This window comes from Sturnus vulgaris, chromosome 13 (genome assembly GCF_052056855.1).
Source record: "Sturnus vulgaris isolate bStuVul1 chromosome 13, bStuVul1.hap1, whole genome shotgun sequence".
Taxonomy (NCBI): Eukaryota; Metazoa; Chordata; class Aves; order Passeriformes; family Sturnidae; genus Sturnus; species Sturnus vulgaris.
In genome coordinates this window covers 19153570-19224803 of record NC_142255.1, presented here as the reverse complement: position 1 = coordinate 19224803, position 71234 = coordinate 19153570, and the positions used below count along the sequence as shown (strand labels likewise).

Below are 71234 nucleotides of genomic sequence, written 5' to 3'. Positions count from 1 at the left end.
ACAGCTCCATGGCACATTTCCTCCCCCCTTTATTTCTAGAGGTGCCTTGCGTGGTCAGAGCAAAGCCCATAAATCTGTCAGTGCAGGATGCTGGAGAGTTTCCTCAAGGAAACCCTCCTATATCATCCTCAATCACCCAGCAAAATTTGGCAGCTGCACTTCCCGAGGTTAAAGGCATCACTGAGGTTGAAATGAAGACATCCTTGGCTGGACTCTGCTCTGTTTTAATTGAAAGATTACAGCCCCCCATCCCCAGGGAGGGAGAAAAACCTTGGGTTTGGGAGAATGCAGAACGCAGCTGCCACCACCATGGTCAAGGTCTGAGTGAGCAAATGGGTGAAATAAAGCTGGAAATGGTCTTTGACTTCCTCTGCCAATTCCCTGCTGTGGAAGACTCTACTTCAGAGGTCCCAGAGCCTCAAAATCCACATTGAAAATAACAGCACAGGTTTTTATGCCTCCAAAGACTTCTGAGGTCTTTCTGACTGCTGGAAGACTTGGAACTGGCTGTTGCATATTTTGGATGACCTATTTATCCCAGAATTGGCAAAGCTGAGGAGCAGTTTTCCTCACCAGGCAGGTCTGGGTCACAGGGAGTTGGTGGGAAGGAAGGAAGGAGGCGGAAACTTTGAGTAAATAACAGCCCTGAACCCCTCCCAGCTCCCTGCTCGTGCCCATTCCTTGGCAGGGAGGAGATGGGACATGGGCCTTTGGTTTGAAAAAAAAGCTAAATTCCTTTCTCAACTGAATTACATAGCCAGGCCTTCAGATCTCTGGCCAGAGGCTTGTTCTCACTGTCAGGCAGGCTTTAAAAATAAATATAAAAAAAATAAATATACCTTCTGCCTGCCAGTAATGGGGCTTCTCTAATTAACCAAGTGTCCTGATGGCCCCTGCTGAGCAATTTGGGGTGCACTGTTTGCCTTTAGGGCTGCTCCCCATCACACAGGGCCTGGATGGACTCTCTGGGTCCCTCAGGAGCCCAGCTCCTGTCCAGAGCACACCATCCCCATTTCCAGGTAGGAAAGAGATGCCAGGAATGTGTTAATAGGGTGGGAATCCCCTTAAAGGACACTCCAACAGTCATGGGTCAGCACCACAAGGTCTAAGGCACGACATTCTAAGCCTACACAACATTTCAGGGTCATTTTTCTACATATGTACTGTGTTCTTCTCACTGATTAATTATTAAAATAATTTGGCTTCCAAGAACCCTCCCCAGCAGGAATTTCCTTGCCCATGGATGGTTTGTGCCAAGGAGCAGCAGTGCACTAAGGGCTGTGCCCACCCCTCCTCCAGGAGAATCCTGACAGGGACACAGGGAAAACTCCAGGAATCACCCCAAAAATATATTTTTCCCAGAATTTCCAGCAAACAGGTTACAGACCACACCACCCCAGTGCATTCCTGTCCCTGCCTTGCATCCCCCATTCCTTCTCCTGCCTTGGAACTGCAGCAGAAATCTTGCCCCACCACACCAGCTCCAGCATCCCTCTGCCTATCCCTTCAACTGCTTAAAACCAGCCCCAGACATGGCTCATGATTCTCTTTAAAGCTTATCCCATTTGTTTTTACCCCCAGCTCTGCCATTTTCCCCATTCTTTCCTCCCTCCAGACAAACCTGGGAGCAACAGCTCCAGAACAGCTGCTGGATTAGAGATCTTTTGATTCCCAAAACCAGTTTAAAGAGTTAAAGGAACTGGTGAAGGACAGACCCTGGCTGCTCTGTCCCCAGTCCTGGTCCAGCCTCACTCTTATTTTTATTTATTCTTATTTAACAGGTCGTCTTTTTCTCACTAGCTACATTCAAGACCTTCAAGTTTTGGAAAAAAACCATGATTTTCTAGGTGATGAGAAGTTCAGTGTCCTCAGCTGATGGGGGGGGATGGACACCACAGCACAGGAGAAGCCAGTGAGAACAAACACAACCAAGCTCCTGTTGCTCCAACACCCAGCATAGAGGGAAATTATAATCCCACAGATAATAAAGAGGCTTTATTCCAGCTGTCAGTCAATCTGCCTCCACTCCTCGCCTACCCTCCAGAGAATGCTTTTAAAGGCCACAGCCTTGTAGGTGATGATGTTTTATTACATCTCCAAAAGAAAGAGAGCAAGAGAGAAAAAAAAAAAAAAAAAAAGACCAACACACAGAGGAATGCAGTTTCATTTGCAGTTTCCTGAAACCTGAGCAGAAAGTTTATAAAAACTTTGGGTTGTGTTTGGAGTTAGGAAGCAGAATGAGAAATCACTCTCCTTTTCCTCTTTCTGTTTGCTGAGCAGCACCACCAATCCCACAACCTTCCCTCCACTTCTCCCTGTTTTTTTCCCCCAGCAGCATCAAAGTTTCAAGCCTGGCTCTGTTGGCTTGGATGTAAATCAGCAAGTGAGGGGCTGAACAAGATCCTTCTTGTAGTTCACACACCCTCGTTTAAAAAAAAACCCACAGGATTAAGAAAGAAATTTGATTCCCACTTCCTAAGTCTGAATTGTCTGAAAACTGCTGTTCCTTCAGGTAAAAAAAAAAAAAAAAAACCAAAACAGAAACCCCCTCCTCAACCTCTGAACATCAAAACAAACAAAAGATGTTTTCCCTAAAAAGTAGAAGCTGCTGGAGAGGGAGACAGGAGCCAGTCTGAGATGTTTTTCTCACTCATGACCCTCACAGGACCTGGACAAAAACAGAGCCAGGAAGGAGAATCAGTCCTGGAACCCCTTTGCACCAAGGCCTGGCTGTACAGGAGTGGAGGGAAAAGGGGCAGGGCTGATGGGATTTGGGCACCTGCACATCAAGAATGACCAGTCTTGGACACAGAGGGTCCTGGAGCAAAATTTGTGAGGCCTCCCAGGAGTGGGAATTAGCAAAGGAAGTCCAGGAGAAGAGGCCAGGCTGGAGCACCCAGTCCCTTCATGCTGGTGATTAAACTCAGGTTGGGCATCACCCAGCCCAACCCAACTCCATCTCACTCCCAAATAATCCTCCTCCCACGTGCTTTGAAGCCTCCAGTTGTCCCAGGACAGATGCACACCAGCCAGGAGCCACCATCTGCCCCCCCTGAGCCCTTCCCCCTCAGCACATCACCCTCCTTCCCATGGCTACACCAACAGGAGCAGCCCCCTCCCCAGCCCATGCTGCCAAAAAACAGCAGAAAAAGCAGCAAAAGGCCATATGGCCTCTTCCTTCCATCACTTCTTCCACTCATGACCAGCAGCAGCAGAGAGAAGAGAGCAGGCTGGGTTATTGCACAAGGGGGCTGAAAGAAGTTTACAAAAGCAGCTTTATTGTGCTATTTCCCAATTTTAAGACTTTAACTCTGCATCCTTCACATTCTTTTTGATAGAGCTTTTTTTAAAGTGTGGTTTTAAAGCAAATACATTGGAGGCAGCACTGGAGCCAGGCCAGAGAGGCTGTGCTGGGGTGAACACATGAAGGACCTGTGATATTTTGTTTTGGGGAGGAATGTCACACTTTTCTTTCAGGCCAGGAGCACTTAATTCTGGAGACTGATCAGGCCAAGGAGGCAGAGCTACTCAGGAAAATTAATTTATTATTTCTTATTGCTAAGCTTTAAAGGCCAGACCAGCAATAGCCACGAACCCAGAGCTGCAGCAGTGCCAGTTCTACCTGCTCCACACTGTCCAATCTTTTAGATAACAAATCAAAGATGTCAAAATACCAACTTTGGGAAACATTAGCTTGGAAATATTTGGTTTTCCACTCTAGAAAGTCACCAGCACTGGGACAAGTTGCTGTGTCCCTGGGCACATGAAGTTTGCTGACTCTCATGGGGAATTTTGGGCCTCAAGTCCCACAGCACCCCTGAAACCCCAGTTTCTGGTGCTGCATGACTTCAACCAGGGCCATGTGAAATCCCAGCCAACCTATTCCAGCAGGTGGATGGAGAGTCCAAGTGCCTTTGGATTTTGTCCCATTTTGCCACATATTCATGACCACTTTACATAAAGCTAACAGACTCTAATGACTCTGTGATCACTTGGTCCACCACCCAGCCTGGTGGTTGAAAAAAAATAAAAAAATCTGAAAATAATGAAAAAACTGTGCCACAACTGTCCAATCCAAGGAACCTAATGATCCCTGTAAGAAAAATGTATTTTCACTTCCTTTCCCTGCAGGAAGGTGCATCAGCCTGGCTCAGAACCTGCTCCTTGGCATGAGTCCTGCCAGCCTGGGCTCATCTTTGCTTTCCAGCTTCCTCAGGTTACACCCAATTTCCTCCCACTTTCCCACCCTGCCAGAGGAAAAGCTGGATCTGGTGCTCAGGTTTCTGAGGGACATCAGAGTTTTAACTCTCAGGAAACCAGGCCAAGCTCAGCTGGAGAGCTCCTGGAGAAGCAGAGGCAGAGCTAAGCCAAGCTGGGTAATTACAACATAACCTCCTTTAATCACCCCCCCAGCAGCCACACTGGAAAAGTCAGGATATACCAAAATGTCCATGTGCCCCAAACACCCACAGGAGACTCCAGCAACATCCATTTTTTCACACTGAGGGATCTGAACTCCATGAAAACAGCTTGGAGCTGCTCACAGACATCCCCTCTTCCACAGGGGTTGAAAAATTCCAGCTGGTTTCGAGTAGGACCAGCCAAAATCAGATATCCATGCAGAAAAAGCAGCATCCATTTCTCAAAGTCCATATTTTTTTTATTACCACCCCAAAAATCCAACCCACCAATGCAAGGAGCAAGAGGGAAATGAAACATTTCCATCTCCTCCCACCAAAGGTCACGTTACCCCTTGGCCCCTGTGTTGACTCCCAGGGATTTTCCAAGTGTTTTACCATGTAGGGTTGGAAAGGCACTCAACCAGTGCCTTGTGCCTCGGATTGCTGCTTTCAGATGGACCACAGCTGTCTCCAGGAAATGAAGCAAAACCCAGCGTGTCTTAAATGAAAAGTGTTTCTGACATGACAATATATTTTGCTTTTAATTCGTTTTTCGTCTCAGATTATGAGTTGCCAAAAGTTCTGCCGCCTGAACAGGTCCAACCAGCTTTCCCTGCATACCTCTCCTGAAACCAGCTCGGAATGGGAATGGTAATTATGTGTTGAGGGCAGAGAAGATCATTAAAATAAATGACTTGGATTCTGAAGCCTATAAACTGTCCTCCTCTGCAATTAAAGTAATTTCATATTTTAGTTCCCTTTGTCACCTTGTCTATCTTTCCCCAAGTTGTAAATTAAGCTCAGGAAGGTTCATTAAAAGCCTGTGAAGTTTTCTGTAATAAACGGGATTCAGCATTGGCAGGAGGAGCAGATACAATGCACGAGTCCCAGTCGCTCTGGGCAGCTGCCACAAAGGCCACCAAGCTGGTGGCCTTGGCCCTGGCACAGTGCAGGGCTCTGGCCTCACCTGAAGCTGCCTCACTTGCCCCAGGAACACCTTAGAGAATATTAATGATGTCTCTGCACCACTCAGATCCATCTCAGAGTGGGGATATCACCACAGGGTCATAGGAGCAGCTTGTACCATAAACAACATGGAAACTGCATGGACATCTCTCCCACCTCACCACTGGGAATGGAGGACCCAGGAATGCTGAAAGGCATTAGGATGCACAACAGCATTAATGATGGATGGCTGCACTGCTGAAGTGAAGCCTAAGAGAGGGTTTGAGCAGGATAATGGGATCCTCAAAGCACCAACTAAAACAACATCTGTCATTGGCCCTGTCCATAGCAAGGGGCTGGAGCTGGATCATCTTTAAGATCCTTCCCAAGCCAAACCATTCCAGGATCCTATTCCTCCTGGCTTGGTTGATTCGGCTGTTTGAGGCCACAAAGGTGGCACAGAAGGCCCAGGTTCTCCAAGCTCCATCCCAACGCTCCCACAGCGGCCCTCACGGCTTGGAGCAGGAGCAGAGGCCTCGGCCCTCATCTGAGTGCACCACGGAAGCCCAGAATAAACATTTGACATGCCCTGGCTCAGCTCATTCATGGCACCACAACACATCCCTTATTGTCTGCTGGACAAGCTGTGCTGTGTTGGGTTTGCCAGGCCTTTCCAGGAGCCCCCAGGCCGCATTCCGGCCATAGCGGCGCTTTGTGACCAGACCATGGGCGCCAGCCGGGCTGGGCCTGAGCAGGCAGTGCCCACAGATCAGCTGTGCCAGCAGACTGACCAGCCATGCCCAGAGACAGTGGGCAGTGCCCACAGATCAGCCGTGCCAGCAGACCAACCAGCCATGCCCAGAGACAGTGGGCAGTGCCCACAGATCAGCTGGGCCAGCAGACCAACCAGCCATGCCCAGAGACAGTGGGCAGTGCCCACAGATCAGCTGGGCCAGCAGACTGACCAGTAATGGCCACAGCCTAGCCATGCCCTCAGACTGGCCAGGCCTGAGCAGGCAGTGCCCACAGATCAGCCATGCCAGCAGACTGACCAGCCATGCCCACAGACAGTGTGCAGTGCCCACAGATTGGCCATGCCCTCAGACCGGCCGGGCCCAAGCAGGCTGCGCCAGCAAACCGGCTGTGCCTGCAGGAAATGCCCACAGCCTGGCCATGCCAGCAGACCGGCCATGCCCAAGCAGGCAGTGCCCACACACCAGCCATGCCAGCAGAGCAGCAGTGCCCACAGCCCGGCCATGCCTGAGGGAACCGTACCCCCAGGCCGGCCATGCCCCCAGACCGGTCGTTGCCGCCATGGGATGGCCCCGGCAGACCAGTGTGGGCAGCGCCAGGGAGGTGCCGAGACCCCAACAGCCCCAGGAAAGAAATGCCCACGGGTTTGAATGGAGTCAGCAAGCCCGGGCTGGCAGCGTGTCCGTGGTGTTTATTGTTCCAGCACAAGGGCTCTTTGGGGAGAAGAGTTCCTCTGTGAGATTAGATCGGTTCCCTGCTCTGCTCTAAAACTGCCCATGGCAGCTGAGGCAGCAGCTGGCGCCGCCTTTGTGTGCTCCGGCCCCCGCAGCAGCAAAAGCGACCCCACAGTTTGCAAAAAGGGACATTCTCCCCACGGGTGGCAGTCAAGAGTGGCACTGAGCAGTCATGGCTCAGCCAGAACAAGGGTGACAGCACCGGTGACATCTGACATTTTGGGAATCCCTCCCTGGCAGAAGGGATAGGAGCTCCAGGGAGAACACTGAGCCTGCTCTGAAGGCTCAAGGGGACATTGATTCACATGGGATTGCTCAGGATTTAGTTACTTTAGAGCAGTCACAGGGGTGATGGAGCTGGGTAGCTCTGACTCAGCACATCAAAACCTTTCCCTTGTCCTGGGTCACTAACAAGCCAGCGATAAACCTAAATCATTTCAGTAAATATAAAATGAGCACATCACTGACCTCCTCCATCACAAAACCCACTTGAGAGCAATTTCTTGGCTCTAGTCCCCAAACAATCCTGGATGGAATAAAGCACACATCATCTGGGACACACCAGTTCAACCCTAAACCTCTGCAGGGACCAGAGAGGCAGAAGGACACGAGATGAGACCAAGAACAGCAGGTGCAGAGAGCAGAGCCCTGCCAGGAGCCACCGTGCAGGATTCATTTCCTGCCACCCTTCCATGGATTTGCCATTGAAAGCACTGCTCACAGGGCACCCCACGAATGCATCAAAGCCAGGGCTTCACACAAACCCACTCCAGCTCAAAGCCACGACACTTCCCTCGTGTTCCTGGGTGAACCATGGGGAGCTTGGATGTCTGGGGAACAAAAACCCTGCACAAAGAATTCCTGCCTGACTTGAATGGCAGCCCCGGGTGCTGATACAGTCTCAAACGCAGTAATTATTGCTGGCTTTGAAGCCTAACGTGTGCAGAGTGCACTTTCCACACCTATTTCACCCAAACGACACCACTTACCTCATCCCCGGCGTACCTGCTCCTCCAGAGCCCTTTGTAGTCCTGCCAGGGCCGCTCATTACTGCTTTCAAATGCTGCTGCCTCTGGAACAGGACACAGTAACTTTATGCAGGGGAAAATTCGAAATGAAGAAAGGCTGCCCTGAATTACAGCTTGCATCTCCATGAGAAAGTCTTTATTATGTTATTTTGACCCGCTTGATGAGGGGAAATTAAAGGATTAAGTTTCCAAATGGGTATCTATTGTGCACAGCTCCCACATGTCCAGCCCTGGCTCATCCTTGACCTGCCACCCTGAAGGACCTTGCACTCCCAGCCCTTTTCCCATGTCCTCTCCAACCAAACCCTCTGTTTGCTTCATCAGTGCCACTCAGATAAATCCAACCCAATTCCTTGCGGAGATGAAAACTTCTTGCCATTTTGCTATGGCAATGGCAGATCCAGAGGAAAACTGTAAATCCAAGGTGGGCTTTCCCAACATCACAACAAGGAATCAGCCAGACATAGAAATCCCCCCTGCCAAATCCCTGAGGCAATAAGGAAGGTAAACTAACTTGGAGAAAACATCAGAAAGCCCAAATAGCTCTGAGCTGAAGCAAAGCCTGTTTGCCCAAGAAAACGCTCCAAGGATATCCTAAAGATTGCCTCGAGCACATGGAGCTGAGCCCCAGCATGGTGTCAGCAGTGAAAACAAGCTCTGCAGGGCAGCCACACAGCACCAGGGAGCCAGAGCAGGGCTCAGCAGCCTCTGCACAGCAGCACAGCCCCATTTCCCTTCCCAGAGTGTGATCCCACCACACTCTGCTCATCCCCACGTTCAGGCACACAGGGTGGCCTCAGCAGACAAGGTACAAGAGATAAAGTTCTTTCATCAGATAAAATAGGACAGATAAATTTGGCATATCTCGTTCTCCAGCAGCTGGAAGAGTATTTCACAAAAAACTTGGCATCCACATACAGCGAGTGCCACCAGAAAGGGCAGGAGGTGACACACAGACCCTAAGGGAAGGAGAATTTTGGTATTCTGGTTTTAAAAAGAGCATCAGCACTGCCCACAGCTGATGCTGGCAGAGGAGCCACAGCGCCTGCCTGGCACCAGGCTCAGTGCAATGAACAATGTTGTGTCTGTAAAGCTCTGATAACATGGGGGTGACAAAGGAATGACACAATCCCTGCAATTATTTCAGGCTTTTTCTGGCCCCACGGAGTCATGGTTAGAGAATAAATGCCTCAAGGGTTTTCCTTATCCAGGCTGATGTCTGGCAGAGCTAAGAAGTGCCCAAACTCTGCTTTTGGGCTGCACCAGCTACTCTGAGTATGGGCACAGAAAATATTCCAGGGCAGCTGTGCTTAGAGGGCTGAGCCCCAGGACCCTGCAGGGCTCAAGCAAGCACAGAGGGCACAACAGTTTCTAAAAACAAGAAAGGGAATTTGGGGGAAGAGCCCACGAATCCATATTTAAACGGAAAACACTCCATACAGTTTTTTTTTTCCCTATACTGGATTTTGTGAAGATGTTCAGAAGGGCAGAACCAATTGGGTTGGAAGGGACCTTAAAACTCTCCTCATTCCAAACCCTGCCATGGGCAGGACACCTTCCACGAGCCCAGGTTGCTCCAAGCCCCAACATCCCTCACCAGCTATAAAGAGAAAACCAAACAGATCCTCTTCAATATCATCATCTGTCCCCAGCATTAACAGCTGCTGGCACATTAATGAGCCTAATTAACAGAAATGCTCCCCATCCCCCACACTTGGCTCTACATTTTCAAGCCCTCACTGATGTTTGGATTTCAGAGCATATTTAAAACCCCCATACACCAAGCACAAAGTGTCTTATGCCAAGTAGAAAAATAGTTCTGAGGCACAGCTTGGTTTAACATTTTAGGGATGGCACCTTGAGCTCTCAGAAGTGATGTCTGCTCTCTAAGTCTCCCCAAACCAGCTCCCATCCCTGCAGCTCTAATCCACATCGACCAAAAAAAAAAAAAAATCCTTTTGGTGTCTATCAATACAGTTTCAGCCTTAATTACAGAGCACTATTAAGTAACACTATTGTTCCCTGACAAAGCCTGTCGAGTTATTTATAAAGATTTGGCAAATTGAGCCAAACTGCCAAAGCTTTGATAAACTGAAACATCCTTTTCCCTGTGATCTCAACAAAACAGATTTTCTTTCCTTGAATGCTTTGAAATCTGAAGTCTGAGCAGTTGTCACTAAGTGATGATGACAAAGGGCTGTTCTACTGCCACTCAGAAAAACTGAATTTTTGCTTGTCTTTACAGTGACAAACGACCAGGCCAAGGCCAAGTTGAGGACTTCTCTATTTCCCATCTGCACCGGGCAATACCCTGGGATGCCTTTCATCTGTGAGCAGGAGAAAGCACAAAACACTGTCACTGCCCAGGAGCTGGGAACTGCAGAAAGAAGAGCCAGAAACCGTTTTTTTTCCTGAGGTGGCCCCTTTCTCAATTATGGTTTATTCTGATTCATAAGAGCAGGGCTGCCCTTCATCAAACCCCACAGGGAGCTTTGCCTGCACCAGGGGTGTCCCAGGGATTCTCTGGCTCGTGTGGAGTCACACTGGGGCTGGCACCATGACCCCAAACCTGGAAAATCTCCTGTCAGGAACCAGCCCACAGGGAGGATTTCCAGTGATATCACCACACAAATTGCTCCTGCTCCCACCAGCAGCAGTGGCTGGAGACCAAACCTCATTTTGGGATTGCTGGAGAGATTCCCCAGCATTTATTCCACGGATGGGCAGCACTAAGTGACAATTCAGCCTCCAGATCACTCCATTCTTTAAACCTTTTTAGTTAGAAATTTATCCCACCCCCATCAGTGCAGAAATGCCTTTTCCCCTCGGCGAGTGCTGGGATGATTATGACATTCCTGAATGGAATCACTTGTAGCTGATCCAGTCAGCATCCCATGAGGAATCCTGCAGTAACTGTCAGTAAGACAAGTGGAAAAGGTTGGATTTCCCTTCCTGCACTGCCCTGGACAGGATGGACCCTGATGGGCAGCTCTGCTTCTACACAAGGAGCTGCTCTGCACTGCCAACAGCTAATTCCTAAGCAAATTCTTTTCAAATGTTAATTACAGTCGAGCATGCTTGAATTTTACTGACCCCATCAAATTTGACAGGCAACTTCTCATTTTACCCAGAGCCACTTAAAAGCAAAACCAAGCTGAATATATCTTCAGGCTAAAATATTTGTTAGTCTAAAACCCTGCAAGCTTCAACCATAACCTTGCAATTTCCCTTGCATGTATCTCTGTTGATAACAGGCTCAGGACAGCAATTACTGGGCTTGTAAATACAAGCAAATCTCAGATCCCATGGCCAAAGGCTGGAACCAGAGCGTGTCTGGTGTTCAGAACACTGGGAATTGATTGTGCTCAGTGACACACAGACAAAGGATTTCCCTCCTAGATCAAGGCAAAGTACAAGACAAGGAGTTGCTGGAAGATCAGGCAATAATATTTTTAAGAGGGTTCTCTTGGAGCCAAATCTTTGCTCTTTTAGGAGCCAAAACCCCACAGGGTCAGGCACCTTCCCTTGAGGGCATGGAAGGGGCAGACAGAGCATCCTTTTGGGGTTGTGTCATTTAAACAAAATTTGCCCTGCAGCCACCTGCCCATTTACCACCAGCGTCTCACTGGGCTGTGAAGATTCCAAATCCTGCAGGAAATACAGGGGGATAACCAGGACCTAACAGTTCTTCTGATATTAAAATCCATTAGACTGCCCCAGGGACACTCCAGTGCTGTATAAACAGGACAAGAAATCTCTCCCAGCCTGGCAGCAGCAGTGGCCCAGGTCCAAACTGGTCCCATTCCTCAGCAGTGGTCACACAAGCAGCTCTCCCACCACAACCCCAGCATCACCCTACAAACCCCAAAATGCCTCCAGGAGTTCACTCACCTGTCCATAATTTGACAATTCTCCCATCTGCCAGAATTTCCCTTCCTCCTTTCCCCCATCTTTGGGAGAAGCTGCTCTGTGCAACCACCCCAAAACCACCCCAGAGCTCCCCACACTCTCTGGGGTGCCTCCAAAACCCCTCCCATGCTCAGGATGCCTGATCAAACCCCAAAATCTCAACTGCAGACACGCCCTGTGCTTCACCCACATTTTTTACCCTTCCACAGGAGAAAAGTCTCTGCTGCTCCCCCCCCAAAATCCCCATGATTCTGACAGATGCAATAAAACCCTGCCCCAATAAATCTGCCCCAGAGCCACCCTGCAGCTGAAGTGACAATTCCTCATGGAAATTCTTGGCTGACAAAGGAATGGGAGCAAACAGGACATGATATCACTGGAAACAACTCCTCTGATTGTCAGCTCCAGGCTGCAGCCTGCAAATCCCTTCATTCCCAAATTCTCCATCCCTGGGGTTCCTGTGAGCTCAGCCAAGAGCTGCTGCCCCATCCCCAAGGCTGTCCCAACCCGAGGGCAGCACAGGGAAGCTTTTCCTGCTGCCATCCATCCCCACTTCTCTTCAATCCCATCTTTTGGGAGATAAGAACTGCAGGTAACAGCCATGACCTCCAACAGTCAGGTTTCTCCTGATCCCAGAGCCCGGGAATGCTCCTCTCCCAAAAGAAAAAGCATCAGCTTTTGTGAAATTGAGATTATTTTTCCCCCCACATCATTCCCAAAGGCTGGTGACCAACATCTGTCAGGGCCAGCTCCAGGCTCTGGGTTCCCCATCTCGCCCTCCCCATTTGATCAGGAAGAATTCAAACCATCTGCAACTTGCAGAACACGTTCCTGTTTTATCTCAAAGGCTTCTGGTGTCAATGTGAGGCGTTGAAACCATCACCAGAGCTTCCTGCACTGCCTGTCACAGCACAAAAAAGGTTTTTCCCACCAAAAAGAGCAGCCCAGTCCCTCCTCTGCAAATCCCCCAGCCAGGCTTTGCTCTTCTCCCTCCACAGGGAAGTCAAGCTGATGCTTGGAAGCATCAGGCAGTCACTGCTTTGCCTTCTGATCTCCCCAAAAAAATCTAATTTTGGGGCAGTCCCAGCCTAAAATCCAAGCTCCCTCCAGGCCCTAAAGAACAACTGATGACATCAGCCCAAACCGATTGAAATAAATTATTGCAACTTGCACACGGAGGCGTGGCCTGAAAATTGCATTTTTGGCTTTCTGACAGGAAAAGGGAAATGCAAACCATGAGATGCCTTTTTTTTGAAGCTTGATAGGAACAAATTTGGGAGTGGTTTATCAGACATATGCATGGCACGTGGCCTCTGGGTTTTCCCGTGGCTGAATCCTTTCTTGAGGTTTTTGGTTTGGGCTGAGCAGCCTTTGAAGCTGCCAGCTGAGGCTGCTGAGCAGGAGGAAACGTTCAGGACCCAGAACCTGGGGGAGCTGAACCCGTTTAGTCAGGGAAAGCCACATCAGACACATCCCAAATGACACTTCCATCATCCCAGGACGGCACAGGATGTCTCTGCCACCAGCACAGGGATCACTCCCCTTGTGCCAGAGGTGCTCTCTGTCCACTCAGGGTATTTACCCAAGCTTCCCCAAAGACAGGAGGATGTCCCTGAGTTCATTTCTAAAAGACTTTTCAATGCTGACCACAAGTGAAACAGGGCAAGAACTCCCCAGATTTATTCTGGCTGGTTTAAGTGTTCACTTAAGGCTCAAACTAAAAATGGGAAAACTCCCAGAAATCTGTAAGAAATAATTCCACTCTGGAGTTTTCCTCTCTAACCCCTGACTGGCCTTTCTAGATTGTTACCCAGATACCTTTTTTACCTCAAGCTGCATCTTGGTGGCTCACATTCAATATAAAAGTGTCAATATTCATCCCAGCATCTTGATTTTTCCATGAGGATCCCTACACCCACCCAAATGAGGGCTCAGGAGCAGAAGTCACTGCCTCCCTTCCATCCTTGCTGTCCCTGCTTTGCTTCTTGACATTGCAGCCTCTCAGTACAAATAAATCCTGGTTCCAACGCTGCTGAAATGTTTTGTAAACAGCTTCCAAGAGAAACAGAATGTTTTTGCTGCTGATTTCATCTGAGCTGTTTGTACACATGAGCGAGTTCCTGGGAACTGCTGCAGAGGTTTGCAGCCTTAAATAGCCCAGATTTTTCCTGTCAGGCCCACGAGCCTCAGTGAAGTCACTCCAGGGATGACTTTGGTCCAGGAACAAACATTTTAGACTGAATGTTTCAAAGCCAAGCCCAAAGCCCTTGGTCAGGCTTTGGCAACACCACCGAGATGAGGATTATCAAAGAATAAATCTGTATTACAAAAAGCCAGGTTCATTTCTCCATAATCATGGAGTCATTTAAGTTGGAAAAAGAGCTCCAAGATTATCAAACCCAACCATTCCTGAGCCTTGTGCTCTCCAGATGCTCTCAGATAACTCAGGGGCTCATTCATACTTTTATCTTGTTTGAGTTGACAAAAAAAACCACCCCAAAAATCATAGAAATTGTGTAAAACACATCAGTTGCCTCATTTATAATGTCAGGCTTTTAAAAAATCCCCATAGGGACAAATAAAGTTGTGAACAATCCCTGCTGGCATATTGGGATTTGACCCTGAGCCACAAAAGCCAAGACACCACAGTTTTAAGCTCATTCACATTTGCTCAGCACTCAATTTCTTCAACTCAGTTTGAGCCAGTTTGTGCTCATTTTGGAAGCAGCATTCTCTCTGAGGCTCCATTTTTATCCCCCAGATCCCAGCATGGATCCTGAGCTCCAGGAATCTCCCCTGGGACAGTGTCAGTGCTCCTCTGGCTCTGCCACAGCAAAGGCAAGTCCTGGAAATGGTGACAAACTCAGAAATGAAAAAAATATAATCCAATAAAACCACTCAGGTTCCTCCCATGGATTTGTTAATCATGCAGCATCCTCCAAGCCAGGAACTCTAAACCAAAGGTGACATCCTCTAAAATCCAGGCAGGGCAACATCCTCACCTCACACAGGACAGCAGCACCACCCCGATCAGGGCAGGAGAAACTTTTTGGGGATCCTTTCCCAAAATACTGAGGGAAAATATTTTAAACCTGCTGGATCCATCACAGCCTCACAACAATTCTTTTCTCATTCTCTCAGTTCTCCCTCTCAAAGGTGAGTTCTGCCCCATCCCCTGACTTTCCAGCTAATTTGGCAGAATCTGCATTAGAAATTAGGATTATTTCTCTTAATAAACAAGATTTTTGCAGCTTTGTGTCAGCTGTTGAGAGGAAGCTGCAATAAGGGAGCACAGAAGGTCAAACCCCAGCTAAGCACTGGCCAGAGCTGCCACCTCTGCAGCACAGCTTTGGAAATCCACGAGAAACAAGAAAGTTTCCAGATTCCTACAGCTGCCTCTGCCCACCTACTGAGCTAAACAGGTTCGTAAAGGAAAAAAAAAAAAAAAATTTCAAACCAGGATTTCAAGCTCAGCACTGCCACAGCTCAAGAGGTGCGATCTCACTTCTCCCCACACCCTGAGAGCAGAGCTGATGGGCAATAACCACGGTGCTTTTCACCAACCCTGCACTAAACCACATCAATCTCCTGTCCCATTGTCCCCACATCTCTGCCCCATTTATTTCGTACCCAGTCTGCAATCAAACACCTTCAGGCACTTGGTGCCACTCAAGGGTTAAAATATTTGCTGCTCACACACCCGATGAGGTTAAGACAGAGGCTTTGGTGTTGATTAATCATTAGCAGTTTCCTCAGCATTATTAAAAAAAAAAAAATTCACATCGAAGTAGCTGCTGTAGGAGTTTTTGTGGTGCTTTAAGTAGTGAAACATCACAAATGCAAAAGCAGCTTTTTTGGGATGATTTAAACTGGATTAAACTCCCTGCAGGGCCACTTCAAATGCAGCAAAGTTTGACTGAGGTAATGCACCTTGCAGCAAGTGGCTGTTTCCTCCACAAGGGATTTTGCACGTGGATTCTCATAGTGATTTCTACATAAAAATGCTGGGAAATGTCTTTTTTTGGTTGTATTGATATTGTTACCAAGGACATACAAGTACAAACCTTGGCTCCAAAAGGGACCTTCAGCATCCCTGGAGGAGCAAAAGGATCTCAGTGGATTCATTCCCACGATAAAATTAAGGAAAATGTTATCTTGGGGGACAAAAAGCATAATGATCAATATTGCCAGTGTTTAATTGTAATTTCCTGCCCAAACCCACCAATCTTGGGGCTGTCCTGAGGCACTGGAGGTTCTGAAACCTGAGAGACAAACCTGGAAAAGTTTAATATGAACAGATCTTTTGGAGTTTTTCATGAGGAAACACAAGCACTGCCACCAGGACAGGGCACTTGGCCCCTCCAGTGCCACAGGCTGCACACCAGGACAGAGCTGGAACATTTACCTGTCCCTACAGGCACAGGGAAAAGGAAGTGCCTGATCTTATGAAATCTGCTAATTAATGGTTGTGAAGATCCCGAGATGAGAGTCCCTAATTATTTCACAGCACACCCAATTCCTTATCAAGGGACCTGCTCCTAACCCCACAGCCCAGAATGCTGCTCTGGTTTAATCCAGCCCTTTTCCAGCCCAATTTGGGAGTGCCCAGGCTGCTGCAGTGCAGAACACGATTCAGCCAAGCCCAAATCAGGGTTTTAGAGCCCAGCCTAGGCAGGAAGATAAAACCAAATTTCAAAACGCAAGATATGCTCTCCATGAAGAGCTCTGGGACCTCATGACCTCACTGATCCCATCTAAACCCACCGGAGTCCTGCACAGCCCTTTTATCCCCAGCCAGCTGCAGCCTGGTGGGAACTGGCAGCAATTCCATCGTGGTGTCTGCCCTGGATCCCTGGAAAAGCTGCACAGCTCCAACTCCAGCTGTTCCAGCAGCTGGCAACGAGAGCAGAGACTGGAGCAACTCAGCTCCAGAGTGTCCCAGCAGGGAGCAGAGCCCATCCCTGCCTGGCATCTGCTGGAATTGCCAAGGGAGGAGGGCACTGAGCAGGATCCTGCATGGGGAGAACCCCAGGTGAGCTCCCAACCTTCTCCATGCTCTGGGAACACGGGATGGACACTCTGGGAATCACCAGGAGCTGGGATGGACACAGCAGCCAGGTGATTTTGAAGAGAAGGTGGCTGCTCAGGTTAAATTCTTAATTCCCAATTAATATTTCTTGCATTGCTCAGAACACCTCTCCCTCTACTCCTGGGAAAAAAAAAAAATAAAAAAAAGGTAGCATCAGATTTTCCAGCAGGACAAGCCCTGTGTGTCAGGAACGTTTTCTTTCAGCATGTGCTAAAGAAGTGCCAAGGGTCACGGGAGCTCTGGGATGACATCAGCCTCTTTACTATTAATCCTGTGTTGAATATTATCCAGGAGAGAGTAATTTTTAATGGGGCCCTGGTTTGTCTTGTTTAAACTTGCACATACCTGAGCTACTTTTAGGCCTAAACCCACAGAAAAGAAAATAATGCAGCTTGGCTTTAGTGCAAGCAAGAGAAGTGCTAATTCCACCTTCTTTTATCTCCACATTTACTCAGTAGTACAGAGTAAATAGACCAAAATGGAGATTGTTACGTTAAGGCACACCTAATAATACTACTCCATCCTTAATGCCAATTAACTCTGGGGCCTTTCAACATTGCACTCACTCAGAGCACACTTGAGATAATACAGCTGATAGAGGAGGTGAAAAAAAGTGGTGTGATCAGCAGCAGAGGGGAAAGCTGAGCTTCCAGGAGCAGAATGAAAGCATTTCTCCTGGCAGCACATGGAATTTTTGGTCCTGCAGGTCTCCAGGGCTTTACCAGTCTAAGCCTTTTCCAATCCCTCCACGCTGTTATTAAATACAAGAGATGAGCCCCAAGCTGGAGGAGAGGAATTTGGGGTCCCCCAGTTTTGGTGCTAATCCCAGATTTACAAATAAAGCTGGGTGTAAAGGAGCTGAGCAGCTCTGCTCTGAGTCACAGGATCACAGCCTGGTTTGGGGTGGAGGGGACCTCAGGAATCAGCTCATTCCACCCTCCTGTCACAGGCAGGGACATTTTCCACTGCTCCAAGCCTTGTCCAGCCCAGCCTCTGACCTGGCAGTGAGGAAAGGAGGGAATCAGGCATCCTGTATTCCACAGGAGCAGAACCTGCCAAAGGAGCCACGACCATTGTGTGAGCAAAGGACCCAACCCCAGCCCGTGTCAAAGACACCAGAGATGTTTTTCCCTGCCAGGATGGAGGTCACACCCACATTTCCAGCCCATTTGTTAGCCATGAACCAACACAGCTCTCTGAAGGTGCTCCAGGAAAGCCTCCAGGAAGTGTAAAGTTGTATTAATGATCCAAAAGGATTTAAAAAGGATTTTTTTAAAGAACTATCTGTCTGTTAACAATGGCAGAGTCTCCCATGGAATTCAACAGCCCAGTTACACAGCTGGACACCAGTGCCAGCACTGGAGGGAGACTGGTCCCCCTGGCTCCTTCCACACATTCCTGCTCCCAGAAAACCCCCAGGTACCCAGAGCTGACCAAGAGGAACCCAGAGCCACGTGGGGAAATCACAGCTCACAGACAAGAGGCTGCAGGGCCTGAACGCTCCACAGTTAGAGAGGGAGTTTTTAATTTTCATGCTCTAAATTAAGTCATCATCAGTTATTCCTGAGATGGAAGGTATGATCTCCCTTCCTAAATATACACCTGGAAGGCTGCCAGGGGAGCACAGCCTCCAAAACCAACAGACAATCCAGCCTGCAGGAGAGGAGAAACCCTGGGAGACCTCAGGAGCTGCTGGAGAGGTTTTTCACAGCAAAGAGAGGAAACCTTGGTTGGATTGGGGATCAGGAGAGCCCCTGGTCCTGGATGCAGAGCAGGGAGGAGCTGAGGAGGCAGAGCAGCCCTGAAGGGGCTGCAGAGCCTGGATCCAGAGAGCTCCTGGCCATGGGGGAGGACAGGAGGAGCTGGTGCTGCTCCCACACCTTGCATGGGATGAGCTCAGCTCCTTCCAAACCTGCTCATGGCTCCCCGGGGGGACAGGAGGTGTCTGACAGACCCCAGGCTGTGACAAAACCCACAAGAAGAAGATTCAGGATCCTCACAAGGCTGGGATGTTCCAGAGCCCAGCACCCACATCCCAGGATCCACCACACCAGGGGCAGGGCAGTGCTGTGGGCATTGCAAGAGATCCTACAAAACAAAACTCCAAATTTTCCTTGCTCCTCAAACCTGAAGGGTGATGATTAATGAGGGGAATGATCACTAATGGCACCACCCTACAACAATCCTGAAATTCTAAATATCACCTTCATTTTACAATCCCGTAGAAAGGAGGCACTTGTCTGAAACCAGACTTAGGATTTGGACCATGATCCATTAGTTCCCAGTTTACCATACTGGAGCATGGCTCACTTCAGATTTCCTATCACAGCAGCTCCCCTTCTGTGCTGCCAAAAAGTTTCTCCTCCATGCTTGAAAACGAATTTATGTAATGAGGAATGTGTCGGTATTTCGATTTAAAAAAACCAAATTACTCTCCCAAAAGACTGCTGGATTTATCAAAAACTGCCCCAAAACATTGGTAAGAGACGGGGCCATTCCTGCTCCCTGCTAATGAGGTGTTAAATTATCCCAATTACAAGTGTTGCAATGTCACATCTTTAGCTCGGTAACAAGCAGCAAAATCTTGGCACGGCTTTTGGCCGAAGGCAATTGCTTATCAAACCCAGTGCCAGAGAAAAATGATAACAATTTCCTAACGCATCGGAGGAATGCTGCAGTGGGATGCAGAGCTTCATTAGCCAGAGACAAGCCCATTGTGGTGGTGAGGTTTCCATCGTGGCAGGGAGGTCTGAGGGAAGAGGCTCCTGCTGGAGAGGAGAGGAGCAGAGCCCAGCCAGGGCCACTGGGGCGTGTTAATTCACTCCCTGCTCCTTCTGGTTTGTTTAGAAAGCTCAGGGTTTTGTATTCGCTGAGCTGAAATCAGACAGAGGCCAGCAGCAGCACGGAGAGGGTTTCTAAGTGGAGGATTTATGGATTTACAGAATCCTTTAGGCTGGAAGAGACCCCTAAGGTCAAATCCAACCATTAACAAACAGCACCAAAAGCTGCCTGGCTGCAGGAGGAAGCAGCGAGGCTGGGATGGGTGTCCCAAGGGCTGCTGCCTCCAGCAATCCTTCAGCATCAAACTCAGCCCCAGCCCTTCCAAGCCTCACCTGAAAAAGGAGGGATAAAGATCTGATAGCCTGAGCAACGTCCAGATCTTTGCAGGATACACAGCACACAAAATGATCCTGTTTGGAGAGCCAGGAGCACATCAGGATTGCTCTAAGTCCCACAGACACCCAGGTTTAGATTAAACTTGTTTGGAAATCCTGCAGCAACAGCTGCAGCACTGCAGCAGCTCTGCATCCCAATCCTGCTGGAACCTGGATGAGCAGAGCCTGCACTGAAGGGAAAAATAACACGGGGGGAGGAAGAAAGTCAGCTGAACTTTGTTTAACCCCACAACGAGTGCAAAGGGATTTCTTATTTTCTTCCCTCTGGTTTGTTCATCCCTAATTAGTATCTCAGAAAAAGCCATGTCGGAGTTTTGTAACCCCACAGAGCAGGGAGGCTCAGCCAGGACTGCCTGGGGTTGCAGAAATTCTGAGTTTTTGCTCTGTCCTCCCAGCACTTCCCCCAGGCTAGACCAAACTGCCAGACATCACAGCACTCTTTGGCCCAAAAATCTCCTCAAAAAGCAACCAAAATTGGATTGTCTGGGAGCTGGAGCTCCCTGGCCTGGAGCCAGCACTGGGAACATCACCAGGACTTCACCATCCAAAGATTGGCCCATAAAAGATATAACTACGGCCTGCAGCTCCCAGTGGGGACAGTTCCCCCATATTTTGTCCATTTAATCTCGGGGGTGAGCTCAGCTTTGGAATTTCATCCACCCCAGGCACAGGAGACTGAGATGGAGTGGGAAAGCTGCAACCCCCTCTCCATCCCCAAACCCCAGGGCCAGCAGCTGTCCCAGGGGATGCAAATTCTTCTAATATGAACCACAAAAAAAAAAAAAATAAAAAAAAAATCAAGATTTCTCATCCCGTGGGTATTTATGGGTGCTCCCCAGGAGCACTGAGGCAGGGAAGCAGGGACACTGTGTGGAAAGCTCAGGGAAGGCTGAAGCACTCTGAGCTGCAGTTGGATTTTAAGGGCTATTTCCTGGAAGTGGGTGTGTCAGGAATATTCATTCATAGCAGCCAATTCACACCAAAAATCCCAAACTTGCCATTAGATATCCACAATAGAAATCAGGTCTAAGAGCTCAACCAGGCCAGGGAACAAAAATCAGTGCTAAATGATCCATTATCCAGCCAAGGGAGTTAAATAAAACCACCATGACTTCCTAACAAGCCAAAATATGAGACTGCTCATGTAGAAACCTTTGATCCTAGAGAACAACAAGTGCTTAAAAGGAATCTCATCCATTCACCAATTCCTCCCACTCACAGGCTACCAAAACCTGGCCAGGACATTCCTTTGTGAAGAGATGAAGATTTTACACCACATGTTGGAGATTGATTTCCAGAGCACCACAGAGCCTGGTTCTCCAAGATTTGGTGCTGCCTGGAAGGTTCTGGGGGTGTCCCGAATCCACATCAGCCCTTCCCCAGAGAACAGCCACCAAAAAACACACAGCTGGCTCCTCCTGGAGCCATGGGCAGCCAGGGCAGGGGGCTCCATGGGAGGGATGTGTCTCCTTCCTGATAATGCATTCCAGCTTCCTTTTCCCTCTTCACATCTGGGCTGTATTTCCAGGTAGCCAATTCAGCTCCTTGGTCCCACACATGGCACCCCAGCATCACAGAAATTTCACAGAAATCCCTTCCTCTGCTGACAAACAACCCCCCAGCAGCTCCTGAAGCTCCACGAGGAGTGGCCAACACGAAGAGACAACAGAGCAGGGGTGGGGGGGGGGGGAAAGGAATAAAACACTGAATAAAGCAATGAGACAGCTCTGGAAAAAAAAAAAAAAAGCAAGCAGAAATGATGCCGTTTGTATAAGATATTCCGAGAGCCGGTGTCAGTCCATCATGGTTTGTATTAAACCCAGATGGAGAGCATCTCCTCTTCAAAGAGAAGTGCCTGTAGTTGTTACAGTGGGCCAGCTGGTTTTAAGCTCCCCTTTTCCCTGCAGTGTAATATATCCCGTGCTCGTTGGAGCTCACGTCCCATGGAATATCTGTGCAATTTGTAACCAGCACACAACGCGGCTCAGCTGTAATTCCATAAATCACCCCGCAGCCTCCGTTTAAGAATAAATCTTCTGATAGCTCTGTGTTGCAAAGGACCAAGCAAAGGTTTGAAAGGGTTTTGTTGTTTTTTTTTTTTTTCCCCCCCTCTCCCTCCTCGCCTTTTGAAGAGAAAAAGAGATTCAAAGACATTTCTAAAATCCACAAGGGGTCAGTGTCTTGGCAGAAATCCTCCTCCAGCGCTGAGGAACACAGGCATGGCCCCAGCTCCAGGATGTTTTTAATACTCCGAGACAAGGGAAGGATTTGTGGGGGCAGGGGGTTGATTTTGATGTTTCTCCCTGCCTCCTTTTCTTTAATGAAGAAAAAAAAAAAAAAGCAACTCAAGCAGCAATTCTGCTTTGCTGCACTGTTTTTCTGCTTGGGCACGAGTGACCTCTGAGAAGTGGGAGAGCCCTGGAGGGAGATGCTGACCTTGGACCTGGCCTTGCTCAACCAGGGTGGATGCTGGGGCCAGGCAGGGAGGGGGGCTCAGCCTTCCCAGGGCTCACAAACATCCCCTGTGGGGCCACAAAGGGACAGGGGGATCAGAACCCCTTGGGTTCACACCCAGTCCCTCCACTCTGGTGCAGCTCCATGGGGAGCTCAGGGGTTCCCTGGTGCTCCCCAGTTTGGTGGTGTCACCCCCACCGTGCCTGGGGACATCACCCAGGCAGGATGGAGCAAGGTGAGGCTGCACAGCAAAGTGGGATGGGTCAGTAACACCCCAAATCTCATCCCAAACACACATCCCACCACAGGGCCGGTGTTGCACTGAATTTGTGCACACACAAAGCTTCAGAGCCTTAAATAAAACCCAGTCCAACAGTCCCCAAACCCTTCCCTCTCCTGATGCACCTGAGGGGTCTGACACCAAAAGCAGATCTAAAGGAGGGATGGAAACAACAACATCTTCAAGGTCCCTTCCAACCCAACCCATCCTGTGGGGGAACAGAGAATTTCCCAGCCCTTCTCAAGACAGTGACCCCAGAAGTGTTTCTAAAATAAATAAAGAACCTGCCCAGTGTTGCTGCAGAAATTCATTCATGGCCTCATAAGAATTAGGCTGAGCTTTCCAAGTCCATCTGCTGCATTTTCCTGCCCACGTGGAGGATTCAGAGTTGTTTTTCATTTTCATTCAATGGAAAATCATTCATGCTGATTTCCCATTGACTCAGGGCTGCTGCTCCAAGAGGTGATGCCCAGGGGCCTCACCAGCCCTGCCTTAGTCTCCCTTTCTCAGGTGTGTGGCACCAGGTCAGCCCAAAGCCCCAGGAGGGGTCTCTGAGGAGGGAGAGGAGAGAGGAAGGATTGCCCAAGTCTGACTCAAGGAGCAGCTCTGACCTCCCACCCTCCCTCCACAAACTACCACTTACTTATCTTGGAGGAAACATTTCACAACATCACATTAAAAAAAATTCTTTTACATTTAACAAACCAAAGTTTATGACCATTAAGCTGCTATCAGAAGCCTCCTGGACATCTCATCTCAGCTTGTCTAATTTCAGGCTAAAAAGCTCCAACCACATTTGGTTAACTCCAAAAATCACCACAGAACCCTTTTCATCTCACTTGATCCCAGCTCATGTGCACATTTCTGTGAGTGGTTTCCTAAGCAGGAATTCAAGGCTATCAAGGGCTTTTTTTTTTTTTTTTTTTTTTTTTAAGGGAAAAGCAATGCTGAGCTCAGCTCCCATCAGGAGCATGAAGCCACCTCAGGTGCTGGGAGGCTCCTGCCCGAGTTCCTACAGCTGCAATTCCAGAGGTCACTGATCCCAAGAGCAGCAAATCCCTGCTCATTTCACCCCTTACAGGGGACAGGTCTGACCCAGCTGGGCCATAACTCCAATTTCAGGGATTGATAAAACTGGGAAGCAGAGGGGAAGGAAGTTCTCCCATCACATTCCCACAGATGGAGGGCGACTTCAGATGCTCCCTCCAGCCACTTTCTTCAGAGCAGAGCTTGGATCCTATCAGGGATTTCCCTGCCAACACAACCAGCTGGAGGAGGGGAGGATTTGCCCTCTTGAAACAGCAGAAGCCACAACCAGAGGGGATCTCATGCAGCAGAACCAGAGCTCAGCAGGGACTTTCCTGGTGGGAGGCTCAGAGAAAAGCAGAAGAGCCTTTGTGAGCACCCCCATGTACCTGCAAACAGAGCTGCAACCTTCAGCACCAAACCCCACATCCACAAATCCACACCTTGGGCAGCTCTAAGAAGCAATAAAGGGTTAATTATGGACTTGCCAAAGCTATTTTTAAACTGCTGCTGTGACAGAAGATTTGCAGAAGCTGTTGCAGCACCAGCTTCCCTGGGCTGATGGTCCCACTCCATCCCCACCATGAGAGCTGCACCATGGGCTGGCTCACAGAGTCCTTAGAAGAAAGAGAAAAACATTCTGAATTCCCCAGCATTTGAATCACAGAAGTGTTTGCCAAGAAAGGGCCTCCCTCGTTACAGTTTCATAATTCCTCAATGCTCAGACCCCGTTTGGGTAATAATTAACTGTTCCCAGCACAGCCCTGCGTGCTCCAGCTTGGCACACAGACCTTCAGAATTAACAGCGCTGAGGAGTTGATTTCTGTTAATTACACTATTTTGGAAGGAGAAGAGGAAGGAAAGCAATTTCCAGAGACTTGTGGGGGTTTTCTTCTCACCCTTCCCCCCGGCATCCTTCAGGAGAAGGAGCTTCACACCCACCATGGAGCTTCCCCACAAATGGGCTGTGGTTTCAATTCTGCAGCCCCAAAGTGAACACAGATCCCTGCTCCACACACAGCCCTCAGGGGGTGGTGGGCTTCAGTTCCCTTCTCAGAGGGGTTTGTGCCACCAGCCTGGAAAGCCTCGTGTCCCAAATGTCACCCAGACCCCACTCAGCCAGTGCTGAGACCATCACATGGACAGTGACGGAGGCTGTTGGATGGAAGGGACAAGGGACAGAATCTTCTCCCTCCAAAACCTGCAAGGGAAGCTCTGGGGACTCTTCCCTTGGCTCCCATCCCTGTTCTCCCCACTGCACACTCGTCCCTGGGATGCCAGGCTGGAGGGCACAGAGCCAGGCTGTGACCTGCTGCCACTGGGACTGAATCACACAGGCAGGGCATCAAAAACGTTTTGTGGCCATTTCCTTTGGTTCCTGCCCCACCACGGGGGGCAGAGACACTGGGAGACCAAGCAAGTGCCACTGCCTGCTGCCCCATTAGCACACATCCCATAGCAATGGAAAACCCATCCTGGACATTCTGGGAAGAGGCAAGAGGTCAAAGACAATTATTAAAAAAAAAAAATTAAGATCAATCAACAAATAAGTTTCTTTGAGTGTTTCATAGGAGAGAACAATCTCTTTTCCTCTTCCCTGTGGCACAGGCTGGTGCCCACTCTCTGTCAGCACAGTGGGGCACCCAGACAGTGCCACCACCCCTGGCACAAGGCCACCAGCTCCTCAGCCAGCCCAGACTGGCAGCTGGAGGGTGCTGAGGCTGCCAGGGCTGTGGGGGGAAGGAGCTGGGAAGCACCAACCTCTGAGGAAACTCCTGGCAGCAGTTTTAGAGCAACAAGGAAACCGTGAGCTCTGGGGCTCCTCTCTGTGACCACAGGACTGGGAGATGCCACCAAGTCCATGGGACCAGCTCGCAGTACCAACCCCTCCCACAGATGTGATCATACCAAACACAATCCCATAAACAGCATCCAGATGTGATCTGGGAGGCTCCATAAACCTTCTTGATCTCCTGACAATGGTGCCCAGAAGGATTTGGAAAGCTGACAGAAAGCTTTCAAGTTGGATGCAACAGCTCCATGGTCCCCATCCCACCAGGCTGAGCACCCTGCCCACATCCCAAGGTGCTGCTGGGGCAGGAAAAACCAGCCTGACCTTTCCTGGATTGAGGAATTTGGGAGCTTGGAGCCTGCTCTGCCCTTTATCTCCACCCTGGGGGTCTGGAAATGACCCTGGCATTATCCAAGGAAAGCAGCACTTAGGACATTCCCTCTGCTTCCCTGTCCGGGCTGAAAACACTGTGGGCAAAATTATTCCTAGGAAAATATTTGCTATCTCCAAGCCTGTCCTGGCAGTGAGCAGAAAGCAAGAGGCAGGAAAAGCAGCAGAGCAGCACTTCCCAAATCCAGAGGGGAGCTGGGGGATTCATTTTTCAGCTGAGTTTCCTAAAGAAACATGGAATGAGCCACCCTGCCTGTCCATCCCCACAATTCCTGAACCACTGACTGCCTTTTAACCAAAGCTGTGTGAGGATGAGCCATTGCCAAAGACATTCCTTGGGGTCTGCTGTGCCACATCCCACACCCCCCCCTTCCTGTCCCTGCACAGGGAAACACAAAACCCTGATTTAATAAAGAACCACCAGAGATGTCCCAGCCTCAAACCCATAACCAGAGCCTGAATCTTCTCAGGCAAGCAGGAAAATCCAAGCCCCAGATGCAATTCCACAGCAGCTGGAGCTCCCCGAGCCCCTCCTCAACCAACATCTTTATTTTCTCCGTATTTTTGCCCTTCCACAAGCAGGGTGCACTTTCCACCACCCTCCCAGAGCTCCATCCTACTTCTCCAAGGTCCATTTTCAGCTTTGTCCCCCTCAGCCAGGGCTGGAGGGAGGCTACAAGAGTCACATTTCCCCAAGAAATTCCGGGAAAAGCACTCCTGCTTTTAATGAGACTTGCTTTTTTAAAATTTTTTTTCCCCCCCCTCTGCTCTCTTCCATAGCCAAGCTAATAAAAATGGAAAGCAATAAGAAATTCCAGCAGAAGGGAGATGTGGGGGAGGAGCAAAGGGAAGATACCACTCATTTAAACCTATCCTAAACAGAAGATAATTAGGCACATATATCCCAGAAAGAATAGCAACAGTATATGCAATTATTGGGAATGCACACTTTAAAAGCATTTGCCAAAAATGCCTGTTTTTATTAAAAAGGAATGGTTTCACAAAGGCCCAACTGTAAGAAAGGTTGTAATTTGCCCAAATAAAACTTAATTTGATCCATGAAATAGCTGTGGTTTATTGTGTAATATATGTGCTATGTGTTTTAATTTAATAGAATCCAATATAATTGTAAGCCAGTTGAGTTTCGGAGCAATTTTGGGTTGTTCCCACAGTGTGCAGAGCACAGATGCCACTTTGTGCATCACACCAGCACATCCATAAATCAGGAATATAGGAAGGATTATCCACAAAGCAGCAAGTAATGCTTCATCACGCTCCAGACAGAAAATAAAACCTTTGAGGGAAGCCAAAGGAGTTATTTACAGGAAATAACTCGGGATGCTCTCAACTCAGCCAAGCTCCTGGATGCAGTTTTGGGGTGCTGGACCAGCCCCAGACATCACCCAGTGATGTCGTGGACCCCTTTGCAGTGCCCCCAGCCCATCTCAAGTGAGGGGAGATGGAGGTGAATCCTGATTTTTGCTTTCTAGGAAGCTCGTGGTCATTCATGAGAGCAGATCTGTGCTCTCCCACCAGGCAGTTCCTGCTCCCAAACAGCTCAGGCCAGCAGGGACACACTGAGGGGAAGGAACCAGGATCTCTGCTCCCCCAGCCTCAGAAATGAGCAATAATTTGAGCTTAAACCAGCCAGGGAACAGCAGATCCCCACTGCCAGCTCCCTGCACAGAGCATTTACCTCCATGAGAGACACATTGGATTTTTTTTTTTTTTTACTTGGTGTTTGTCAGGGAAAATCCCACAACCCTGCTGCTCATCCCACAGCCCTCAGAGGCACCAGCAGCTCCATCCTCTGACCCAGCACCACCTTGGGCAGCTCCTAAAGCTCTTCCTCCACTTCAACCCCACCCCAGAGCACCCAGAGCTTTGGGAAGCACAGGTTGGTGTGTAAGAAGCTCTGCTGCTTTTCTAAAAGCATTAAGCCACTGATTATTAACCCATAATCCCATGGAGCTGGAGACCTTTCACCACTCCCACAGCATCACCCCTCAAACCAAACCTCCAGCTCCTCTCTCTGCACCAACAAGGATTTTTGTCTTCTCCCTTGGTAGCTCACACAGAGCCCTGAGTTATGCACTGAACATTGAATTATCCACTTTTACTGTAAAGATAAAGCCCTGGGAAGAAAGATTATGGCCTGAAGACTGGCAGCCCCAATAAAACTGCAGCCAAACCTGTGTCACAAAGGGTCTCAGCCTCTCTCTTTCAGGGGAGCTGAGAGTGGATGAATTTAGCAATAATTTCTTTTCCATCCTGGCTGGTGAAAAGCATTTCTCAGTCACAGCAGCAATGAAAGTCAAGGACTGGGATGATGAATGTTTGCTCACAGGAGGAGCAGCAGCCTCTGGGACCCACCAGCAGCAACTGGCTGCTCCTCCTCAGCCCAGTACACAGTTTTAAAATCCATTATTGCTAAATTAAGAGGATCTCATCAAATAAATACACTCCACACACCAAAACCTGCAAGGACTCAGGTCCAATACTGGAATTACTAATTCAGGAGTTCCACTGGAATGAACCTGGGGTACACCCAGAACAGCAGGAGAATTCAGCTGATGCCTCCATGGAAGCCTTAGCACTCACAGAATATTTGTCCAGAGAGTTTCACTGCCTGAACACCAGCTCAGGACACCTCCCTGTCCCTGTCCCACCACCCCCACAGATGATCCATGAAGATCCAGGTGAAGTCACACCACCAAGATCTGATTCCTCCCTGTCAAAGCCACCCAAGGGCTGTACCGAGGCAGCTCCACCTGAGGAGTCACAGCCACCAAAGCCACCCTGCAACAAAACCATCACCTCTGACACAGCCCCTGATAAACCAGAGCAGCTCCGGGGTCAGTGCCTGGCTGGGGCTCTCCAGTACAAGGACAGAGATGTGTTTGCTCAGGGATTTGCTGCCCTGGCTCTCAGGGGTGCTCCAGACCCCCAGCCTTGGCACTAAGGAGCAGCAGAATCGGCTCCCTGAGCTCAGGCTGACCCCTGAGTGTTCCAGCACTGCCACAGAGAAAAAAAACAAACCAAAACCTTCACTTCCCCACTGCACTGCCCAAAACATCCCTCCAAAAAAAAGCCCCTGGTGGTTTGTGACCACAGGGGTGACCCAAGAGCCTCCTCAGGACAAAGCTGAGGCAGCTCCGGCTCCAAAGGAGCCACACAAAGCCTGGAGCAGCAGCAGGAGCTCAGTCCAAGCACAGCCCAGCGGGTCCTTTAATTTCTACCTTTAAAATTCTATAACACCACAGATCTTAAAGGAATAATAGCAAACTTGCCACTTACCTCGGGTGCTGGGAGACCACAGTTCCTGCAGGAAAGAGGAAAAAAATCCCCCTTGGAGAAACTCAGGAGTGTGTGACCATCCTGCTTTTATAGGGGCTGGGGCAAACAGCAGAATCCCATCAGCTCATCAATCAAACCCAACCATGCCCAGCTGCTCCTGCAAACCTGGCAGGGAATTAAATCTTCTTTCCCCATGGAAGTGGCCCTCCACCCACAACCACCCCAAGAGCTGCTCCAGGGGCCAATTCCCAGCCCCCAGGTCCGACCCCAGTGCAGGGGATGCACAGGGAAGGCTCCAGCTGAGCTCTGAGAGGGTCCAGTGTGCAGCTCAATAGCTTTGAAGTCCTGAAGTTCCTTTAAAGAGCTCTAAGTTTCAATGATTATAAGGTATTAAAGGGGCAAAATGAGACAGAAAAGGATGCTTGATGTCTTATTTCATTGCCTCACCATAAAATCCTTTTTTATTCCCTTTAAAGCCCTGTTGTCAAGTGAAATAAAATTCCAGATTTATTCCTGGGGAAGTGTATGAGTAATGAAAAAAAGAGAATTATAAGCACCATCAGTGGATTGCACAAGGGAAAGCCCAGAGTTAACCCTCAAATCCATCCTTGGTGCTTTTTTGTCCAAAATATGGATGAAATGAGTAATAAGTGGAAAATGGTGGCACTGCTGCACGAGGAGGAGGAGAACAGGGAGCAAAGTGTGAGTGTGGGTGGTGGGAAATGCTGGGAAAAAGGAAACAGGGAAAGCAAATTTTACTGGTGCTTCCCAGGTAAAATGAGGACAGTATTAATAAAAATCTCTTTAAAAATTCCCTAAAACATGCAAATGACCTGACTGACTGTGTGAAAGTGATACAGAAAGGGAGGTGGGTGATTTGGCAGGACCCACCAAACCGAAGCCAAAGGGATAAAAAAACCCCTGCAAAGCTCTTGAAAGTTGCTTTAAATGAGAGTGACATGTTTTGACACCGTTCCCTAAGAATGGCTGTAACACAAACAAAAATTAATGATGTCAAGTATTAATACTGATGCTGCAGGAATTCAACCAATGTGGTCCCAATTAAACATCAAATATGGTTATAATTTGAAAAATGACTGCGGGAATGTCATTGCAACATTCCCTGCTCGGATCTCTCCCAGCACCCACCCAGGTTTGTGTTTCCCTGTGAGATGCAGCCTCCACCTTCCTCCATATCCCTGGAAGTGTCCCAGGCCAGGCTGGATGGGGACTGAAGCACCCTGGGATAGTGGAAGGTGTGGAACAAGATGAGATTTCAGGTGTGCTCCGACCCAAACCATTCCAGGATTCCAAAATTCTGTGATTCCAAAATTCTGTGATTCCCCATCCTCACTCGTGGCTGTGGCAGGAACACCAGGGCCAGGTGCCAAAATGCACCAGGAGAGCTTTTGAGTAGTAAATTTAAGCCCTAATTAACTCTTTGAGTTTGCATCTTTTGCTCTGCAAATACGAAGGTGACAAAAACATCCTCTGCAACCTTGAAAGCTTCCCAGTCACTGGGATTTTATGGAAATCGAAGGCACAGGGATTTGGAGCAGAACTCTAGGACTTGGCAGAGCTGCTCCCTGGCAATAAATAACTTCCCTGACCAAGCACAGCCCGTGTCCAGCCTGCCCCTGCCAGGCCCAGCACAAGTCAGAGCAAAGGGGCTGATTTTATCCAGCATTTCCAGGGAGAATAAATCAGCTGAGACAGGCACATCTGAGCTGGACATTTTTTTGGCTGCAGCTGCTCCTCAGAGTAAATATATTCTTCCCAAACACTCCTGGATCATTTATTGCCTGGATGAGAGATTGGGAGATCTACAGGACAAAGCTGCTCACGATTCCTCCGAGGCACTGGAGACGTTCCTGAAATCCAGGCCATGCTCCAATGGAGGATCCACCCAACCATGACTTGTCCAAAACCTCCATTTGATTTCTCAACCATCAAAACACGTCTGGAACGTGCAGGACTCCCAGACAACCCCTGGCTAAGGCTGAAAATCCAAACTGGTCCTGCTGGGCAGCTTTGTGACCGTGGAATATTCTGCTTTTCTCCACTGATGAAGATTAACCTGCACAAATATGGATGTGCACCCTCATCCTCACCCTGTTCTGTGCTATCAGAGAGGTCAGACAGCCCTGAGTGAGAAGAGCTCCAGATGTTCCTCTCACCTCCTCCCAGGGCTCCCTGGCCTCACTCACCCTCCTCCTGGAGCCAGCTGCAGCCTTCCAACTCATTCATTGATTTTCCAGGGTCCTGGCTGAGATGGGAGACAGCAGCTGCCCCCTGGAACTCCCCTGACTGCTCCCAACTTCAGCTGGGGGGGGGAAGAAAAAAGACAAATCCCCCCCCATAATGCGAATACTTTATTATCAATGAGTGACTGGTATTAGCTTTTTGTCTGGGTATTAATAATATTTCAAAAAACCATACATCAAAATTAGGGCTTTCTCCTATTTTTGCTGTATAATTTTTGTTTTTTTTTCTTTTTTTTTTAAAAATCTGTATTGAAAGAATTATATAAGCCAAAGTGCATTTTCTGTTTTTTGTCCATATACACATTGCACCATACATAAATAATTACATTGTAAAAATGACTCCATAATTACAAGTATAATATATATTTTCATATAATATATAAAACTTTATATTAAATCTAGGTAGATGATATTTGGGATAGTCTGTGTCTTTTTTTTTTTTTTTTCTTTTTTTTTTTTTAAGTTTTGTGTGTGTGTGGGTTTGTTTTTTTTTTTTTTATTGTCGTTTTTTTTTTCCTTTCTCCTGCTTATCGATTGTTGCTGAGTAGGATCTCCAGCCAACAAGGACACGACGTGATGAACTGTCTGGAATAACACGGCCCCCAACCCTTGGCGAAACTGATGCGGACGCTGTTGGGATCGTAGGGCCCGTCTGCATAATCCAGCTCTGCCGTGTGCTGCAGCAGGCACGACTTCTCGTAGTCAAACACCTTGATGGAGTAGCCCGGCATCACCTTACGTACAATCAGAGTCCTACAGTTGGGGATGTCCAGTGTCGGCGAGTTGACGAAGATGGGATGCTCGCTGCGGTTGTAGGCCCACACCCCGTCCGGTTCCTTGCTCAGTAAAATCCCGTAGCCGATTTTACTTCGAGTCCTTCTCACAGTCTCGCTCCTGTTGTCCAGGTTGAGCTGTCCGAGGCAGAAGCCGTTTCCTTGAGGTAGGTCGTAGAAGATACTGACAGACTGTTCGTACACTGTGTACAGGCGGCCCACGCGTGTCCGGTGCTCCCAGTAGGCCACGTTGCACCAATGGCTCCTCTTCACGGCATCGGGCGACGTGCTGGCATCTGTGGGGGACAGAGAGGGGGGGTCAGGAATGTTGGGATCACCTGGGAAAACACAGGGATGGAGGCTGGGAAATGGTTCCTCCCATCCATCAGCTGTGAGCAGTGAGAGCTTGAACTCGTGCTCAACTCAACCCTCATGTTCAACACAGACTCTGTGTTCAACCCAAAACTTGTGTTCCACACAAACTCCACGCTCTTCCCAAAATTGGGGTTCAACCCAAAACTTGTGTTCCACACGAACTCCATGCTCTTCTCAAAACTGGTGCTCAACCCAACCCTTGTGTTGAACACAAACCTTGTGTTCAACACAAAGACAGTGTTCAACCCAAATTTCATGCTCAATACAAAACCAGTGTTCAACCCAACCCTCATGTTCAACACAGACTCCGTGTTCAACCCAAAACTTGTGTTCAACACAAACTCCACGCTCTTCCCAAAATTGGTGTTCAACCCAAAATATGTGTTCAACACAAAATTGGTGTTCAACCCAAATTTCATGCTCAACACAAAGATGGTGCTCAACCCAAACCTTGTGTTCCACACAAACTCCATGCTCTTCTCAAAACCGGTGTTCAACCCAACCCTCATGTTCAACACAAACTTCGTGTTCAACACAAATTCCACGCTCTTCCCAAAATTGGTGTTCAATCCAAAGATGGTGCTCAACCCAAAACTTGTGTTCAAGCCAAAACTGGAATTTAACCCAAAGTTCATGCTCAGTCTAAAACTTGTGCTCCACACAAACTCCATGTTCAAGCCAAACTTGTATTTAACCCAAAGTTTGTGCTCAATCCAAAACCTGTGCTCAACCCATAAGTTCTGTTCAACACAAACTTCAAGTTCAACCCCGTATTTGTGTTCGACCCAAACTTGTATTTAACCCAAAATTTGTGTTCACTTCAAAAGTTGTTTAACCCAAAGTTTGTGCTCAACCCAAAGTCCATTTCAACCCAAAGCTTGTGCTCAACTCAAATCCTGTCTTAATTATGTCAAATGCCACCAAGACCGGTGGCTCAAGCCCAGGCTGGAGACCCCACAGGACGCCCATGAGCTCAGCACATCTCTCTCTCTACAATTAACATCCAATCCTGCATCCAGCAGCTGGATCCACGTGTCCTCAGGATATTTGCATTCCTCCCACCTCCCCAGCACCCCTGTGCTCCTGCAGCCTCACTTTCCAAGCCCAGCTTGTGCTGAGCTGAGCCCAGGGGACGTGCCTGCATGAGTGACCCGCCGGGTGTCTCCTCTGTGTAATATTCTCTGACAGCGACGCTGATGTTCCCACGGGGAACATGAAATCTGAGGAAGTGTTTCATGCCAAGGGGGAGTAGCTGCTATGAACTATACATGTCCTTCTAAAAACCCATTGGAACTCTCTCCAGACAATGAGAAACGTCTCTTCTTTCTAGGAATTACATTCAGGGAAGACGGGAGGGGACGCAGGCTGCCAGAAATCTGTTTAATCTATGATGCCTCCAGAATTTATGATGTCTCCAGAAGGAAGACAGGAAAAGAAAGAGCCCCAAAGAGGGTGAATTAACCACTTGCTGAACATCATTCCTGCTCCTACCACACCGGGTAACAGAAAACCACTATGGAATTTGCAGGCAGGAGCCGTGCTCCGAGCCCAGCATAAGCTCCCTGACAATCCCTCACGTGCCCATGGCCTGCTGACCCCGGTGCCTCCGTGCCATCATGTCCCATTAACTCACCCACGGGGTGATGCCATTATTTTGCTCCAGAGCCCCCATTGATGCACCGGATTTCAGGCACAGCCCTCCAGCCCCGCTTCTTTTCAGGCTCAAATTACCCCGGAGGGCACCGGGCTCCCCCCTCCCCATTAACCAGCTTTGAATTAAGCGGCTTTGTTGGAGTTTAACTGGAGTTGTAACTATACAAATTTCAGGGGAGGGACAGGGGGGAGGGGTGATGGGGCAGGCAGGGAGGGAGCAGGATGTCCTTTGCTCTGGGCAACGCTCATCAGCCTCAAGCAGCCCCTTCACCCATCACAGATCACATTTTTGGGGGGACCATGTCAGTCTCTTCTCCTTCACCCATCACAGGTCACACTTTTTTGGGGACACCATCTCAGTCCACCCCCCTGCCATCACCAGGGACAACTTCCACTAAACCAGGGTGCTCATCCAGTCTCCACAGCCATTTTTCCCCTGGGACATCCTACAGATGCTCCCAAAACCTTTCCAAAGCTCTCCCCAAACGCTGAGCTCTGCTCTTGTCCCACTCCAATGATCTGGGGGCTACAGACCAGCTCAGGGCCTTTCATGTGCTGGGGCTGGAGGCTGGTAGCAATTACTGAGCTCTGCATCTGTTTAACCTCCCAACCTCCTCAAAGCCCTCCATGCCCATTAGCTATGTTGGTTTTGTTATTACATTTTTGAGAAACTACTGCTCAGCCTCTGCATTTCCCTTACAGATTAAGGATGGGACAACTTCAAACCTCCAGTGTCCCCAGCAGCTTCATTAATCAGGGGAACAGTCAGCAATAAACATTTATATAGGAGTTTCTCATGGTTTATTGCAAATTAATGTACAAGAGGGGAAAGTAAAGCTGGAGGAAAACAGTGCCTATCCTACAAAAATATTCTGCTGCAAGTGCCAACAGCCCTGGTGCCATCTCTGCTTTCCAGGAACTGGGAAATATCTAAGCAAAATCATCCATGAAAATAGGAGAAGGGCTTTTCACATGGAAATAGCTTTATTAAAAGCACTTCTGTGCAACTTGTGGCAGGAATTTCACTCCATCCACCCATGAATGCATGTCCCTGCCAATGTGCCCCTCATCTCTGTCACCCCACAGCTACTGCCTGGCAGTGCCAGCTCTGCCAGCTCACAGCACCCCTGGAGATTGTCCTGTGCTCCTTCAAACAGGTGAGGACGTGAGTTTTAGGTAACTGCACTTCAAGAAGTGAGAAGTTTCCTTTCAACCTACTTCTTTTAGCCAGGGGAGAGGAAAGTCTTTAAAATACAAAAAAATAAAAAATAAAAAATCAACCCACAGGGAAATGAACCCCTGGAAGGAGGCAGCTCAGGCTCATCTGAGCAGCCCCTGCCTGCAGGAAGCTTTGCAGGGTCCCTCTCCCAGCACTCCCCGTGCCCTGGTGGGTTCCTCTCCCTCCTTTTATCTCCCAGTGCACTCAACCAATTCCTGCAAAGATGAACTCATCCCACAGCCCTGACATAAAACAAGCACTTCAGCAAGCCCCCAAATCAGGGGGGCCTGTGCTGTGTCTCATCCCCTGCCAAGTATTAGTTTGCCTCCAGCTATTAGCCACTACCACTCTGCAGAGAGCAGGGGCGGCCAGCACACCACCACCTCCTCCTCTGCCTTTTAAATAAATATTCCACTTTTCCCTCCTCTTTTTTTTCCACGCTGCCCTTTATGAACAGACAAGAAAATCCACTTTTTGTTCTGTTTTTTTCCCCCCCCTCCTCCCACTTCTGCTGGAACAGAGGCGGGCTTGTTAACGTTCTTTTTGAAGAAAGGAAAATATTTGAGTCCCCGCAGTGGTACAGGACGGGTTTTTAACAACTATCATTGTAAGCAGCTACAACTTGTAGCAGCTCCAGAGGGGCTGGCGTCAGGGCTATCTCCTCCATCAAAGCCACCTTCATCCATCAGATGGAGGGGCTGAAACTCTGCCTTGTGTTTACTCCTTCCTCCGCTTCCTCCTCGGCAGCCTCGCAGAACATCCCAAAGTGAATTCAAACAATTGGAGATAAAGGAACAAGATAGGAGAATCAAACTCAGAATTTAAAGGGAAAAGGCTCCTGCGTGGCTCAGGCGAAAGGAATCTGGGTCTGGGAATAAATGCAGAGAGCAAACACTGTAAATCCTCCTGGTGTTAGCAGCACTGCTGCTGTCGCTCCCTGCAGAGTGTGGAGGTAAAGAAAATAACTTGAGGTTTGAGACTATTTGTGATTTGACAGCATTTTATGCCAGTAAAGTTCAAAGGAGTGTTTTAAAAGAGAAAAGAAAGATGCTTTTTTCCAAAACAAAACGCTGCACAGTCCCACTGCTTGATGTTGCACTTAAAAGCAGCATGGAAAACATGGGCAGATCACGAAACACATGAAATAAACGGCTCTGATTCACTCTTTGGCTTTTCCAAAGCCACCAAAACCTCCTCCCAGCAGGTCAAATGGCCCTCTCAGATCATGGCTGCAAGGATGAGCTTCTCAAAACACATTGAAGAGTTGCCCATAGGGAAGACCATGCACATGAAAAATAAATCATTGCACTCTCCAGATGTGAAGGGGACTCGAATGCACATCTGGGCAACCTGGAAACGAAGCAGGATATTCAAAAGTCCCCCACACCACAGAGCCCACTCCCCATTTCCATGTCCCTCCCTCTTGTACTCCTGTGTCACAGGGCAGCCTCACACTCCACTGGCCATGGAGCTCACTTACATCCTCCCTCAACACCTTTCCATTCAGTTTTATTCCACTTTTGGACTAAGAGACCCAGGCTCAGTCATTTTCCTCCCCTCTGCCACAGCACAGATCTGTATTTACACTGCCCAGCACACAGGAGCAGGGAAGCAGGAAGGTTAGAGCCACACACAGGTCATTGTGAACGAGGTCCAGATAAAAAGCCCAGCACAAAGAACACACACATTTCCCCAAAATCTATTAACAGTTCACTGGGGAGCCATCAGTTAAAATAATCTCCCATTAATACCCTTGGAAACAAGCACCAGGGTAAAGAAGGGGTTAAAACTTTCCACAGCAGAAATGGAATTTTTATGGCCTGGCAAAAAGAAAAAAAAAAAAAAAAGAAAGAAAGAAAGAAAAAAATTAATTGTCAATCTGCCCCAGCAAAGCTCACAACCATTTTCTTTAAGCCAATATACTTAAAATACCTCTGCCTTACAAGTTTCAGCTGGAATGCATCACTGTGCCCCCCAGAGCCCCCCTGCCACCAGCACCAACCCCAGCACGGGGGGCCCCTCTGGGGACACACAGCAGCCACCTCTGGCTGCCCACCCTCACTGGGAGCCCTGGCTGGGACTCTGGGGCCACCTGGGAGGGGTTGGGGAGCCCTGCCTTGGTCCCAGCGTGTGTTTTTAGGGCAACATCCTCAACCTGGCAGGGAGCAGGCAGAGGAGGCTGGGCAGGAGCTGCTCCATGTCGAAATCATGGTGAGGACAGGACAGCTCAGTCCCCATGCCTTGGTTTCTCCAGGGAAGCAGGAAGGTGCTCTCAGGGAAGGACAAGGGGCTCCTGAGGGGAAAAGGCACTGGGTGCAAGCAGCAGCCTGGGCAGCCCTGCTTTTCCTCCTGGACATTCTCCTTCAAGCCCAGCATCAACAGAGGATCCTTTGATGTCCCAGCTTTCACCAAGAACAGCTTCTCCCTGGTTTCACAGAGCCATGAAAAGCAGTGACCAGCTGATGGCCAAGGTCAGCCACAGGGACAGCCAAGCAGAACAACAAACTCTGTCCCAGATTCCTGCTTTACTCCACTGAATGGAAGGATTGAGCCCAGCTTCTATGTCAACTATCACACAAGAACGTGATTTTATATTGTCATTCATCTGGTGTCACTGCAGGGTCCCAACTCCTCCATCCTCACCAGGCACCTTCCTCGTGTTGGGCAGCCAGGGACACCAGTTCAGCTCATTTATCCCACAAAAACCATGGAAAGACAGCTGAGAAGAGCCCTCCCCACCACCATATCCACCATCCTCCATCCTCCATCCTCCATCCTCCATCCTCCATCCTCCTCCTCCTCCTCCTCTCCCAACCCTTCCCTTGGAGCAGAGCTCTGCTGTTCCCCAGCCTCCTCTGCCAGCAGATTTAATTTGTTAACCCAGGAGATGATTAACTCCAAAGAACACTTGCGCTGGGTTAATTAATTAAATTAGTTCAAAAAAAAGGGTCTGACAAGCACCAGAGCCGGTGCAAGAGGTGTGTGGAGAGGCCTGGGGGGAAAGGGGGACATTTCCATGGCAGCCCAAGAAACAAAAGCAACACAGGACAGGGAGCCAATGCCAAGAATGAGGATGAAAACAATTTTCTCTGCATAAAAGAAACCACTCTGCAAAATCATCAGCTCATGCTAATTTTTTTTTTTTTTATATCCTTCAAAGCAAAACACATGCCATGTTTAGTTCTGCCCGGAAATTTGGAAGTCATCATCAGTTAGCTTATTTTCAAGCTAAACTCAAGGAGTTTTCTCCTAATGGACTCTCCCTGGCCATTAAATCCACAGTCCAGAACATGAGTTTAAGGTATTTTAGCATGACTTTTTCCCCACAACTCTCCTGGTTTAGAAAGGACTTTTCAGCCAAGGGTGAAAACTGGAAAAACCCAACTCGGGTATTTTTCACCGACATTTTTATGTGTTCTTTCTAAACAGCAAAGTTTTCAGAGATTTAGGTGAGATGTTTTTGAAATGTTTTTGAATCCAAACAGTTTCCATGAACGTCAGCTTGTCTTGCTCAGAGTTTTCAGGCACATCCATGACTTTTCCAGCTCCTGGGCTGTGCAGGTACCTGCGTTACACCTGGCACGTCCGAGGGAACACAACAATGTAAAAACAGCTTCAAAAGGAGCCCCGAACGTCACCGCCCACGCTGGCTGCCACTTCTGAAAGCATCAGACCTGTCATCAACCACAGCCTGGCTGGGACTTCTTCCCTCTTGGAAACCAGCCCTGGATAAAGCCAAACCCAGCAAAACCCTGGGGTCGTGCTTGGCATCTCCATGAGCATCCACCCCTGTGCCCCAACCAGCTGGAGAAAAATGAGCTGGTGCAAAGCACAGGGGAAAGGTTGGGGAAGGGAAGGTTCCCCACTGTTTTGATTTTCTGTAAAATCCAGAGGTTTGATGAAAATCTTCCTGGGACTGGCTTTTTCTTCTGCCTGCTCCTGGCAAGGCAGCAGCTCCACTCGCAGGAGAGAAGGTTCATTCCCAAGCAGGGTGAGGGAAGCCGGCACAAAAATGGGGAGAAAACCTCCCCTTTTTTTCCCACTTTGACATTGAGAACTCGCACATTTTCAGGTCCTCCACCCAACAATGTGTGCAATCCCTTTTTTGTTCCCCTGGAGCCTGAAAAACACTGAGGATCTGGGAGAAATCACCCAATAAATCACCAGATGGCAGAATTCCCTTCCAGGCACTGCTGTGATGTCCAAGGCTCCTTTCCCCACGCCCGCTCTTCATCAATCCGGGGGCTGCAATTCCAACCACGCCAACCACATCCCAGTGGGATGGGCACTGATTGGGGTGGCCAAATGAGATCTCCTGGGCTCTCCCCAGCTTTTGGAAGCTGTTCTGGCTTGGCAGAGCAGCTGGAGGAGCTGTCAGAATCCCCTGGGGGAGCGGGATAATCCTCCCAGCGGCCGGAGCTGCGGCAGGGGGATCATCCCGCAGCGGGGCCGAGGCTGGGAAATGGCATAAATATAAATATAAATATAAATAATCATAGTTTTCACTCCCAGAGAAGTTTCGGCTGAGCACTTCAAAGCCTTTTAAAAGCAGAAACTAATTAGTAGGTCCCTCAGAAGAGAAACAGGAATAACACCCCTTCCCTCCTCCATCGTGCCGCTCGCCAAGAGCACGTTGGGTGCTGGAGACGAGCCTGGGAATCTCCTCAGCACAGGGGGACGGGCCAGAGGCCTTGGCTGCACCAAACCAAACCCTGCTGGCTCCCCCCAGCACCAATCCTGAATCATTAAACTCCCAAGGAAGGGGTTTCTCCCAGGGTGGAGGGGGGCACTGAGGGGCTGGAGCTGTTTTTGAGGTCGAGGTGGTGAGGATGTCATGAAGAAGATGCAGAGATGCTGCTAGAGCCTCCTCATTTTCCACATTTCCTAAGAACATCAGAGTGTCCCCAGCAGCAGCAGGATCACTGACCCAGCACTGGCTGTGTTTTATATCCAGTTGTTGGATGATCCATGGGCACTGAGCTCCTCCAAACCAGGAATGCTGTCCTGCAAAGGCCAGGCAGCCCTTCCCCACCTCCTTACACAGCCCAACCCCAAATTACAGCTCAGCTCCCTCCAGGAACGACCCAAATTTGCCATTTCCAGAGGGGAATGCTCAGCTTCCCCTTTCATGAGGCCTCCTTCAGATGTCCCTGCTGATCACAGAAAATACATTTCCCAAAATACCAGGAAAATGGGAACTTTGGGCTTTGGAGCTTGGACAGGACACAGGACCCTGAGCAGGCAGAGGCTGCAGCAACTTTTTAGTTTCCTAACCAGAAATGAGTGGAGCTGCCACCCTGGGAGGAAAACCAAAGCAATACCAAACAAAACAGCATCATCAGATGTATTTGGAGAGCCTGCACTGTGCTCCAGCCCCAGCCATTCCAGCCTGGAGCAAGAGCCTCCCCTTGCTCTCACACCTCCATGGGATTTACTCCTGAGAATGAGAGCTGATGGCTTCCAGAGGAGCTTGAGGAGCAGCAAATGGGCTGAAAATACCCAAGGCCACCCTGATTTTTCAGCAGCCACAGTGGCACCTTCGAGGGCAGACTGAGCTCCGTGCCAACACCACTGCGAGCATCAAGGACTGAGGAAGTTTTAGGGAACCATCCCCGACCTGGAAAACAACCTGTGACAGAGGGTGCTCCCTGAGGGGGCCAGAGGCAGCAGCCCCACAAATTTTTTTCCATAAAAACCTGGAATTTTTTCTCCCTAAAACCTGGGAATGAGCTGCTTTGCTCCCCCTTGGCTGGCTGGGTGTGGAGTCCGGTGCTGGGCAGACACGAGACCTCACTTTGGGAATTCTGGCTTTCAACCCAACCCTGTGCCAGAGGGTTCACCCCAGACCCCAGACCAGCTGTGTCCTCTATTCCAACCCAACCCTCCTTCCAAAAGGGTTTCACTGAAACCTCCCCTCATCTGATAATTCCTCCCCCAGCAACCCCCCCAAAAAAAGGCGTTTTTTTTTTTCCAGCACGGTATCAGTACCCTCACATATATGGGAAGCAGACAGGGGCTGCGAGTGGAATGGGAATTCAGGCTTTGTTCTCCCTGGCCAGAACCCAAGATCCTGCTCCTGATAAAGCTCTCCAGAGCCTCTCTGTCTGTGCAGGCACCTCGGGCTCCGGGGCTGCCACCGCGTGTCACGACGCCCACGGCTCCTGCAAGTCCTCGCTCGTGGCGGATTTGCTGGAGTTTTACAGGGAATTAAAGGATTTTGGGTGCCAGCGTGGCCTTTGTAAGGAAACAAATCCCTCTGGTGTGCTGGCCAAGCTGGTCATGCTGAAAGGCTGAACCTGTACAGGGAGGTCTCGGGGTTCCTGCCTGGTGAAAGGGATTGAAAGCCAGGATGGGATTGAGGTGAGCAGACCTGGGAAAGGACCTGGTGCAGGAATCCCACCAGGGAGAGGTGGAATGGAACACAGGGGTGGCTCCTGCCCTCCTCCAACGTGCCCAGGGTTGCGTGGGCACCCACACACGCCAGATTTTCCGATAGCTGCTCCATGTATTGGTGTGTAAACATCTGCTGGGGCCGTCCCAAGCAGGCAGCAAGCTCCACTCACAACTGCCCGTGGCCAGCATCCACGGGCTCTCACTCCCACTTCAAGCAAAGACTAAACAATGACTTCAGCAACTCGGGATTGAAGCCCCGGGGTTGGTCCCTCACATCCACAGTGGGAGCAGTCAGGATGCTGTGCTGGCATCTTCTGCAAAGCAAGAGGATCTGCAGCCCTTGTGCCATTTGTCCCTCTTCTGGAAAATCCACAAATCAGCAGCTCAGAGAAATGGATGCACAGAGCATCCATTTCTGCTAACCTGGGACAAGATCATCCCTGAAGATCAAACACATCTTTTCTTAGAATTGTAGAATTGTTACAGCCATAACTCTAAAATCACTGAGTCCAAATGTCACACTTTTATACTCCCTGGAACGGTGCTGTAAAACCTATTAAAGTGCAGAAAAACAGCAAGAAAATTGGTGTGAAGTAGGGGTAGGGGATGAAAATCAATGTATTTGCATGAAACCCACGGCACTGAAGAGCATCAGTGCAGCCCAGAGAGGCAGCAACGTGTGGCCTCTGCAAGTCCCCAGTTTCCAGTGTCACCTCCCAGATGACCAAATTCCTCACGCTGTACTTGCCCATGGAGACTGGAGGTGACTCACACCAATTACCCTCCCTGGCCAAGAAGGACTTGTTTTCATTTCTACAAACCACAGTTTCTTTTAAAAAAAAAAAAAAAAAAAAAAAAAAAAAGAAGCGGGGGGAGGAATAGGAAAATGCCAAAATACACAGAGAACTCCATGGAATACATCCTGTCCTGCTGCACTAATATGAATCCCAGACAACTCCAGCTTGGCTTGGGATATTCTAGGAGAAAAGGATTAATGAGTTATCACAGAATGGTTTGGGTTGGAAGGGAACTTTAAGCTCATCCCATTCCACCATCCCAGGTTGTTCCAAGCTTTGTCCAACCTGACCCTGGACACTTCCATGGATCTAGGGGCAGCCCCAGCTTCTCTGGGAAATCTGTGCCAGGGCTCCCCACCCTCACAGGGAAGAATTTCTCCCCAGTATCCCACCCATCCCTGCCCTCTGGCAGTGGGGAGCCATTCCCTGTGCCCTGTCCCTCCATCCTGTGGATCATAGCATGGACACAGCCAGTGGAACTATTTGGATTAAAAACTTTCCCACCTTCCTATGACAAGCTCTCATCTTTCTTGGGAGCTGAATTTTCAAGAATAACCTTTCCAGGATTGGTCTATGCAGAGTTTGTGGCTGCAAACTCCTCCACGAGCTGAAAGCAAAAGCTGAGCTCACAAAGTGCAAAAGAAGCACCAAATAAATGCAATAAATGACCTTCCCATGGAGAGGAAGGGGAGCAGGTCGGGCTCTTTGTACATATCAAGGCCAGGGAGATTAAGGGAGCACGTGAAGGCATCCTTGGGGATAATGAGTTCAACACTGCACTCCCTCCACTCAGCACTGGAGGAGAAATTTCAGATTCCTTCCCTCCCCTCCAGGGAAATCCACTCTAAAAAGTAAAGTAAGGAATACTGAGGGAAACACCAGGCATTACACATTAAAAAGGCAGCTTGTCACCAGCCTAAACCAGACCCATTTTTTTTTTTCCTCATTCCATATATATCACACATATAAAGAATCCACATGGATGTAGAGAATCCCCCTGCAAAAACCCTGAAGAATAACTGGGTGTAAAACCAGGGTCAGATATTTTTCCAGAAATGCATTCACGAAGCTCCAATGAGCAGCACAAATTTTCACTCGGGGTAATTTTTGCCCATTATTGCAGCATTTCACACAGTTTCTGATGGGGCTGTGGATGATGTGGAAGCCTCATCGTTCAACCCCATTCTTACATGGTACAAACAGATATTGGTGTTATAAACTCTGTCAAGTTCTGCACTAGAATATTTAAATTGTTAAAAATAGGAAAGAAACTGCACAGTTCACATATTTTATAAAGCTGGGTTAAATCAACATCTGCAAAAAATATCCCCGTTAAACGAAATAGCAGGATTTCATTAAGTAAATTGCAAGTTGGCAAAAATTCTGAAAGAAAGGGAAAAAGCCACAGCCAGCCCTGTAATTTAAACCTTATTTTAACTGTGACAGCATGGCTGTGAGAGGCTGCATTTCCAAAGGAAAAAATAAAATAAAGTTTAAAAAAAGTACCTGCTCCCCTTGCACCTCACCTCAGTGCCTGCAGTTGTTACTCAAACGAGTTTTTCCATAGGGAGATGAAGAGGGAGCAGGACAAGCTCCCACCTCTGTATCCTCTGTGTCAGATCTACCAACCCTAAAAAATTTAGGATTTTCCACCGTGGGATGCTGGTGGGTGATGGGTGAGGGTATCAATAAATCCCTCAGAGCCAGGAGGGCTCAGGGACATCCCAGTGATGCTGCAGCTTCTGTTCCACCCCTTTCCCTGGAAGCTGAAATCCGGGATGAGCTGGCTGTGGAGCTGAGGAACAGCTCAGTCTGTGCCACTTCATCTCTTGGTGTGTTTTAAACACACCCTGCTCCCCTGCACCAGCCCCATCCTCTCTGTGGGTGCCACAGGAGGGGCAGGATTTGGGTTTGTGAACCCCAAAGAAATCCCTGAAGGCACAGGATGTGCCTGGGGAGCTCTTCTGGGCTCTCCTCTGTGTTTGGGGTGGTCGTGGCCCCCTTTTCCCAAATGGAAGGTGCAGCTTTGGGGCAAAGCTCAGCCCTGGGGCAGCCAGGGAGTTTCCAGCTGCTTTTCCCAACCTGCTGAGTGCTTTCCCTGCCCGGGGTGACTCAGGCAGGCTGGGCTGGGCTGCGTGGGGAAGCCGAGCTCTTCCCACAGCCCTGGCCAAGGGCCCTGCAGGAGCCATCCCTGCAGGACAGGGACAGGGACAGGACACCCCCAGGGCACCGTTCTGGGGCCACCTCCTCCAGGGCAACACTCAGCACTCCGGGTCCAGATCTGAGCTCCAGAATTTCACTGATTTCCCACCCCAAAGCTCTGCACGTCCCAGGGGAATCACCTGGAAGCAGCACTCCAGGATCAGTAAAACCCACCCCCCCCCCCCGCCCCCATCTGGCACATACTGGATCTGTTTGCTTTGAGAAGAATTGCAAAACCTCAAAGCAAAACGTGAAAAGAGCAGCTCTGATCTGCAAACTTGGAGCTGAAGAGGAGCCCTCTCACAAAAAGGCCAATTATTTGCTTACAAGGTTTTGGCTTTGCTGTTTTTCCTGGCACTTACGCCACCAGAGTTATTTTGAAGGGCTGTTTGCTCCAGGAGGAGCCGAGCAAACAGCAATCCCATTTCCTTTCGGATCTAAACATCCGTTTGTCGTGCGAGCAGGAGGAAAAAAAAAAAAAAAACCAACCCCGAGAGCCTCAGGAAGAACAAGGAAAAGGGAGGTGGGTGCTGCTGGGGAGGGGAGCACAGCACCCACCCCTGCCATCCCTGGGGGGTCCCCATTCCCTGCTGGCCTGAAATGCTCATCCAAGGGGTCTGGGATGCTCTCCTCGAAGCAGATCGAGCAAAGGAGCAATGGTTGGACCCTCCCATCTATTAACACATCCATGGGGGCTGGACTTGATCTTCACAGGTCCCTTCCCACCCACACCGGTCCAGGATTCCACTCGTACGGAATATAGGATGGAGCAGCTCCTGAGGGGATAATTCCAGGCAATTTCACAGCCTGGTGCTGGATGAAGCAAGAAATAAAAGCTGCATGGGCCTCTCATAGCTCCCCGGAGATGCAGCATCGCTGGAGCCTTGCAAAAGGAAATTTGGGAGCAGAAGAAAGGTGGTTGAGCTGAGGGAAGAGCAAAGCAAAGAAGGATGTGGAGCTGCTGGAGCAATTCCAGAGGAGACCAAGAGCTGGAGCTCCTCTGGAGCCAGGCTGGGACAACTGGGAATGTTCACCTGGAGAAGGGAAGGATCCAGTGAATCCTCAGAGCCCCTTGCAGTGCCTAAAGGGGCTCCAGGAGAGCTGGAGAGGGACAAGGGATGGACACAGGGAATGGCTTCCCACTGCCACAGGGCAGGGATAAGTGGGATTTTGGGGAGGAATCCTCCCAGCTACGCTTTCCACCCTTCAGTGAGCAAAGGGCCAGCTCACCGGAATGCTCCTAAATTTCCTGGCTTTTGAGGATACAAGCCAGGTCATTAACATTATTTATAGGTTCCTGTGTATGAGTTTCCATTTGTTTGCCTGCTTAAAACCAGTTAGGTGGAAAAAAAAAAAAAGCAATTCCTGGAGGTCAGACAGTTAAAAAACCCTCATGTCCATGGTCTGATGGACCCAAAGGATCAGCAGCTCCTTTAGAAGCATAACTGTTTCCTTAAATGCTTATTGTGTAAATATTTAAGCTACTTTATAAAACTTTTACAATGTACTTAGGAAGCATAAATCTCCCCAGCGGAGCACGGCAGGGCCCGGCTGCGCACGCTCAGGAACACAAACAGGGACATTTCCAATGCTAATGCTGCACCCAAGGGGCCCTGAGGTCACAATCTCAGGAAAAATCATTACTGAGCTGATCCCCTGGGCTCACCCCAAAAGGGAGCAGGGTTACGTGCACCGAGTCATTGCTGCGGGGTGGCTGCTGTGGAAAACAATCTCCTATTGATGGTTGGTGGGTGGTGGTGTGCATGGAGCCCTGAGGATTTTCCTCTTCAAAGCACAGCTCTTACACTCCAAAAATTATGTAATTCACAAACAATCCCCTAATGCTCGTTTTAAGAATGAAATTTTTTTATTTTTTTTTTTTTCCCCTCAATGCCTGTGGAAGGTTTGAAGTCGAGCCCAGCTCATCAGAGCCCATTCCTGCATCCCTCCTGCAACCAAACCAGTGCCACCCACCCATGCCAGCCTCTCCCGTGGTGCTTTTTGGGGAGATGAACTTCCCAGAGGTGAATATTCCCTTGAATTGGGAAAAACACCCCCTGTGCTGAGTGGCACATCTGTATCCAGGCTGGTTTCCATAAGGAAACCCTGCAGTTTTATGGATACATTCACCAGCTCCAATTCTCCAAACAAATGAGACCTTATTTAACATAGGAAATAACATATTTAGGATTTTTTTCCCCAAAACAGCTTCTCTACCGTAATTTAGGAGTGTTTGAGGCAACAACAACAAATGGAATCAGGGAACTGGAAGTTTATTCCCTGTGCAAAGCACAGCTTGCTGTTGTATATGATGAAGTACATAGAAAGTCTGGAAAAAAACTTGGATGGGAGTTCAAACATTGATGTTTTAAAGATGAAAGCGTGTTCTTCGATTAAATGTTTAAATAAAGTTTTCTGGTACTAAATCATTTAAACATTTTCACATTCCTCACATTTCTAGAAGCGCTGTTGGTTTTTATTTATTGTCATAACCCAGTGCCCCCAGCAAGCCACCAGGGCCACTTGAGGCAACCTGTTTTCCAAAGGGAAAGTTCTTGCAGGATGGTAAAAAAATCATGAAGAACATGAGAGCCTGAGTCTCATTCTCCACCTCCCATTTATTCTCCAAACCCCATCATATTTTCCTCTTTTTTTTTTACAAATAAATCCTCCCATGCTGCACATGGGCACAGCCGGGTTCTGCTCCAAATATTGACCAGAAATTCAAAGCAACTCCACTGACTTCATCGTGGTTGTATTTAGACAGTTGAAAATCAACAGAAATTGGCCTGGGTGTTCAAATTGTCTTTTTTAGCAGCTCTTGGGATGTTCCAGGGTGCTGTCAGTGATGAGGTCAGAATTGCTCATGGGGACAGAGAGCATAGCTCTGTCACCAGTGCCTCAAACAGCCCCAAGAAGAGGAAAATCTGAATTCCTCGAGCTTTTTGAGAAGGTACAACTCATGCAACCACCGAGTCCAAGGCTCCAGCCCAGCAATGCAGGGAAGCTCTGACCTGGCCTGTCCCAACTCTGCCACAAAATTTTGAGGAACGAGGAACTGCAGGGACATCCATGATAAATGGGAATAAACCTGCCATGAGTCAATAAGAATGGAAATGCTGGCGAGGTTTTTACTGCAGGACAACGCAGCGGTAGCAGAGGAACAAAAATCTGAATTTCTCCAAAGACAGAGCTCGATAAATAAAATGTGATTTCCAATGCCAGAAGATAACTGGGCTCAGTCACCCAGCACGCCGTTGCTGACCCTGATGTCCTTATTTCCTTGTAAATCCATCATTAAGGAATAAAAACAACAACCCAGGCTCAAGGGGACATTCATGAGTCCCGGGATCCCTGATGGTTCCATCCCTGATGGTTCCATCCCTGCTGCTCTCCACTGAACCTCTCCCCAGGAGCTCCCAGGCCTGTTTGCTTAACACGGCCCAGGATAAAACTCCCTATTTATTTTGGCACCATTCACTCTGAAGGCCCTAAAACCCAAATAAAGTCCGTTCCCCTCTGTGTGTATCTCCAGCTATTGACACTGCTCGGGACCAATTTGCAAATCCAAACAAACTCGGGTTGTGTAATGGGGCTGGAAAAACAATCAGGAAGGGGCTGGGGGTGTGCTCACAGGTTCCTGCAGGGAGGGAGGGCTGGAAGGGGTGGCAGATGACAAGAAATTCAACTTTTACTCTGATAACAACAGGAGCTATTTTCTGCCCATGACATCACGCTCCCAGCCAGCCTTGAAGCAGCAGAGATGGTGCTGGTGGAAGTCACAGAGGACTTTGCTGGTTGTTCTGTTGCCTGGAAAGGCTGAGCTGGAACAGAGACCAGACAGAGCAAAAGGAATAAAATAGGAATTTATTGAAAGGATTCACCTTGGGCAGTGTAAGAGCCTGGCAGGAGCTGCACACAAATCAAATCCAAGATGGGTCCTGGTCACGAGTTTTTACACTTTTATAAATTTTGGTTCATCTGCACATTGGGGTTAATTATCCAACCACAGCCCCAGACTATGAAGTCTGAGGCCCCAGGCTTGCCCCCTTTCCCTCACCATTGTTTCTGCTTTTTGGGTATCAGTTGTCCTTGATTCTCTAGCTAGGAAAGGAATTGTTTTGTCTAACTACCCTGTGAAGAGACCTTACTAACACCTAATATGAAGTTTCAGAGTTCCACGCTAAGCAGCAGAGATTCTGAAAAATATAAAAGCTAAAACCCCAAGGCATCGGTTCCAGTGGCCAACATCCTACAATTCCCTCTTTTAAAAATAGAGATTTTTTTTTTTTCATTTCAAGTGCCTCACAACCACCCAAATCCTCTCTGCTGGCTCAGCTGATCCAAGGATAAATCATAGCATCCCCAAACCCATATGAACATGCCCAGACTCTCCCCACCTGCATTCCCCAGCAGGGAATGATGGGGGCATGACTTTTCTGCTCTGTTCTGTAGAAAGAAGATGAATTGTGCCCTTCAACTGGCTCTTTCTCCCTGTTGGCTGCAGTTAAGTATCCAAAAAACCCCATCTCAGACATGGACATCTGTATTAATCTGAGATTAAGTGCAAGAATTGCTACCCAAACACCATCAAAATGGTCCAAACATTATTAGGTCTTTAATCACATGCAAAAGCAACATCTCACTAAGGGAACTCAAATCTTAAGGGTAATGTGTTATTGCCTGGATGACTCTGGATAGGAAATCGAGCTGGTAATGGATTGTGAGAATAAATACATCAGGGTATTCTGGCTGCAGACAGAGAACTGATGTGTAAGTGGTGGCATTAAACTACACCTGCACAAGTGAGGGGCTGGAAAAGCACAATGCTGTGGTGTGCAGGGCAGGGTGAAGTTAAAACTCTTGTTTCATGAGCTCATTATTTCAGAATCAATGGTTAAAACGAAGAGCTCACACAAACTTCTCCTGCAGCTTCAAGGACCCTGTGAGTGGCCAACCCAGAGCCTCATCCCAGCCACCACAGGGGCTCTGCTCAGCAGGAAAAGGGTCTCCTTTCAATGCAATGGAGAAGGCAGAGCAACAGCTCTATTTTAGCCCTGTTGCTATGAAATGTCTACAAAAATAAGTCCTGCTTGTGCCCTCCCTTAGGCACATCCCTGTCCTGCTCCCCCTGTCCCAGGCAGAGTCTAGCCTTGGCCAAACTCACCTGGTTTCAGGTTTCCTGACAAACCCTGAAACATAAATACATCCCTAATTCTGCTGGGGAAGCTGAGCTGAGTTTCTGGCAGGGCTGTGCTTGGGATTGAAACAAGGGGGGGGGAAAAAAACCACAGCGGTTTTGACCCAAAACCAAGACTCCCCCCCCTAAACTTGGCAGCTCCCACTGATTTTTATTTTGACTCAAAACTCAGGACTCCAACACCCTGCTTGGGGAAGTGGGATTTTCAGAGCCCTGCAGGACACCCAGCTCCCTGCTTGACACTGGATATCTTGATGGAAGTGTGCTGCAGCTCCCCAGTGCAATGATGAGGAAATCCCAGCTTTCAATGCAGCAGAAACCCCAAAACACGGGAGGCTGTTCCTAAGCCCTCCCTGCAAATCCCATCCATGCCCAGAGCCCAGCACTTGGAGGCTGCACACAAATATAGCTGCAGGCATCTTTCTGAGGGCTGCAGAGGCAGAGTTTAAAAGCAGGATGTTTGGCTGAGCTGCTCTTCCCTCAAATAAACACCCACGACCTCACTGGAACAGAGAGGCACCGCTCTGGGAGCTCCTGAGCTGCTGCATTTCCAAAGAGCCAGCCTTGATTTTCCCCCCCCGGCTGTGACTGGGAGTGTCACCAGGCTGGGTGGCACCTGGGAAAAGGAGCCACAGGTCTCCAAGGGCCACTCTGGAATTCCTGCACATGGAAGGAAGTGTTTTTTCATCCCCTGTCTTTCTCGCAGACCTGCTGGGTTGAGTTAGAAAAACCCCGTTTTGGAAGCTCTGAAATTGCTGAATTGGTGAGAATTTCTTTCTGCATCAGAGTCTGCTGCATCACAGCTCAGGGAATGAATCCAAGGCATCCAAGCTGATGCTCCCAGTCTGGGAGTGGATCTGCACTCAACACTCACTGTTGCCTTTGTAGTTTGGAGACCACCAAACCTCCAGTGTGCACGACTGGATCCACGGTCTCATCCCTGTGCCACCACTTAATCCAGGATAAAGATCCAGCACTTCAGAAAAACATTTCTGCTGCCTGCTCTTTATGCACCACACACACAACTTCAGTTTATTCATGTGATACAAGCATTAAGCACAACTTTAAAGGAAAAATAAGGAAAAAAAGCTCCAAGATAAGCCTGTGCTGTTTGACTGGAGAAAAGCTCCTTCCCTCTGTTCAACCAACCTGTGCCCACCCTCCCCACTGTCCTGGGGCACTGTAGGCTGGATGTGAGGAGTTTGGTACTTAATGCAGCTGGCACACGTGAGTTGTTAATGTCTGAACCAATTCCACTCACTTGCCTGCCTTGGAAGCATCCCCTGAATCCCTAAAACCTTCCTGGGTGTTTGAGCAGGGTGGAAACCATGACTCCAAATCCCAGTGGATGCTTCCTGTGCTCAACACACAGCCAAACACAGCCCTAGGGATGTGCACCGAGGCAGCCTGACCCACAGAAGAGTTCAAGAAACAAATAAAGCCATTTTTGAACAACCTCTCACCCAAACAAGGCTGTGCTGTGATGGCTGGAGGTGGCAGGGAGCTGGGAAGCCGTGTGGCACATCCCAAATCCGGCTGCTCCCTGTGTCCCATCCCACAGGCACACCAGTGATGCTCCAAGGTGGGATGGCTCCAAAGCCAGCACCAAATCCCAGGAGGACAAACACTATTCAGAGAGGATAAAGCCAAGAGGAAAAACATTCTGGAGGCTGGGGGAAAGCCAAGCAGGAAAAACCCACACGGTGCCAACTTCACCCTGGCCCAATCCCAAATCCAGCTGCTGCCTGTGCCCAAACCCACGAGCACACCAGTGATGCTCCGAGGTGGGATGGCTCCAAATCCCAGGAGGACAAACACCATTCAGAGAGGACAAACACCATTCAGAGAGGACAAAGCCAGGAGGAAAAGTGTTCTGGAGGCTGGGGGAGAGCCAGGCAGGCACAACCCACACAGTGCCAACTTCACCCTGGCCCGGCCCCGCTCCGAGGGGAACCAGCTTTGGAAGGCAGCTGGTTCTCATTGAGAGCCTCTGCAGCCTGCATGGGGGGAGAGAGCCTGCAGGGAAGGGCAGGGGGAGGAGGAGGAGGGGTGAGAGGATGGGGATTAAAATAATATTGTGTCGAAATCTCAATGAGAGGGAGGAAAGGGGGAAGAGGAGAAGAACGAGCGCTTTCTGCAAGGCAGCGCCAGCGCTCCAGCCCCAGGCTGATCTGGGATTATCTGCTGGCTCCCAGCAATGCTCTGGTGCTGGTTGGTTTGTCCTCATTTAAACCTGGATTGATCTTATTGCAAACACCCAGCCAGGGCAGCTCCAGGCAGCCCAACACTCCCACCCCGGAATGGAGCAGCTGAAGTGGACAATGCACTCTCTGCTCACAAAAACCTTCCACAGCTTTGTGTGGGCTCTGGGAGGTGACAGCCCTTCAGCCCTTCCATTGACATCTTTTATTTGATGGGTTTTTCCCCCCACTGTCTCTGTGTTTTAAAGCCATCAGTTGCAAAATTCAGCGTGCTGGGATGTGCAGGATACACCAGGCTGGAGGGGAAAGGGTTCCTGCCCCACTCCAACAAAACCTGTTTGGTGACAGACCTAATCTAGACATGCCAAAGTGCAGGATGTGAGACAGGTTCTCCCATTTTCCCTTCTGAGATTCAATTTCTTTGGAAAAAAAATAGATTTCAAGCCAAAAGTCAGGAAATCTCACAATATTATTTTTGCTGTTTACCTTTTTTTGAACACTAGCTATGGTCCAACTGAATCTCTTGTGTTTGGCTTCTCACTGTCAAGATCTCAGCTGAATTCTCTGGGACCAACTATCCTAAATTCTCCAAATACACCCAGGTTTCCTCTCACCCACAGGGATGGAGAGAACCATTCGTGGGGCTGTACCAATGACACACACCATCACATGCAGCTCCAGCACCCATTTCCTATAGGAATAAGCCCTGGGCATCCAGTTTCCTTGAAGGCTTTGAAAAGCCACGTTCAGCTTTTCCTTCCTGCAGGTTTAACATGAGCTGCCACTTGCCAGTGAGGCAGCAGAGCTCGGGGGACTGCAGAGCTCAGCACATAAAACACCCAGAGCTGCAGCCTTTGAAGCACAACCCTTCAAAGACAGCCACATACCAAATCTACTGAGGTTTTCTACACAAACAAATTCAGCATGGCAAGAGCAAAACTAATTTGCAAAGATCTTTTAATGTTGGAAGTCTCAAATGACCGACCCTTTCAAGCACAGCTGAATTCAATCCGGCTCTGAAGGTCTGTACTGGCCATTCAACATGGAAAATACATGGATATTTCAAAATATGTGGCTGTAATTACTGAGGAATAAAGAATGACTCCCATTTTCTTGTTCCAGTGATGAAGAAGCTGCCCAGTGTGCTCCTAGTCTGTAACCTGTGAAGTGGGAGTGACTTTTTTTTTTTTTTAAATACAATTCTGCTGACATTTCCCTTCCATTCAAATAACTCAGCAATGGGGGAAGAGAAGAGCAGCTCCCTGTACTCACAGGATCTTTACCTTACTTTGTGCTCTCCCAGGAATTTCCTTGTTCTGCTGGAAGTCTCCTCAGTCACACACATCCCTTGGTGCAAGCACTGGAACAGCCCCAGTGCAAAGGGAAGAGTCAGGTGAATTCCCATGCTGGAAACTCCTGTGGTGTTTAAAGATGAGCCAAAGCAGAAATGGGGGTCTGGGGTCTGGTTCTCCACACAAGGCAGCACCTGGCTCACTGGGACACCACCCTGGGGTTTGGAGGGGCTGGGATGTCCCCACCAGAGACAGGAGCAATCCCAGAATGGGTAAGGCTGGAAAAACCCTCTAAGATCAGCAGCTCCAACCATTCCACTTGTCCCTAAGTGCCACATCCACGTGGCTTTTAAATCCCTCCAAGCATGGGGACTCCACAACTGCCTTTCTAGGGAAGAAATTTTCCCAAATATCCATCCTAAACCTCTCTTGGCACGACACCCAACGTTCCCTGCAACACCCCTGAACTGGCACAGCCACACTGACCCAGCTCTCTCCACCCTGGCATCAGATCCAGGAACAAATCCAACGTGCTATGGATGCAGCTCCCACCCCGTGTCCTCACCTGCACCCTGCAAACCCACCTGAGATGGAGCAGAGAGCCCCCAGCCAGGGCTTGTAAGCTCCAGAGCTGCCACCCAGCTCAGGCCCCAGCCATAAAACGAGCTCCACAATAGTGTTATTTATTTTTTTGGAGTCACAAATGATTTCCAGCAGCAGGAGGGTGAGGGATGCGGCGCTGGACCCGGCACCCGGCCAGTCTCATAAATGGTTGGCAGCCAGCAGAGCAGCAAACCCATTCCTATTGAAATGAGCTTGTTACTACTAATTTTTACTGGCTTCCTGGTCGATTCATAAAGTTTTGTTGGCTTTTTTTTTTTTTTTTTTTTTTTTTTTTTGTGTGTTCTGCTGGGGTTTTTTTTGCAGATCTCAGAAAGCAACTCCGTGACATTTGAGGAAAGCTGAGCCTGACCTTGCCACCAAAGACTGCTCTGCACCAAGCCAGGCACCCACAGCCTCTCTGGAAAAGGTGTTGTGTTTTCAGGGCTTCATAAAAGCTCAGCAGAAAGAGCTCTCCAGAACAGCCCAAAATCAAAACCTGCTGGGTTCAGTTTTACTGTGCTCAGACCCGTGGCAGCTGCAGACATAGAATTTATAGAGAGGGAGGGATTGGGTCTGAGACATTCAACTGCCCATTTTCACATCTGCTCCTTCTCTCCACAGCTGGATACTCCAAGCTGCTGCACCAGACAAACCCAACCAAGATCTAATCTTGGAGCCTGAGCTTTTTATAAACACCACTGACTGTTTGCTGCGAGACTTGGCAAAGCTTTGCTTATGGTGAGGGGATGGATCACAGACTCATGGAATGGTTTGGGGTGGAAGAGACCTTTAAGACCATCCTGTTCCACCCCCTTCCATGGCAGGGACACCTCCCACCACACCAAGCTCAGAGCTCCCTCCTTAAACACTTAAACACCTCCAAGGTGAGAGCTCCTGTTGGGTTATGTCATGACTTCTCTGAATTTTAAGAATGATGGAAAAAAATTACCCATAGTTCATTTTTACCTACAGGTCTCACCGTAGGGTTCAAAGAGCAACAAATTAAAAAAAATTAAAAAATAAAAAAAAGAACCCCAAGCAAAAAGTCAGGGCATAATGACTGTGTTTGCCACAGAGCTGAGGGGAAGATGCAGCAGTGCTTCCAAAGGAACAACATTTATTCAGGAATAAGGGAAAGCAGAACCACGGGAGTTCCCAGCCACCACAGCCTGTGTTTGCCTTCCCTGTGCAGGACAGGGATGCTCCCAGACCCCACAGCCTCACGCAGGGGGGGATGAATCAAGTGCCTCATTCTTCCCCGTGGACAAACTTGGCTTTTCCTGGTGCAGGATTGCACAAACGGGGCCTTGTGTGAGCACCACGCTCAGGAACAGGAACAGGCCAGGCTTTGGAGCAGCCAGCAGGGGAAAAGAAAGGGAGGAAAGGGAAGAAAAGGGATGTGCTCTGCACAGCACAGCACGTCCATCCCTCTGGGATAAATCCAATCTAAATCTTATCAGAGAACCAGAATGAGTCGGGTTGAAAAGGACTGAGAGCTCAGCTCATCCCACCTTCCAGAGACCAGGCTGCTCCAAGCCCAATCCAACATTTCCAGGGATGGGACAGCCACAATTTCTCTTGCCAGAGCCTTACCCACCACCCAGAGCTGCAGCTCCCTGCAGGTACCTTTTTTTCCCCTGATTAAACAGACAACAGGACTTTGCATCACTGTGTGTGAAAGCACAAAGCAGCTGGCATTAAAAAAAAAAAAAAGTCTTTAACATTCTTTGGCTTCTCTCATGGAAAAATCTTAGCAAATGAGACCTTAATAAATGGAAAGAGCTGAAAAATAGCGTTTCTGCTGGCGGGTTCTGCTCCTGTTCATGGAATACACAGATAAAACCAACACTGCTGTGTCTCCCACCCTTCCGTGGAGCCACTGTGAGAAATCCTGCCTGAGCATCCCTGGCATCAAGAGATTCCCCTGCAGCAGCTTGGAAACTCCAGCTTCTCCAGCCTGGAGGAATGGGCAGCCTGATCCCTCTCAGCTGCTACAAGCACTTAGGAGGAGGAACATCTCCAAAGCCATAAACCAAACACAGGCACAGGAAGGGGAGGGCAGCTCTTCCAAGCCCAGGCAGGGACATGGCCAAGCTGCAAGCTGAGCATCAGTGTCCAGCTGGGACAGCAAATGTGACACCAGGGCACTTCCATGAGCTGCCATTGGGAAGGGAGGGATGGCTCTGGTCCAGGGTTTGCTCTGGGAACTGCACTTGGACAGGGTGGGGGATGCTGCAGGACAGGAGCACGTGGGCTCCTCGAACCTTCAGCAAAGACCTCCTGCATCCCCCAGGAACACAGAACTGCTGTGAAGGGCAAAACAAACTCTCTACACATCCCTCTCTCTCTCTCTCTCTTGCACTGTTGGGAATTTGACTTTTTGGCACTTTTCATACGTGGGCTTTTATAACCTGAAAGGCAAAATGCTGAGGGCAGGGAGCAGCATCCCAGCCTGTGCCTGTTCCCTGCCAGAGACTGCAGCCCTGTGCAGAGGCAGGGACAGGTTGTATTTTGGGAGGCTTTTCAGGTCTGGGCATCAGAGGCAACTCTTATCCATTTAAAGAATAAAACTAGGGAAATATGAAGAAAAAAAAAAGAGGGGGAAACCTGGGGTGCAGGGCTGATTAAAGGAGATGCTGGGGCAGAAGAGCTTAGGGTTTAATTCTTTTTATATCCTCTGATGCTGGTGGTTTTTTCCCATATCCAAAACCTGGGATGAGGAAGCAGCTTCTCATTGAAGGAGAAGCTTCTCTGGGAAAGGGGTGGTGGGACAGCAGCACAGTCCAGCACATTAATGCCAGAGCTGTTTGATCCCTGCTCCAGCCCCAGGAGCTGCAAAGGCCATTACCAGTCAGCATTAGCAGCCTTGTAAGAGGTCAGCCAAGACAGGCATTTCCATGTGAAATGTTTTTGTTCTTACAGAAAAAAACCACACCCAAACAGGAATCCAACAGTTCTCAGCATCCCAAGCCCAGACCCCAGTGCTGGAGATCCCCTCAATCTCCATTCTCCCAGCACTCTGCCCATGTGGTGATGCTTTTTTCCAGATAAACACCCATTTTCTGGGGTCACAGGAAAGCTGGAGAAGGACTTTTGACAAGGTGGGGAAGCCCTGGCACAGTTTCCCAGAAAAGCTATATCCTTGGAATGTCCAAGGCCAGGTTGGACCAGGAGAAACCTGGGATAGTGGAAGGTGTCCCTGCCCATACCAGGGGTGAACAGGATGAGCTTTAAGCTCCCTTCCAATCCAAACCAGGATTTGATGAAACAACCAAGAGAAAGGCACAGAGCAAGAGCTGGGACAAGGCAGCACCCAAACCCTCAGGAGGATGGTGGGACCTCAGTGAGCCAATGTCCCTCCTCCTCCATCACCACCCAGCACCTGGATCCCCTGGAGCACTGCAGAGCTGGGAATCACAGCCCCACGTGCCAATCCCAGGCTCTTGGGAAGCACAAAGAGCCGAGTCTCCTTTGCCAGTAAACTGAACCTGTGGTTCCAGGAGCTTGGGACACTTCAAAGCCCTCAGCAGCACTGAAGGGATGGACTTTTCAGCTGTGGAGCAGAGAAGCAAAATCCACACAAACAAGCAGTGTTCCAGAAAACCAGGTTTAACCATCAGCAGCTCCCAGTGACGGGGGGGATGTTTTCCTGAGGTTTTTTTTTTTTTTCCCTCCTCCTTCCAGTTTGGCTTTTTTTTTTTTTTTTTTTTTTTTTTATTTATTTCTTCCTAAAAGCCAGCTCAAGCTCCCACACCACACAGCCCTTTTGGGTCTGAGCATCCTCCAGAGGTAAAATGCTGAGTTAGGTCTTGGAGGCTGGGAAAGGAGGTGCCTTTGATGAATAGCAAATCTCCAGACTTCAATCGCTCCGGTGAGCGCCACACATTTAATAAGTTATTTCCGTGGAAAACCTTGGTAACTCAGTTATGAATCAAGCCTATAAACACCTCTCACTCATCAAAGTGCCACAAAAAAATCTATTACTGGGACTGTGAACACAAGCCTCTCTCTACAGGTCCCCTATAAGAAGCCAAAATTCCTCCTTCAAAACATTCACCGTTTTCAAAGGTCATAAATACACTGTGTTCAGTATTCAGCAAATCCCTTTAAAAAGGAAAACACAGGCACAGGGAAAAAAGAAAGTTCAAACAAAGCTGGATCCATTGGATCCATGCTGGTTAAAGGACACAACCAGAGCTACATCAAAGGAACTTTTACTACCTAGAAAGTTGTATCCAACCCCTAATAGGGTGCAAGAATGTAACGTTTAGGCTACAAAGATTAAACTAATTTACTTTTAAGTAACTTGCTTACTTCCTGATGTTTCTTCTTTTAAGAGCGATGCCTAGGTGCTTGGAGAGAGGGATGTGATTATTCTGTGATTCAAGGCCAAACATCATAACTACTCAATGAACCACAGACAAAAACACATTTTATCTGGGTGTTGTACTTTCTCCAAGAACTTCTAGGTTGAAAACATCCAGGCTAGCTGTGAAAATCCATCCCAGTTCCAGGTAACAGAGGGAAAAAAAGCAACTGTCTGCTTCTCTGCTGGAATACACTGAGAACTTCAGTGTCTTGCCTCCAAGGGAACCATGCTCCCCAAATCCTGCCCGTGGAATCCTCACTTCAGGGCATCATCCTGCCTGGCTCCCTCATGGAAATTTCTCCTTTGGAGTTCAGGAGCTGTGTGTGCACACAAATACAGAGGCATCATCTGCAAAGCAGCTTTAATCTCTGCACCAGCCATGGGGCTCCAATATTGATAACACCAATCTCCTTCCACCCTTGTGCAGCCTGTGCCACTCCAGGCAGATGATCCCGAGGCTCTGGCAGCCGGTTTGGATTTTTTTTCTTCCTTCTTCTGAACTCCAGCTGCCCAGATTTTTTTAGGGAGAGCTCTGATTGTCCTAATTTCTTAAGTGTGGCCTGTTGGATGGTTATAACAACAAAGGGACATTCTCACCTCCCAGACCAGGAGACACCTTGCCCTCCTGCCAGACTATTTTTGGAGGCTGCTGCTCCTTGCTGCACAGGATGCAAAACCTCAGAGGAACTGAGGAACCTGATGTCCCTCCTCAGGAGACCTTCAGCACAAAGCACCTCTTCCCACCTCCAGCAAATTCTTCAGTGGTCCCTCAGCCTTCATAAAATTAATTTCCCCTCCCCATATCACTGTCCTGAGCTCTGTGCTAATCCCAAGACCAAAAGCTCTGTACTACAAGCCCATAACCCACGGGGTATTTTATACAAACATCTGTCACTGCCTTCAGAAACATCTCTAGAGCTGCACAGCCCCTGCCAGAGCTCACTCCTGCTCCCAGAGCCCCACACTCTGCAGGGATGGAGCCACAGACACCTCCCCATGAAAATCTGCTGCCACCAAAGCCTGTCACCACCGGCTCTGTGGGAGCCTGCTCAGGTACAGCTCGATGCTCCAGCTGCTGTTTGGTGGCCCAACATGAATTATCCCACAGGGTTTTAATGGAGAAACAACCACGTGGAGGTAATATCTCCCTCCAGCCTTGATTTAGGGTGCTTCTCTTCCATTGGCAAGTCATCTAACTTTAGAAAAAAACATTTCTTAAATTGCTGCTTGCTCAATGCTCTGAACAACTTCATCTGCTTATGATTTTCCCAGGTAGAATATTGTCTGCTGGGTTAAGTCTGCTTATGGTTGAAGCACTGCTATCAACAGGATTTGGACACAATGAGGAGCCCACCTGGCTACACAATCAATGATCCCTTCACCTCCTGCTCCAAAGGAATGGCTGGACTCCAGGAGCTGCCACCTGAGCCCCACAGCGTGGTAAGGACAAATGGAATGTGGAAAAACCCACTGCCTTCCTTAAATCCACGGGCTCCAGTGGGTTTATCACCACCCCAGAAAGACAAATATAAAATAATGCAAAATATAAAATAATGCAAAATATAAAAGCACACCTGCACCTCTATGAAAGAGATAGCACTGAAAGCACAGGGATCAGCTCCCAGAGCTTCCCCACCTTCCCTTTCAGGGACTAATCCATGATTCACCCCATAGCTGGAGAAGTTGCCTTTGATGCCAGCCCCAGAAGCTGCACCTGAGCAAACCCCCAGGGAGTGCAGGTTGTTGCTCTGAAGCTCTCCCATGGGGATCCCAACATCCATGGCCATCCACAGCCATGTGAGAAAAGCCTCCAAAGCCAGCAAAGAATTCCTCTCTGAAGCACACTGGAAAATAGATGCACTTTATTTCCCGTTGGCAAACTGAAACTATGGAGGAAAACTGTTTAATATAAAAACATCTGACAAAGCACCTCCAGGATGTATTTTTTTGCATCAAAGAAGTAGCTCTTGGCACCAGGCTCATTCCTCCGACCAGGAGAGGTTTTAGCCAAACCCTGATTGTTCTACACTGCACAGGGGAAGACAAGCCAGCAAAGCTACAGTTAAATATGAAAGAAAAAAAGAAACCAAAACCATTACTGGCCCAAACAAACATCTGTCTGTGATTAAACTGGATGCACAGATATGTTGTGTCTTTTTTTTTTTTTTTTTTAAAGGATTTGTTCCTGCAGGAAGAGGGGGGGAAAAGGGATGAAAAGGCTCCAGGGTGGTGCTGGGTCAGACCCAACCCCCAGCTCAGAGCTGGCAGTGAGACACAGCAAAGCCAGGATCTATCCTCAAAACCCAACACTTCTCCCCACAAGAAACTGCTGCCCTTTTAATGAGAAAAATACCCTTTTTTTTCTATTAACAGGTAATTCCAGAATCTCTCCCCCAGCCCGGAAAGGGCAATGTTTGCCCAGTTGCCACACACATCCGCCTGACAGATTTAATGGGCTTTTTTTTTTTTTCCTACTCCTAACACACAGGATCTTCATAAATTTCCTTGTTAGCATAAATCCTGCAGCCTGTTATTTCTGGGGGGAGAGGAAGGGAGACGTTCACTTTCTCCATTCAGTGGGTTTTAAAATATGCTTCCTTAAGTTCATCCTAAATATTGCTGGAAGCAGAAAAAAAACCCTCTGGCTCTTCCCTGGAGCTGTGGCATTGCCTTAACAGGGCTGAATCACCAGCTGGGATGGATGATCCTGACTTCTTCCTCCCTTTGGTGGTGCAGGGACCCTGCTCCACAAATCCAATGCCCCCAGCCCCACCACTGCCCTGAAAAAACCTCCTCATCTTCCCAGGCATAAAAACCAAACAACCAAACAGAAAAAAAAAACAACAAAAAACCACAGAAATAATTTAAATAAGATGCTGTCCATTCAGTCTCTGTTTCTTCTCTCTGTTAATTCCCAGCTTTCCTCCACCATCATCAGTCACCAAGCAGAGCTCATCTCCACATAGAGCCCAGCACCTTCTGGACATCAGCAGAGCTGCTGGGAATAAACTCATGCCTGTGTTTCCACTTCCAGGTGGAAAACACCTTCCTGCTGCTTTTGGAGGAATTCATCCCCCCTCCAACAAACCACCAATTCAATATTTCTTCTTTAGCATGCACGTTTTCAGCAGCACATAGATTCACCAGAGCTGAAACTCTTGGAGAGTTTTAACACATGGGAAGTGATTTCAAAGTTAAAATAAAAAACAAAACAACTATTTTTGGAAAAAATAAACCAGCATCTTGCCTGGGAATGGGCAGCACAGAGACCTACAGGTGCAAGGCCACCTTTTGCTCTCCTACCTGTCCTCCAGAATTTAAAGCCAGCACTAACAAGAACTTTGGCCAATGCTTGCCATGGGGCTTTTTTCAACAGCAATGGGGCTATTCCATGGGTTTTAAGGAAAGGTGAGGGATAGCCCTGTGGGATTCAGAGGGAGGCAGGCAATCCCAAAGCCCACAGCAGCTGCTCTAGCACGTCCCCACCACCACATCCCATCCCAGCTCAGCCTCCACATGCCTGGCAAGTCTAACGGGTACAGCAGCTTCTTGGCATGTGCTGGAGGAGCCAAGTCTGAGGGGAAGGAAAAAAAAAAAAATTACTACAAATGTTCCACCAATTATGAGTCACGAGGCTGAGCTTTTGTTCCTGCCTTGCTGGATTTTGCCCTTTCCCTGGTATTTCCCCAGCTCCGGCTGGGAGCCACGGGGACGCCAGGACTGGCCAAGGCTCTGCTGGCTCCCAGGGGACAGACAGGCTCAGCCCAGGCCAGGGAAACACCTGGGTTTAAAATAGAACTCCTCAAACAGCAGGTTTTCTTCAGCTCTGCTCCACAGGCAGAAATGAATCGAAGGAGGGAAAGATGGAGCCCCTCTTGGTGCTCTCACAAGCCTGAATGTGGCACTGCTTGAGCTCAGAAGGAGGAAACTTTGGGGTCAGACATCTCCAAGTGCCTTTTCCCACCAACCCAGATCTTTCCAGGCCGTTGCACCTCACTGGGATAACAGGAGCATCCCCATTCCAAGGGAAAAGCTGTGGCTGGACACTGATCCTTGGACAAACAACTTTGTTCCAAAAGCCAAATGCTTTGAACATGAGATGAAGAGGGCTCTGGGGTATCAGCCCTGGATCCAGGTCATATCCACCCAACTATCCACAACTTGTGCTTCCAGTTAGCACTGACTGTTCCTCTGAACTTTACAGTGAGCCTGCTACTCCACTGAAGACTTTCCCTCTTTTTAAGGGCACTATTATAGCCATGAAAGGCTCTACTTCAAAAAGAAGGTTTGGTTTTTTTTTAAATTTACACATATGACAGAAATCATCTTTTGCCTTCATGCTAAAACCTCCTGTTTAGAAGCTCATCAAGTAAAGGAGCAACAGGAGAAGAATGGCTCTCTTTGTTATACAAAATTGAATTTTGTGGTTTTTGTAGGAAAAGCCTTTTTGATGATCAAAGCTGGACCAATAAATAGCAGTGGCTGGATGCTAGATCCAAAATGTACTTATTTTTGGAAGAAGAGTTAAATGCACACCGAGCTCCCTTGGTACACAAGAGGAGACAGGGAGGACCATGTGCTTTGTGTGTCACTCCCACAGACCTACACTTCAAGCAGAGCTATTAAATGAGTTGAAATGGAGAATAAACAAACTGAAATGTGGCAGGTAGACTAGAGCCTAAGTGGGTTTTTCCCTTGTATTTCCCCGTGATGACATGTATGGGTTAACTTCAGCAGGGCTCTTATCCTCTTTCAGCAATTGTGAGCACTGGGGACAAATAAATCACCCAGCCCCAGACTCTTATTAAAAGTTACACCATTGGAAACGGCACAGGGGGAGAGCAGGGATCCGGTTTCAGCACAATCTCAGTCACATGTTATCATTATATTGTTCAAGGAAAAGTTAAAATCTCTCTTCTCTCCCAGCAAACCCACCAGATGTCCCATAAAGACTGAGCCATGAGAGAAGCTAAACCATGACATGCTCAGGAACCCAAGTTTCCAACTTGGCTGCTGTAATTAATGCCAATTATCGAGTTGCAACAAAAGCCACGGGCATGGGGAGCTTTAGGGACGTGCATCCAGCCCTAGGAATGTTTGTTAGGAGTTGCAAACACATTTATTAGAGCACAAGGCTGAATGATCCGAGTCCTGCTATCAACTGTTCCTCTGCTCTGGACACAACAAAAGCCCGTGGGCCAGCACATGGCACTGCCACCACAGGGGCACCTGGGAGGACAAGGAGAAGGGACAATTCCCAGAGGGAAATGTGCCACTGGGCCACGATACAGACCCTGTGCTGTTTGAACACCTTTTGGAATTAGGATTGGCCCAAACATCCCAAGGAACGCCCAAGTCTCACCAAACTGACCGTGAACTCTTGCAAGGAAAGAAAACAAAGAGAAACACCACAACCAAGGGACCAGCACCCCAAAGGTCCCCTCCAGCACCTCCCTTGACTCACAGCATCCCCCCAGTGAGCAGCAGATCCCACCCATGTGCTCAGCAACCCAGCAATGAGGCTCAGAGGTGTCCAAGCCCTACCCCAGCCACTGAATGAGGCACCTGGGCTCCACCAAAACCCACCTCTGCCTTCAAGCCAGCTCTCAGACCGTGAACCAAAGAAATTAAACCTGGTCCTAAAACCAGGCCCCTCCTGTCCTACACACAGTCAGCCTGGGATGAGACACCAAGGAGAAAGATGTGCAATGATCGCTGCAGCCAGAGCCAAGGAAAGCCCCAGCTCTACCTCTGCTGTCAGGTAAAATCACCCTAGGCCTTGCAGAGCCCCATTAAGTGAATGAAAGGTTGCAGGGTGGGGCAGAGTAAAAACCAGGACCTAATTAAGCCAAGCTTTGTTCGAGATCTTCAATGGCTCTGTAGCTGGGAGCCTGCTCATGAAAGCAGGGATTGCAGCCCGGGGCCAGGACCCAACAGGTAACACCAGCCCGACGGAGCCGGCAGGAACCAGCACAGAGCAGCAGCCCTGGAAGGGCCTCGCTGCCCTGCCATGGGGATGGGGAGGGCCCAGAGCCGGCCCCAAGGCAGCCAGGGCCCCACAGCAGCCAGGGCCCCATGGTGGCCATGGCCCCACAGCAGCCAGGGCCCCCATGGTGGCCATGGCCCCACAGCAGCCAGGGCCCCCATGGTGGCCATGGCCCCACATGGCAGCCATGGCTCCATGGCAGTCATGGCCCCCAGGGCCCCACAGCAGCCACAGCCCCCAGGGCCCCACAGCAGCCATGGCTCCATGGTGGTCACAGCCCCCAGGGCCCCACAGTAGCCAGGGCTCCATGGTGGCCACGGCCCCCAGGGCCCCCATGGCTGCCAAGGCCCCACACGGCCCTCACGGCTCCCACAGCCCCATGGCCACCAGGGCCCGCACTCCCGCGGCCTGGCATTGCTCCAGGTTGGCCTCCACGCATGACCCAAAACATCCCTGCCCATCCCACAAACAGCATCTTAGCACAGCACAGACTTCTTCAAAAAACCAACTGAAATGACTGCTCTTTTTGTCCTTCTCTTCGCATCCAAACACAAACCAAGGGCAGGATCAGGACCCCAATCCTCTCCTGATGTCCTGCCCCACCACCAGCCCCCAGCATGGAAAGGCACCAACAGCTGCCAACCTGAGAAATCTCCGGGCGTGACGTTGGGAGAGTTTGTAGCCTCTGTTTCAGTGTAAGACAACGTGGAATCTGATAGATCTGGGAGGGAAAAAAAAAAAAAAAAAGAAAAAAAAGAAAGCACTTTTAGTCCTGTTTGCCAGCACTACGTGAGCACCCGTGGCTGCTCGGCTTCCCACCACCTCCCCGAGAGAAAAACTCTCCACAGAGCCAGAAAGCAGCGATTAACTTTGTAGCTCCACCACGCAAATGCAAAGTTTGAATTGCCTCGACCACAAAAATAACTCCAGTTAAGTTGATCAAACAAGTAGGAACTTGGTGCTTACTGGATAAAGTTACATTAAGCCTCTAAACAAGTCAGAGTTACTATACTTAATTATCACCATTAAAATTCTTGAAGCTGTTTATTCTTGCTTCCTTCCTTCCTCTTTGCTGAAGCGAAGGAAACTTTGTTTTAACAAGTTAAGAGTCTTTGTTATTCTCTCTTGCTTACACCCCTCTAATTAAGTGCTCAACTGTTTGCTCACAGATTAACTATTATTTTTCCAATCAAACAAGCCAGTGAAGCAAATTTCAACCCCTGGCTGTTGTTTTAATAAAGTCACGTGTCTCTCACTATCATCTCTCCCTGCAGCACCAGCAGTTTCTAAAGGGAATTAACTTGGAAGGGGGAGAGCAGGGAGGGACAACTCCTTTTTTTTTTTTTTTTTGCTTCCACACCTAACAAAAAAAAAAAAAAAAAAAAAAAAAAAAAAAGGAAAAAAAGCCACCAACAACCAACTTGGCCTTGCAGGCCACTCTGGTCATAGCCCTGTGGCCATGAAGGCGCCGGGCACAGGGTGCGCACATGGCTGAGTTGCCAGCAGCTCCCAGGCCTGGCAGGGCAGGGACTCACCTTTGGCAGGGGCAGCTCCTGCCTTCCCCCGGGGCTGGGTGGGACGGGCAGGCACTGCTGTCCCCTCCTATCCCTGCCAAACCCCATTTGTCTCCTCCCTGTCCCTGCGCCATGGCAGCAAAAGCAGCTCCCCCTGGCCATGAACACCAGTAAATCACTGGCCACGGGATAAAGGGAGAAAGCCCCCAGCTGAATCAATCCCAGCAAGAAATCCAAGAGGGATGTGGGATTGCTCCCTTCCCTCCCATGTCTTTGCTTCCCATTTACTTGAGCAAAAAGCAGGGCTGAGAAAGGATGGTGAGGATGCAGCGATGCCAGCTCAAAACATCTCCAGGCCAACGTGGAGCACACAGGACCAGGATCCATCTGGATCCAGGATCCAGAGCTGCCAGGCTCTCCAGCACCCTGCACTCCACACCCAGCCTACCCACCCCAAAGCTGCTTTCACCGACTTGGTTTGGAAAACCTTTTCTAATTCCTCAGGAAAAGTGACACCCCATTCAGAAATGACACAGGGCTGAGTTTCAAAGACTTTCCATCTCTTTGTGAGGAGCAGAGGAAGGGTAATAGCTGGTTCCTGCATGGAGCAGCACAGCCAGGCCTTTATGGAAATGGCACCCAGGAGCTCCCACTCCTGCAGATTACACACACAGACAAAACATGACGTCTGGTAACCTTTCATTACGCCTTCATTAAAAATAGAGCTTCATATTATTTTGGAAAATATGCATGTGTCTACACGGTAATTTGGTAGGATAAACTGGCATCCATTTACTTCTTAAAACCCGTCAGCTGATGCTTGCTCAGAAATAATGAGCAGCCATAAAACCCCGACTTGTTGGCTTTTGCCTGACATGCCAGGTAGGGCTGTCTCAGAACCAGCACCAGGGCTGCACCATGAAAGAGTTCCCTGGAGATCAAAAGAGACAAAACACGTACCCAGTGGCTTTTGCTCATCGTTAGGAGACAGCCGAGAGTAGGGAGGTGGTGGAGACTCTGGAAAAACAAAACTTCAGGTTAGTTCTGTGTTCAGTTTATCAACAAACCCTCTTGCTTTCTCTCTTGAGGTAGGAACTCTTCCAAGGTTATACACTCAATGGAAAACAAAACACTTGGAAGCAACTGGAGACCAAGGTTTTCCTAATTTTTGAAGAATGGGAGTTCCATGTTGAACTTTTAAAATGGGCTCTGCTACTGAAAATGCTGCACCCCCTGCCCCATATCTGTGCCTGGACACCCACAGATTGAGTCACACAAAACTGCTCCCCAAGAACCACATTTCCATCATCTGCCTTGGGAGACAACCTTCCATCCGTGACTCCAACACACAGGGCTTAACAAGTGCTCCCCAAACACTTCACAAGCACTGAAAAGAAGGACTGGGTGATGCAAAGACTCCTCTTGGCACACAGGGCTGGCACCAGAGCCAGGCTGGCTTAAGCCACCAAGCCACCCAATTAACTTTGGTCCATCCCAAAAGGCCCTGGCACAGAAGCAGCTCAGGAGCAGAGGCCACAGTGATCCCCCTCACCCTGAATCCATCCTCCAAAGCTCCTGAGCTTGGCTTTAAGCAGCAGGACTGAGCAGTCATGTGCTCCAAGTTCAGCAAGTCCTCAGAGGTGCTTTGCTGAATCAGGTCATTCAACCAGGTCTCGCTGTTCCTGCGAGGGTCAAGACCATGGGGAAGGTCGATGAAGGTCCTTCACCAACTCCAAACCCTGATTAGAGGGGTTTCTTTTCCCCTTCCATAATATGATAGTGATGATTTTTGAATTGTGACTTGCCAAAACTGAGTGTGCAGGCAGATGGGCTGTATCAAGGCATCAGCATTAAGCAGGCACTGACTTCAGTGAGAAATTGTACTGTGAAGTTCACCAGTGGCACCACACTGACCCCAGAGCACGGAAACACAGGAGCACCCAGCCAGCACCTGCAGCTCAGCCTGACTGAGTCCATCAGAAAGAACCTCAGCATCCCCCGTGGGACAGCTCTGGGGCCACCTATTGCTTCTCAGAAAAGCTTCCCCACTCCCCTCTAAGGGAACAGGGTGCTCTTCTCACAGGGTGCTTATAAATCCCAAAATAAAAAAAATAAAGGTGCAGATGTCCCCATGTGGATGTAACAGCCAGACCTGCTGTCACCAGGGACTCGTTCAAAGCTTTCACACCCCTCAGCTACATCACCCCACAGCAAACTGGGTGGGAAACACCACCAGGATGATCCCTGTAGGGAGCCACTTGTGGAAAAGGGCACCAAGGCCTTCTCTTGGCTCCTGTTCCCAGCGCCCAGCCGGCGCGGGTGGGGTCCTGGCACAGTCACCCACTATCAAAGTGATAAGGAGCCACTTGATAACAGCTCTGCATTCTACTACTCCCAGCACAGGGCTGGCTCACCGCTGGGAAAACCACCACGGCTGCAGGAAAGAGACTGGGAAACTTCTCCCGTTTCTAAAATAAATGCCCCGTTCCTGAAAACGCAGCTCAACTCCAACTGGAATAAAAAAGCTGCCTCCAGCCTCTAGCGACCTTTGGGAGAAGCACGCCCAGAAAAGAAGTTTCTTTGAAAGAAGTGATGCAAAGCGAGGAAGGAGCCCAGATTGCAAAAGAAATAATAGAATCAAAGTTCTTGCCAAAAAAAGGGACAGTCAGCATAGAATCATAGGATGGTTTGGGTTGGAAAGGATCTTAAAGATAATCTCCTTCCACTCCCTGCCATAGGCAAGGAACAACTTCCACTGTCCCAGGCTGCTCTAAGCCCTGTCCAACCCGGCCTTGGGCACTTCCAGGGATCCAGGGGCAGCCCCAGCTTCCCTGGGCACCCTGTGCCAGGGCCTCCAGACCTTCACAGGGAAGAATTTCTTCCCAATATCCCATCTAACCCTGCCCTCTGGCAGTGGGAATCCAGCTGTCCAGTTTCATTACATTTTTGTACAGCCTGTTAAATATCATTTCGATTTCTGCACCTCAAACTCCACCATGTCTCTGCACCATGTAACTATTCCCTGCTGACACGGCCACGCGATCGAGCATTGCTGAAACAAAAAAAAAAAAACCCTCAAGAAAACCAAACCCACGCCTTGAAAACGCTCACCTCTTTTACCCAGGGTAAAAAATAAAAAAAATAGAGAAACCCCCGGGAAATGCAGGAGCCCCAGATGTGCCCGCGGGTCCGGGGATCCCCGCGGCGGGGACATCCCCGCAGCCCCCCCGAAGCGCCTGCGGCTTTAAGCCGGCGGCGGTGACCGCCCGGCTCCGATACGAGCGAGCCAGGCTGGCGCCAGCGGGATGGAGCCGCCGATTATCGCCCCTCCGGCTCCCGGAGAGCGGGGAAACTCCGCGGGAAGGGAAAAAAAAAAAACCCAAACCAATAATGAGAAAGAGCTTTTTACGCACAACTGGAACCGCTCGTTCCAAGAGAGGGGGGATGCCCGGAGGGGACCCCGCACCAGGCGCATCCCCGCAAAACCGCGGGGCCGGGGCAGCGCTGCCCACGAGGGTTGGGATAAACCCAGGAAGGGGTCAGACACCCCGAACCCCCAAATCGGTGGCTGTTTGTGGCGGGGGGACCCAACTCGCCGCTGCTCACCTGGCCCACAGAGGCGGCTGAAGTGGTAGGGGTTGCAGCAGACCGTGGGTCCGTCGGCGACGCCGAAGCTCTGGCACTCGCAGAGGGGCTTCAGCTCGGCGGGGTGCTGCAGGTCGGGCCAGCGGAACAGCTTGCCCAGGAGGAGGTGCGGGGGCGCCGCCAGGCCCCCCAGGCGCACCTCGGTGCGGGCCACCAGGACGCAGCCGCCGGGCATCCCCCCGCGGGACTCCACCGCCTCCAGCAGGCTGTCCAGCGAGCGCTCCTTCAGCCGCTTCAGCAGCGAGTAGGTGACGGCCTTCAGCTCCTGCTCCAGCAGCAGAAGCCGCGCCCGCGCCTCCCGGCCCCGCCGCTCCGGGGAGCCGCCGTCGGCCGCGCCGTCGGGGCCGGGGGCGGCGGCGGTAGGGGGAGGCTGGGGTCCGCCCGGCTCCCGCTCCGAGAAGAGGCAGCAGGTCACGGTCCGGCCGTCGCTCTCCGGCGCGGAGCCGGGGGCGCGGAGCCGGGCCCCGCGCCGCTCCGCCATGGGGTCCCCGCGCGGCGCCGCCTCGCCCGCCGCCCCGCGCCGCTCCTCCGCCTCCCGCAGCAGCAGGCTGCGCGCTACCGCGCGGAGCTCCGCCGAGGGGCTTTTCTCCGCGATCTTGCAGCTGCCGGTGGCTCCGAGGTCGTGGCCGCTCCTGGCGCTCCCATCTCCGCCGTCCCTGTCCGGAATGACGCGGCTCCTCCAAAGTCGCCGCACCAGCCCTGAGCGTTTGGACCTGAACATACGACCCGCGGGCGGCCGGGGGTCGCGTCGCTCTCCGCCGCCCCCCGCCCTCCTCCGCGGGGCTCCTCGCTCCGCCGCCGGCTCTATCTCATCGCAGCCCCGGAGCAGCCCGGACTCCCCGCGGCGCTGCTGCCCAGCGGATCTCGGACGGCCCGCGGCGGGGCCGCACCATGGGGGGGGCGGCGGGGCGGCGCGGGCATAGACGGCGCCGCGGGGGCCGCTCCCGTGGCGGCGCTGGGGCTCGGGCGCGCCGCGCCGTGCCCTACATCGGCTGCCAACGCGGGGCCGGGCGGGGAGCGGCGGGGGCGAGGGCCGGGGGGAGCCCGGGGCAGCGCTCGGCTGCGCCCCGCGGCCGCTCCACCATACAAGGTGGGGAGGAGCGGGGAAGCGCTCCCGGCGCGGGGGTGCCGCCCGGCGGGGAACCGGCGCCGGGGGCCGCTCGGAGGCGTCGGATCCCTTCAGCCAAAAATAGTATTTAAAAAAAAAAAAAAAAAAAAAGTATAAGAAAAAAATTGAAAAAAAAAATATACAGGGAAAAAAAAAATTAAATCAGAAAGGCGAAGAAGAAGCAGCAGCAGCAGCAGCAGAGCCCGCAGCGCAGGCCGGTTGTCAGCGCGTCCCTTGTCCGCATCGCAGGGCGCGGCCCCGGTCCGGCGGGTCCCCGCGCTCCGTGCGCGGCTCCCGGGGCCGCCGCCGCCGCCCGCTCGCGCCCGCCCGCCCCTCGCCGGCTTTTGTGTGGCCGGGGCGCGCGCGC

General features: G+C 49.7%; 1 protein-coding gene across 1 annotated transcript; it reads right to left on the bottom strand.

Moving 5' to 3' along the window:
• Window positions 1-31627: 31627 nt before the first annotated feature.
• On the bottom strand, window positions 31628-70732 carry SMAD6 (SMAD family member 6). The gene is made up of 4 exons (XM_088172705.1): window positions 69721-70732; window positions 67075-67131; window positions 65244-65321; window positions 31628-32606 (listed from the first exon to the last, which is right to left on the bottom strand). Exons 1-4 carry the CDS (start codon window positions 70478-70480, stop codon window positions 32065-32067), a joined length of 1437 nt encoding a protein of 478 aa, XP_088028831.1. The 5' UTR covers window positions 70481-70732; the 3' UTR covers window positions 31628-32064.
• Between the last annotated feature and the right edge of the window lie 502 nt (window positions 70733-71234).

What these genes read in the sequence shown, in the direction of transcription:
- SMAD6 (XM_088172705.1), bottom strand. Translation starts at nt 70,480, where the DNA reads ATGTTCAGGTCCAAACGCTCAGGGCTGGTGCGGCGACTTTGGAGGAGC. An exon ending in CAGCCGCCTCTGTGGGCCAG is followed by an intron (nt 67,132 to 69,720) that starts GTGAGCAGCGGC and finishes TTGTTTTTCCAG; the next exon opens with AGTCTCCACCACCTCCCTAC. An exon ending in CGATGAGCAAAAGCCACTGG is followed by an intron (nt 65,322 to 67,074) that starts GTACGTGTTTTG and finishes TTTCCCTCCCAG; the next exon opens with ATCTATCAGATTCCACGTTG.